Here is a 72,089-nt window from a genome sequence, read left to right on the forward strand (position 1 = left end):
GATGTGGGAAAAATGCAATAATAAAATAGATATTGAAAAAAAACACCTTGGTTAATCACTGTCACAGATGTAAGAATAGCCAAGCTGGAGCTCTGGATATCAGCTATTATGGATTTGAGTCAAATCATCTTCTTTTTCTGTAGAAATTGTTTTAGTTAATCTCTCTGGAATCCAAATCAGTTGCTGTTCCTCCTGTGGAAAAACACAGACAGAGCCCTGATTCCAGACTATCACTGGATCCGGGCCTTTCCATTGTCCTGTTAGAATATCTTTCCAAAGTACCTTAGGCTTATGTACATTTTTTGGGTACAAATGTCTTTCCGCAGCACTAAGTCCCGATGAATCCAAATTTAAAAAGTTTAGAGTAAAAAGGGTTATTTTAAGTTTATCTTTGGGGGATATATACCCCTTTCCAATTCCCTCCTTTTGTTTTAATAAGTACATTTTAATAGTTTGATGAGCTCTTTCAACTATGCCTTGTCCTTGTGGATTGTATGGAATTCCTGTTATGTGAGTAATACCAAATGATGAGCAAAATTGTTTAAAAGAGGTGGAAGTATAACCAGGACCATTGTCCGTTTTTAACTGTTTTGGAATGCCCACAGTGGCAAAATTTTGTAAGCAATGAGCTATAACATCTTTAGTTTTTTCTCCGGCATGAAGGGAGCCCATCAAAAATCCGGAAGAAGTATCAACTGTAACATGTAAATATTTTAATTTTCCAAATTCTGGCAAGTGTGTGACGTCCATCTGCCAAATATGGTTAGGTATCAGTCCTCTAGGATTGACTCCAAGATTAACTTGTGGTAAAAATGTCACACAATTTTGACATTGTTTTATTATATGTCTGGCTTGTTCTTTAGTTATTTTAAAATGCTTTTGTAAAGTATTAGCATTGACATGGAATCTTTTATGAAAATTTATAGCTTCTTCTGTGGAGAAAATATGTATGTCATGTGTAGATTTATCTGCTAGTTCATTGCCCATACTAAGGGCTCCAGGCAATCCTGTATGTTCCCTGATATGACCTATAAAGAATGGATCTTTTCGGTCCCAGATTAGACTTTGTATAGTGGAAAACAAAGAGAAAACAGTAGAAGAAGGTGAAATCCTACCAGCATCTTCAAGGGATACTATAGCATTAACTACATACTGATTATCAGAAAATAAATTAAATACAGAATCTTTAAACATCATAAAAGCTTGTAATACTGCATTAAGCTCTACCTTTTGAGCTGATTGTTTGGGTACTAAAAATGTAAAAGTTTGATCAGGAGTAACTACTGCTGCTGTACCATTGTTTGACCCATCAGTGAATATATTTGGAGCATTTATGATAGGGGTTTTTCTTGTCATTTTTGGAAAAACTACAGGATGCTTAGACCAAAAAGACAACAAAGGATTAGATGGTAAGTGATTATCAAATGAAACACTAGTTTTACACATGATTATTGCCCAAGTATTTAACTCATTAGCTAACTCATCAATTTGATCCATAGTATATGGAGTAATAATTTTATTGGGACAAGTCCCAAACACTCCCTTAGCTGCTTTTATTCCTTTGAGTATTAATTGTCCTACAGCCTCAGGATATCTAGTAAGAATAGTGTTAGGAGAATAAGATAAATGTATCCACAATAATGGACCTTCTTGCCAAAATACTCCTGTAGGAATATTTTTTGTTGGTAGTACAATAAATAATAAAGGCAAACTTATATCAATTCTATCCAAATGCATATTTTCCATATACGTTTCAATGATTTTTAATGTTTTTCTTGCTTCAGGCGTTAACATGCGGGGTGAATTTGGATCTGATGGACCTTTTAGAATATCAAATAAAGGTCCTAACTCTCCTGTTGGTATGCCTAGATAAGGCCTTATCCAATTTATGTCTCCCAATAACTTTTGAAAGTCATTAAGTGATTTGAGTTGATCTACTAGTATTTGAATTTTTGGTGGACGGACCATGGTTGAGGATAATAGAACTCCTAAATAATTGATTGGAAGATTTAATTGTACTTTATCTATTGCTATCTCTAGATTATAATTTTTCAATAAGTTTGTAAGTGTGGCATAACATTCTAGTAATGTGTTTTTATCTTTATGTGCCAATAACACATCTTCCATATAGTGAAATATTTGTAGTTCAGGATTTTGATTTCTAAGTGGCTGGATTGCTTTATTAACATAAATTTGACACATAGTTGGGCTGTTAGCCATCCCTTGAGGGAGTACTTTCCATTCATATCTCTGATCAGGACCTTCATGATTCAGTGCAGGGATAGTAAATGCAAAATGTGGACTATCCTCGGGATGAATTGGAATTGAAAAAAAACAATCTTTAATATCTATAGCTAAAACATGCCAGGTTTTTGGTAAAGCAGACAATTGGGGAATCCCTGATTGAGCAGGTCCCATAATAACCATCTCATTATTAATGGCTCTTAAATCTTGTAATAATCTCCATTTACCAGATTTCTTTTTAATGACAAAAATGGGAGTATTATGGGGGGATACGGAAGGTTGTATATGTCCTTCCGCTAATTGTTGTCTGACCAAGTCATGGGCTACTTGTATCTTTTCTTTAGTCAGGGGCCACTGAGGAACCCTCACTGGTCTTTCTGATTTCCAAGTAATTTTGATTGTCTCAGTGGCCCTTTCTGAAAACCCAAACCATGTCTACTTATTTCTTGATCTATTTGAATAGGTGCTGTCATACCTTGTTCTTGTTCTCTTAATCTTTTTTCTTTCCTAAAGCCTTGTTTAGCCCTAGTAGTGGGCGTGTTAGGATTCATGTTATTTGTTAATGTCAATCCTAATTGATCTAGGACATCTCGTCCCCATAAATTTACGGGAAGATGATCCAATACATAGGGCTGTATAGTTCCTTCACATCCTTCAGGATCTCTCCAATCTAATACCATAGCACTTCTATGGGGATTTGTTGCCACTCCTAGGCCTCGAAGCGTTTGAGTGGCTTGTTGTAATGGCCAATGTTTTGGCCATTCTTTTTTTTTTCATTTTTATAATCTTTTTTTTTAATTTTTTATTGATTATTTAAAGCATTACATAGCTCATGATATATCATCTTTCATACATTAGATTCAAATTGTGTTTTGAACTCCCATTTTCACCCCAAATATAGATTGCAGAATCACATCTGTTACATATTCACATTTTTACATAATGCCATATTAGTGTCTGTTGTATTCTGCTACCTTTCCTATCCCCTAGTATCCCCCCTCCCCTCCCCTCCCATCCCATTTTCCCTCTCTATCTCCCCTGCTGTTGTTCAATTCTCTCCCTTTTTTTCCCTCCCCCTTGCCCCTCATAGCCTCTTATAATTTTATGTATCCTTGAAGGTCTCCTACCATTTCCATATGCTTTCCCTTCTCTCTCCCTTTCTCTCCCCCCATTCGTCTTTGTTTACTGTAGTCTTTTCCTCATGCTCTTCCTTCCTGTTCTGTTCTTAGTTGTTCTCTTTATATCAAAGCAGGCATTTGGCATTTGTTTTTTAGGGCTTGGCTAGCTTCACTTAGCATAATCTGCTCTAATGTCATCCATTTCCCTGCAAATTCTATGATTTTGTCATTTCTTAGTGCTGCATAATATTCCATTGTGTATAGATGCCACATTTTTTTTATCCATTCATCTATTGAAGGGCATCTAGGTTGGTTCCACAGTCTAGCTATTGTGAATTGTGCCGCTATAATCATTGATGCAGCCGTATCCCTATAGTGCGCTCTTTTAAGGTCCTCAGGGAATAGTCCGAGAAGTGCAATAGCTGGGTCAAATGGTGGTTCCATTCCCAGCTTTCCCAAGAATCTCCATACTGCTTTCCAAATTGGCCTCACCATTTTGCAGCCCCACCAGCAGTGTACAAGTGTACATTTTTCCCCACATCCCCGCCAACACTTGTTGTTGTTTGACTTCATAATGGCTGCCAATCTTACTGGAGTGAGATGGTATCTTAGGGTGGTTTTGATTTGCATTTCTCTGATTGCTAGAGATGGTGAGCATTTTTTCATGAACTTGTTGATTGATTGTATGTCCTCCTCTGAGAAGTGTTTGTTGAGGTCCTTGGCCCATTTGTTAATTGGGTTATTTGTTATCTTATTGTTTAATTTTTTGAGTTCTTTGTACATTCTGGATATTAGGGCTCTATCGGAGGTGTGGGGGGTAAAGATTTGTTCCCAGGATGTAGGCTCTCTATTTACCTCTTTTATTGTTTCTCTTGCTGAGAAAAAACTTTTTAGTTTAAGTAAGTCCCATTTGTTTATTCTGGTTGTTAACTCTTGGGCTATGGGTGTCCTATTAAGGAATTTGGAGCCCGACCCCACAATTTGTAGATCGTAGCCAACTTTTTCTTCTATCAGACGCAGTGTCTCTGATTTGATATCTAGCTCCCTGATCCATTTTGAGTTAATTTTTGTGGATGGCGAGAGAAAGGGATTCAATTTCATTTTGTTGCATATGGATTTCCAATTTTCCCAGCACCATTTGTTGAAGATGCTATCCTTCCTCCATTGCATGCTTTTAGCCCCTTTATCAAATATAAGATAGTTGTAACATTGTGGATTAGTCTCTGTGTCTTCTATTCTGTACCATTGGTCCACCCGCCTGTTTTGGTACCAGTACCATGCTGTTTTTGTTACTATTGCTTTGTAGTACAGTTTGACCTCTGGTATCGCTATACCTCCAGATTCACACTTCCTGCTTAGAATTGCTTTTGCTATTCTGGGTCTTTTGTTTTTCCATATGAATTTCATGATTGCTTTGTCTATTTCTACAAGAAATGCCGTTGGGATTTTGATTGGTATCGCATTAAACCTGTAGAGAACTTTGGGTAATATCGCCATTTTGATGATGTTAGTTCTGCCTATCCATGAACAGGGTACATTTTTCCATCTTCTGAGATCTTCTTCTATCTCTCTCTTTAGGGTTCTGTAGTTTTCATTGTATAAATCTTTCACCTCTTTTGTTAGGTTGATACCCAAGTATCTTATTTTCTTTGAGGATATTGTGAATGGAGTGGTTTTCCTTATTTCCATTTCAGAAGTTTTGTTGCTGATATATAGGAATGCCTTTGATTCATGCGTGTTGATTTTATAACCTGCCACTTTGCTGAATTCATTTATTAACTCTAGCAGCTTCTTTGTAGACTCTTTTGGGTCTGTTAAGTATATTATCATGTCATCCGCAAATAGCGATAGTTTAATTTCTTCTTTTCCTATTTTTATGCCTTTAATTTCTTTTGTCTGTCTAATTGCTCTGGCTAGTACTTCAAGAACTAAATTGAATAGAAGTGGTGATAGAGGGTATCCCTGTCTTGTTCCAGATTTTAGAGGGAATGCCTTCAATTTTTCTCCATTCAGAATGATGCTAGCCTGAGGCTTAGCATAGATAGCTTTTACAATGTTGAGGTAAGTTCCTATTATCCCTAGTTTTTCTAGTGTTTTGAACATAAAGGGATGCTGTACTTTGTCAAATGCTTTTTCTGCATCCATCGAGATGATCATGTGGTTCTTGTCTTTAAGTCTATTGATGTGGTGGATAGCATTTATTGATTTCCGTATATTGAACCATCCTTGCATCCCAGGAATGAATCCTACTTGATCATGGTGCACAAGTTTTCTGATATGTTTTTGTATTCGATTCGCCAGAATTTTATTGAGAATTTTTGCATCCAAGTTCATTAGAGATATTGGTCTGTAGTTTTCTTTCTTTGAAGTATCTTTGTCTGGTTTTGGGATCAAAGTGATGTTGGCCTCATAGAATGAATTTGGAAGAGCTCCTTCTTTTTCTATTTCTTTAAATAGCTTGAAAAGTATTGGTATTAATTCTTCTTTGAAGGTTTTGTAGAACTCCGCTGTACACCCATCTGGTCCAGGGCTTTTCTTAGTTGGTAGTCTTTTGATGGCTTCTTCTATTTCTTCTTTTGTTATTGGTCTGTTTAAATTGTGTGTGTCTTCCTGTCTCAATCTGGGCAATTCATATGCCTTAAGAAATTTATCGATATCTTCGTTATCTTCTATTTTATTGGAATATAGGGTTTCAAAATACTTTCTAATTATCTTCTGTATTTCTGTAGTGTCTGTTGTGATATTGCCTTTTTCATCCCGTATGTTAGTAATTTGAGTTCTCTCTCTTCTTCTTTTCGTTAGCGTGGCTAAGGGCTTGTCTACCTTATTTATTTTTTCAAAGAACCAACTTTTAGTTTTATCTATTTTTTCAATGGTTTCTTTTGTTTCAATTTCATTGATTTCTGCTCTAATTTTAATTATTTCTTGTCTTCTACTACATTTGCTGTTGTTTTGCTCTTCCTTTTCTAGATTTTTGAGGTGTTGTGTGAGTTCATTTATTTGTTGGTTTTTTCTTTTTTTGAGGTAAGAACTCCAAGAAATGAATTTCCCTCTTAAAACTGCTTTCATTGTGTCCCATAAATTCCGGTATGTTGTGTCTGTGTTATCATTTGACTCTAAGAATTTTTTCATCTCCTCCTTTATGTCTTCTATAACCCATTGATCATTCAATAACATATTGTTCATTTTCCATGTGATGTAGGATTTTTCCTTCCTTCTTTTATCATTGATTTCAAATTTAATTCCATTATGGTCAGATATGGTGCATGGTATTATCTCCACGCCTTTATATTTACTAAGAGTTGTCTTATGGCATAATATATGGTCTATCTTTGAGTAGGATCCATGTGCTGCTGAGAAGAACGTGTATCCACTTGATGATGGTTGATATATTCTATATATGTTGGTTAAGTCTAGATTATTGATTGTGCTGTTGAGTTTTATAGTTTCTTTATTCAGTTTTTGTCTATAGGATCTGTCTAATGGCGAGAGCGGTGTGTTGATGTCACCCATAATTATTGTGTTGTGGTCTATTTGACTCTTGAACTTGAGGAGAGTTTGTTTTATGAACGTTGCAGCTCCATTGTTGGGTGCATACAAATTGATGATTGTTATGTCTTGTTGGTGGATGGTTCCTTTTAACAGTATATAGTGACCTTCTTTGTCCTTCTTGATTAACTTAGGTTTGAAGTTGATTTTATTCGATATGAGTATGGCCACTCCTGCTTGCTTCCGAGGGCCATGTGAGTGGTATGATTTTTCCCAACCTTTTACCTTCAGCCTGTGTATGTCTTTTCCTATCATATGAGTCTCCTGAAGGCAGCATATTGTTGGATTTGTTTTTTTGATCCAGTTTACTAGCCTATGTCTCTTGATTGGTGAGTTTAGGCCATTAACATTTAAGGTTACAATTGAGATATGATTTGTATTTCCAGTCATGCTTCTTTATTTATTTATTTTAGTTTGGTTAGTTTTGCTTTTTGGTTATTTTCCTCCCCCTTTACTGAGATACTTCCTGCTGTTAGTTTTGGGCACTATTTTTCACATCCTCTTCTTGTAGTGTTTTGTTCAAAATGCTTTGCAGAGCTGGTTTTCTTGCTGCAAATTCTTTTAGCTTTTGTTTATCGTGAAAGATTTTAATTTCATTGTCAAATTTGAAGCTCAATTTTGCTGGATATAGTATTCTTGGTTGGAATCCATTATTTTTCAGCGTTTGAAATACGTTATTCCAGGATCTTCTTGCTTTCAAAGTTTGTGATGAGAAATCTGTCGTTAACCTAATTGGTTTACCCCGAAAGTAATCTGCCTCTTTTCTCTCGTAGCTTTTAATATTCTCTCCTTGTTCTGTACGTTGGCTATCTTCATAATTATATGTCTTGGGGTTGGTCTATTATGGTTTTGAATGTTTGGGGTCCTGTAGGCTTCCAGGATTTGGCAATCCATTCCATCTTTCATCTCTGGGAAGTTTTCTAGAATTATTTCATTTAATATGCTGTCCATTCCTTTGGTTTGAATCTCTGTGCCTTATTCTATCCCTATGACTCTCAGATTTGGTTTTTTTATGACATCCCATATCTCTTGAATAGATTGCTCGTGGGAATTAAGCATCTTTTCTGTGTTGACTATATTCTTTTCAAGTTGATAAACCTTGTCTTCATTATCTGATGTTCTGACTTCTACTTGATCAAGTCTATTTGTAATAGTCTCGTTTGAGTTTTTAATTTGGTTTATAGTTTCCTGTAATTCTAGGATTATTGTTTGATTTTTTTTTAATATCTCTATCTCCTGGTAGAGCTCATTCTTTGCCATTTGAATTTGTTTGTTTAATTCATTTTCAAAATATATTTTTATTTCTTGGACTTGCTGTCTCATGTCTTCTCTAATATTCCTTTCCATTCGAGTTAGGTATGCCTTGAGTTCTTTCCCTATACCTGTTTCTGAAGTTTCTATGTCCTCCTGTAGAATTGAGTAGTCTTGCATTGTTTGTAATCCTTTTTTCCCCTGTTTTCTCATGTTGTCCACGTTACTTTCCAGCTCTTTTTGATTGTCGTGTTTCTGCTCTCCTCTATATATTTGTTTTGTTTCTGTATTACTCTGATGTCTCTCCTTTGTGTTGTTGAAGTATGACTGCTAACGTGGATTCCGCTGGGAAGGAATTCCGACGTTCGAGCTCCAGTGACGACACTACTCTGCTATGACGGGCCCCAGTCTCCTTGCCGGGGTGCCCTAATGGGTGGGTGTGACTGGACTGTCTCTGTGGTTTCAGCTCCCGGTCGTGGCAGGCGGGTAGACTCCAGCCGCCCAGTATCACAGGCCGCGGGCAGGTGATCCGTCACCAACGGGAGGGCGTTCTCCTACCGCCCAGTTACGCGGGCAGTGGGTGAACTGTCGCCGGTGGGCCTGCAGTTTACAGCTGCCCAGTCGCGAGGGCCTTGCCTCTAGGCTTCTGGTTTCTCCTGCTAGCCTTGGTTTCTCCTGCTAGACCAGATTTCCGCTCAGTGATGATTCTCGGCAGTTCAAACTGTACTCTGTGCCTGTTTTGTTGTTGCAATCTGTCGGACAGTGGCGGTGGATACTTCAGCTGTCCAAGATGGTGGCCGCTGGTTACCTTAGTGGAGTGTCCCTTGTGGGGGGTGGGGCTGTACCGCTTCCGTCCCCGTCAGCAATCCCGAACTCAGCCCGGGGATCAGTGCTGGCTTGGGCTCAGCTGGTGGGATACCACCGTGTCGCAGCCACTTAATTCCCTGCTGACTAGTTAACCCCTTCTCTGGGGCACCACGCCTTCTGTAGCCTCGGGGCAGGCCGCGCGAATCAGACAGCCTGGATCTCCGGGGTCACACCGTTGGCTTTTGGGATCCCCGGCACTCTATGGTTTTGATTTTTTCTGCTTGCTCCTCCCCCAGCGCTGGCTAGACAGGTTTTGTTTTGGCCGCTGATGTGAGGGGGGGTTGGGGGTCAGGTGGTTTTGGCCATTCTTGACGAGAGATGATGCTAAGGTCTGCACCTGTGTCCAGCAGCCCATTAAAGTCATGTCCTTGAATATTTAATTTTAGCATTTGGCGAGAATCTAAATTTAAAGACAGCATAGCCCAATCTACACCTGTGGAGCCTAATCCCTTGGAACCTCTTTCTACATTACAACTGGAAAATTTATCATGCAGGCTGTGTATTATTAATAACTGTGCTATTCTATCTACTGGTGAAATTACTGATATACCTCTTGGAGAACTAGCTATAATTTTTATTTCACCCTCATACTCAGGATCAATTACACCAGGACTTATCATAAGTCCTTTTAGTGTAGAAGAACTGCGTCCCAATAATAAGCCTACTGTTCCCTGGGGAAGAGGTCCTTTTACTCCTGTGGGAATGATTTGAACTCCCATCTCTGGAGTTAGTACTGCTCTGGCAGAGGCACAGATGTCCAACCCTGCGCTCCCTCTAGTTTGTCTGATGAGGGATTTAATGGATAATGCATCCTGGGCACTACTTTGATGGTGCTGCTGGGTTCCTCCATTGCCCCATATATTTGTGGTTTTGGGCCCCGGGGCATTGGGCCCTCTAGTCCGTTTTTTGGCAATGGAGCCTGATACCTTTCTCCACGATATTGTGGGTAAACACTTGGTCCTTGTCCGTTTTTTGATAACGGAATACCCTCTATGGTGGTTTGAGAACGGCATTCATTAGCCCAATGCTTCCCTCTATGGCATCGTGGGCAAATACCTGGTATTCTATTCCTTTGATACCCAGCTTTGTTAAACCCTCCTCTTATGGGGCAACTCCTTTTAAAATGTCCTGTTTGATTACAATTATAGCATGTTTTTGGCCTGGCATCTAAAGCCTGTTGTACTGCTGCTAAGACTTGCCCTTGTTCATTAATGTCTCTACATAATTTAATATATGTGTTTAAATCTTCATGTCTCCATGGTCTAATGACCTCTGTGCAGCAACGATTTGCTTGGTCATAAGCCAGTTGTTTTATAAATGGCATTACCTGTTCTGTATTTCCAAATATCCTAGAGGCTGACTGAATAAGTCTATCTACAAATTCAGCATAAGGTTCATTAGTTCCTTGTAGTACCTTAGATAATTGACCTTGTAAGTCTCCATGCCCCTGTAAAGTTTTCCATGCCTTAACTGCATCTACAGCAATTTGTGCGTATACGCCAGGGTCATATTTAATTTGCTGTCTTTGACCCTCATAAGGTCCCTTTCCCAATAGCATATCTATATTTCTTTGAGGGTAACCGGCTTCTGCATTTCGCCTAGCTGTCTCCATGCAAAATTCCTCATTGGCAACCTTCCATAACAAATATTGTCCTCCGTTTAGCACAGATCGACACATGTTAGCCCAATCTGCTGGTGTCATGTCCAAGTTGGTAACAGATTCAACCATGCTTATCGTGAAGGGAGCTTGCGGCCCATAGGTTGTTACAGCCTCCTTTAATTGCTTTACTGTTTTGAAATCTAAAGCACAGTGAATTCGTTGCCCTCCTGCCTGCTCAAGTACAGGGCATGCTAATCTTTGGGGTCCTGCCTCAGAATTCCGTCTATCAACTACGGGAGTTGAGGGCCGCTCAGTTGTAGATGGAGCTGTTGGTTGAATTACGCCCTCTGGTGATAGAACGGAGTTAGTAGCAACCTCCTGTTGTAATTCTCCACCTGATGGCTGTTTTTCCTCTAAGCTTGCTTTCTTTAAATTTTCCTCTGACTAGCTTGAGAGACCTTCTCTTTTGGTTGACCTAGCATTTTTTCTACCATAGTTTGGACCTCTAACAATTTACTTAACAGTTTTTTGGTTTGTTTTTTACTAGATTCTAATCTACTATAAAGGTAACGTAACCCAATAAGATAGCATAAAACAAAGCCAAAACAGAATGAAACAAAAACGGAACAGAGAATGGTTATATCAATTTTCTCTTTCTCAGGGCCGAATAACTTCAAACCTTGAGCCAACCATTTTTCCCAGTTCGCCTGAGAAAATTCTAGGGCTAGGGAGCTTGAAATAAAAACAAAATAAATCAAAACAAGAACACATTGTTTTTTGAAATGGTCACCCATTCTGTCGCCTTCCCTCAGGGGCGAGCAATTTTACTCACCTCTAAGTTTCAGGCGTTCCCCGTACGGGCCACCAAATGCCGCAGTCTTGACTGGGCACAGAATCACGAGCCACTCAAGCAGGAACAAAACTTTATTTTTGAAAAAGCCGCCAATACTCCATAGGCGCCGGCAAACCAAACCCGGTCTTCCCCACGTGGGCGTCTGCCGGAACCGCGCGTCCCCCGGAACCGGGGGGCCCGGACCTCCCCCGGAATTTCCTCCTACTATCCTTCCCCAACCAATGGGAACTCTCCAGGAGTCCCGTAACATGAGTCCAGTAGCAGGCCAAGGTGAACAGCAGGAGCCCAATTTCCATATGAATGTAAATCTTAACATAATCATATCATCTCGGTGGCTAGCTGGCGTCAATTTACAACAAAAGGTGCCATGCATCATTTATCTGCTTGTGGCTCCTAGCACCTTGTTATTCGCCAATGTTGACAGGACTTATTGTTTTGAAATATATGTTGTAATTCTTTTTATTTTGCCTTTAAAAATCCTCCCTAGTTTACTCTCCCACTGTGCTCACAGTGAGTGTGCCCGGGGTTTCCTGTGCCAGGCATCTGCCTATTGCAGTGTCATTCTACTTTCAATCCACATCCTTGGCAGACTCTTTCTCTGTTAGTTTGATTGATTCCCTCCATCCACCTAAAAGGCACAGCACTACCTGAGTTCTCCCCACTAAAGGCAGGGCTTTCACTGAAGCCACAGTTCCAGATTCTGCAATCTCAAGAACCCTAGGAGGCTTCTGCACAGGTCTGAGAGCCCCTGTTTGGGAATCCAGAGTGTTCTGACAGTCACCTGGGCATGCGCATCAATGATATCTGAGGGGTGCTCAGGGAAGCATTTGGATATAGTTGACCTTCATTTTTGAGACAAAAGTTCAAAGTGAGGGTATCTGGGAATGTTCCACTTTGAAAACGTTTTCATAATTTTAAACCTAAGGTATAGAACTCTTTGAAGAATTCCAGAGAATTTCCTGTCCCTGGAATAGCTTCTGCCAACACAGCTCTGCAAGCTACATCCCTCTAACCACTAGGGGGCACCATTTACACAGTGCCACTGCAAAAGTGGAGCAACTGCTGAATTCCCAGTTGCTCCTGGTGTGTTTTGTGTAGAGGCAGGCCAAGGCTAGAGCTCTCTTTTGTAGTGCTTTCCATTTTCCTCTGGCAATATTTGTTCATAAAACAGTGTATACTGCTTATGATTGTTTAAACAACAGCAGGAATTGTAAAGAAAGCTTGCATTTGTGGTTCTTGCACTTTGCCCACCCTCTTGGAACTATTGTGAAGAGTCTCAGATGCTGTTTGTGATGTCTCATATTTGATAGTGAAATTATGAATTATTATACTTATTAAACTGCACAGCAAATGGTTTGAATTCCCAAGGCATGTAACATACAAATCTTAATTTGGCAAATATCTTCCTTCCTATAATGAGAGAGAGAACTGGGGGAAATAGCAACTGTCCAACTGTAAAAATGTGTTATCTGCACAATCACTTTGAATGGTTACTTGGAATATTGATTGAAGTTGCAGATGCCTAGTAATTCTGCTACTAGATGTTTTCTACAGGAAAATACTTATACTTTCTTACAGAACACAGAACCCCTAGATACAAAGGGTCATATAAAGTAATCAAGTTAGGTGTGTTATTTTTCCACCACTATATCTAATACCTGTGATGAGACTTATTGTGACTTTGTGTGTGTGGTCTGGGGACTGAATCCAGGGTTCCTCTACATTGAGCTACTTTCCCAGCCGTCTTTATTTTTTTGAGACAGGGTCTCACTCAGTTCCTCAGGCTGGCCTTGAATTTGTGATCTTCCTGCCTCAGCCTGCCAAGTTGCTGGGATTATGGGTGTTGTCCACCACATCAGGCTTCATTCATGATTTTGGAGGTTTTGGTTCCTAGTCAATTGGCCCCATTTTTTTTTTTTTTTTTTTTTTGGCCAAAGGGGTCACAGCACATTAGAGTAAAACTATCAACCACATGACCAGGAATCCATAGGTTGAAAGAGGGAGGGGCTAGGGCCCCATATCCCCTTGAGAGACTGCCTCCAATGACCTAAAGATCTCCACTAGGCCCCACCTCATAAACATCCCACCATGTTGCTGTGTCACCACGGTAGTGACTAAACCATACTACGTGTAGCTTTAAGAGATGTTTAAGATCTTAGCTATTAGCATAGTGCAGTTAAAAATAATAGACTAGCCCTATGTTATTTTGAGAGGGTTCAAGAATACACTTTCCAGTGAAATATCAAGTTTATGAATTAGTTTTACAGTATGTTGACTGAAAATGAAATAAGGAATGAAACAATAATGATCTATCTTGGAATCACATATGTATTCACCCAGTGAAAACAAGAAGATGAACTAGATTTATGTACAGCAAATTAGTGACAGTTGCATTTGGACATGGAGGAAAAGTTTTATTTTATTCAATATTATGAGAAATTCTTAACTCAGTTTCTCTTTTATTTATTTTTTAAAAGTGGTGCTAAGATTGAATGTATGCTTCAGTGGCTTCACCTACATTACATTGCCTTGTAAGCACCACCAGCAACTGTCCATAGAGCTCTTTTCATCTTGTAAAACTGAAACTTTGTAAGCATTAAAGCAGAACTCCCCAATGTCCCCTTCTCAGCCCCTGAGGACTATCATTGTATTTTTGTCTCTATGATTTTGACTACTCTAGGTACCTTGTACAAATGATATTGCTGGATATGTTAATTTTATTTTTATTATTTATCTATTTATTTATTTTTGAGCAATGATCATATTTTTTCCCATGGTACCTACTCCATTTTGCATTCCCACCAACAATAATGTTGACCATCTTTTTACATGCTTATTGAAAATTTGTTTATTTTCTTTGGAGAAATGTCTATTCTAATCCTTTGCCTACTTTAAATTACAGTTGTGGTTCTTTATGTCTTGGTATCAACATTTTATCCGATATGATTTTCAAAAGGATTATCCTATCCACAGATAGTCCTTTTATTTTCTTCATTGTGTTCTTTGATTCACAGTTCTTTATTTAATTGTAGTCTAATATATTTTTGTTTTTGTTTGTGTTTTTGGTGACATACCTATGAAATTGTTGCCAAATTCAGTATTATGAAAACTTCCCCTAAGTTTTCTTGCAGTAGGTTTTATGCATTTTTTTTCCATTTTGAGATAATTTTTGCCTATGGGGTAAAAAGTACAAGTTGATTATTTGCACATGAATATCTAGTTTTCCTCCACCATTTGTTAACTTCTGCCAAGTGTTTCTTTTGAATCAGAAATAAATGTTCCATTTTTGTTTTCTATGGAAGAATGGATTTCTTGCAAGTGGATTAGGTAACCCACAGAGGAGGAAAGGACTAAAAAAAAAGGAGGAAGTATCAATCAAACATGTCTTTAATACTTGGTTAAGTGTGCCATGCAGAACCCCATTATTTTTTTAGAATTAACAGTGTACTTGTAGCAGGGTACAGGGTTTCGTGCCTGTCATTGCAGTGACTCCTTTAGCCTTAGGCAGGAAGATCTCAATTTTGTGGCCACTTTGTAGGACCCTGTCTCAAAATAAAAATTAAAAAGGGCTGGATGAAGCTCTGTGGTAAAGCCAGTAAGACAGCTGCTGGGTTTATTCCCTGCCCTACTGAAAACTACCAAAACAAAACAACAAAAAACAAGCCACTGGGGAGAGAGAGAGGCAGGAGGAGGAGGGAATAGGGCTACTCCTGCCATTTATTTTCTTTGATATATCTTACAGTGTTCTCTCTCTCTCTCTCTCTCTCTCTCTCTCTCTCTCTCTCTCTGTGTGTGTGTGTGTGTGTGTGTGTGTGTGTGTATTTTTGTTTCTCCACTTGTTATTCTACTGCTTCAACTTGTTTGTTTGTTCTTTTCTCTTTTTTTTTTTTTTTTTTTGTAGTGGCATGTTTTGACACCCTTGTCATTTCCTTTTGTAGTATCTGTAGTTCATATCTGTAGTTCTTTTTCTTACAGAAAAAAAGAATTAAATTTACAATATGTTATTTTCATGTTAATACTAACTTAGCTTCAATCTCATAAATACACTAGTGCTGTACAGTCCTATCCCCCACTTTGTATTCTCATTTTTCTTTATTTTTTAGGTCATTCTGGGATTAAACCCAGTGGTGTTCTCCCACTGAGCTACATGCCTAGCCTTTTTGCTTTTTCTATTTTGAGTGTGACCCAGTGGTAGAGGCTTTGCCTAGTATGCCTGAGGCCTTGGTTTCAATCCTCAATACCATCAAACAAACATACTCCCCAACAACCCTTGACATTCTATGTCCAGTGTTTTAACACTGCCATCCCATTGGAGGGGGGTTAGGAAAGGGTAATAAACATGTTCCAAAACTTGAAGTATCATTTATTTGATTGCTATGTTAAAGGATAAGCTTACTTTGAATGTCATAGTATGAGCAAAAACCAAAAATAGTCAGAATCATCCATACTTTTCCCATCACAATGCTTATTCCCTATTTTATTTAATCTTATTTGATCCTATTCTTCCACCAATGATTTAAAGTGTTGGTTATCAGGTTGATGTGAACTGGTTTATTTGTACTTCCTTGATTACTGTTATGGCTGATCATTTTTTATTGGTCTCTTTCTATATATTATGAATTTGGGTTAGACTAAAATCCTTTCTGACCCTGAAGATCATAATCTCATGTTCTCATATTTTTAAGGATCAGCCATTAATCCATTGTTTGTTTTATTATTAAGAATCAGTTGGGAAGCAGAGCTCCACCTTGTAAAAATCTTGGGGAGCAAATGTTCTTTTCTTTCTCTGGATGCTTCTAGTATTCCTCAATTCTTTTCTATCAGTTTTGATATTTTTTCAGCATCTTCATTTGAAGATAGTCACAAGAAAGTAGGAGGAACAAAACAAAACAGATGAAAAGAAAAACCATGGCACACATGTGGAAAAAATGATTTAGAGATTCTTAATTGATCATTTGTACAGAATCCATCCCCAGATGCCGCAGTCTGGCTGGGCACAATTCAGGAGCCACTTGTCAAAAGAAACAAACTTTATTTTTTGAACCACACACACCAAACAAAACAGCTCCTCAGGAAAACCTTCAGAGCCCAACTGCCACCACCGGTTCCCACAAGAATCTCCCACAACCACAAGCCTCTCCACCTCCCACAATCCTCCTGCTCTTGAGGCTGATTGGCTAAGTCATGTGGGCGGAGTCAAAAAAGTCCCCCAATGAGCAGCTCCGTGGTCTGAAAGGGCAGGGAAACAGCCCAATGAGCATCACCGCAGAGGAGCCAATCAGCTAGAAGTTGCTGGGGCCACTGTGAGCCAATCATCAGCTGGAAGTCTGAAAGGGCGGGGAAACAGCTCAATGAGCATCACTGCAGAGAAGCCAATCAGCTAGAAGTTGCTGGGGCCACTGTGAGCCAATCATCAGCTGGCAGTCTGAAAGTTTGCTGGGGCCCCTTCGGCTGTGGCTCTCAACACCCAGATTTTTTAATCAGAAAAGAGCTACCAAGCAAATGCATTGCCATATATGTGAAATCATTGTAAGTCAAATCCAAAAATTTGCAAGAACATATTTTTTTACATGACACAGGAAATACAAAATTTTCTTTAAAAATATTTCATGTCATTTCTTCACATAGGATATTGTTGGCCCTTGTCACATATTTATTTCAGTGTGGCTGTGAATGTATCATATCATTTTTATGAAAAAATCAAATATTGTGAGGCAGGTATTGGAGTAGACACCAATTAAGATGCTCTGTAATTATACAGAATAGGAATCCTGCTGGATTTTTATCATGGTGCTGGCTGTGAAATTAAACAGAACTAGAAAGATTGAATATTTTAAAGGTTTAACTGGTAGTCGGCAGAGATGTTGGGTATTCTGTGAGAGGAGTTAAGGAGGACTCTGTAATTTGTCTGATCAATTTTTGATGGAGATATTAGAAGTTTTTACTTGAGATCTGTTAAGTATGCCAATCAAACCTCCAAGAGGTGATCCCCTAAGATTCAGGAGAAAGGATTTGGTTCGCCAACATGTGGCACCTCATACTGTTAGTAGGTACTTTGTAGCCATTTGTTACATGGGCCAATATTTTGTTTTGGGAATTTATGATATGATATTTTTTTTCCAATTATTATTAAAGCTTCACAAAGTTTTATTGTATTGGGATTACACTAATATACACTGAATCAGGTTTCCATATATCTCTCTTCTATCATTATTCATCCGTTATTGAAAATATTGTTTGCTTGAGACTAGGATGACATTTTCTTAGAGAAAATAAGGGAATATAAGAACACTGTCGCAAAATAAAAGAATAGCAAATTCTCTGTAAGCTATGGTGTTATTGTGTTATAAAAGTTCCATGACCTGGAATCATTTCAAAGGTCCTGTAAATCAATGATGCTGTAGAAATCAGTAGAAAATCTGAACAAGATAATGACTGGGAGAGAAATTTGTTTGAAAAGCAGTGCAACTGTTTAGAATGGGCCCATGTGATCCAGAAGCAAGCATGTTCAGGGAGAGGATCCTAGGAGGTCTGGATATGAGAAAGGGAGCACCTTCCTTTTGGCTTCATCTTTTTGTAACAGACCTGTTAACAGATCTGTATCCATTGACAAATTATGGATGCTAGCACCTTATTTCATTGTGTCTAATTATATTGACAAAAGGATTCTCAGATGCAATTATAATAAATGTATATCTAGAAATTTAATAAACATTTTCAAAGACTCAATTGTATGATACAGTTTTAAAATACAACAGAAGTTTTGTAGATTGGTCATTTTTGTCTAAATAGTGTCATGGTAATAAATAACTCCAAACATTACATTGAATTCATAAATGCAATAAAATGGTTATTCATAAATTTAAAAAGATTTTGCCCAATAGATGATAAATCTTTCTCATTATTACACACATTACAATCTACTTATATTTTATTGGTTGATGAAAGTCACAAGACAAACTTAAATTCCAAACTCTAAAGTCTACTATTCTTGAAAGACATAGCCTGGCCAGCCAGGTCCAATGAAGATATGCAAAGAACATTTTGCTCTCATAAAAGAAACCGTGGCAAACCTATTTGGGCCAGGAGAAAGGCTGCACTTCATGGTGACAGCATGTATTGAAACAAAACCACTCACTTTAGTCCTGGATTGTGGATCAGTGGTAGCACTTGCCTAGCATGTGTGCAAGAGGCACTAGTTGGATTCTCAGTACCGCATATAAATAAATGAATAAAATAAAACCCAAAATCACTTGCCTCTGAGAGCACACCCCCAATGACCCAACAACTTTCCCCTAGGCCCCACCTCTGAACATTCATCATTTCCCAAGAGCATCACCCAGGGGAACAATTCTTGAACACCTTGGCCTTTGGGGGACTCTCAAGTCCAAACTATGGCAATCTCTTAAGTAAAAATAAACAAACAAACAAACAAATAAATAAATAATAGGCACACAGCCATCCATCCTTCCCTTTCCCTTTCTCCCCCGTCCTTCCTCCTCTCCAGGCCCCCATGTCCGCCAAGGGCAGGCGGGGGGGGGGGGCGGGGGCACTGGCCGCCAGCATGAGTTCCTTTAGCTATGAGCCTATACCTCCTACAAGTGGTACTATGTGGAGACTCCCTGGGTGCACATTTCCAGCGTGCGTGGCGGCTACAGCACCGCGCGCTCCACTTACTCCAACTACTCGGCCCCGGTGTCCTCCTGGCTCTCCGTGCGCCGCAGCTACTGTCCAGTTCCGGCTCCTTGATGCACAGCCTGGAGAATCTAGACCTGAGCCAGGTAGTCGCCATTAGCAACGACCTCAAGTCCATCCACACTCAGGAGAAGGTGCAGCTCCAGGACCTCAAAAACCGCTTTGCCAGCTTCATCAAGCGCGTGCACGAGCTGGAGCAGCAGAACAAGCTGCTGGAAGCCGAGCTGCTGGTGCTGTGCCAGAAGCCTTCGGAGCCGTCCCGCCTCTGGGCACTGTAGGAGCAGGAGATTAGCCACCTACGCCTGGCGGGGGGACGCTACCAACAAGAAGCAGGCGCTCCAGGGCGAGCGCTAAGGGCTGGAGGAGACTCTACACAACCTGCAAGCACGCTAGGAAGAGGAGGTGCTGAGCCGCAAGGACGCCGAGGGCGGCCTGATGGAGGCGCGCCAAGGCGCAGAGGAGGCGGCGCTGGCCCCCGCTGAGCTCTAAAAGCTTATCCACAGCCTGATGGACGAAATCACTTTTTTAAATCTCCAAAGCCTCATTCTGTGTCAGCCTTTCCTTCTCTCTTTTTAGGCTCCTCCTCTCCTTTAGTACTTGTTCTTATCTTCATTTCTCCGCCCTTCTCTGCCTCTGTTTTCTCACCGCTGTCTCTCCCCTTCAGTCAGTGTCTCTCTCTCTCTCTCTCTCTCTCTCTCTCTCTCCCTCTCCCCCTCTCTCCCCCCTCTCTCTCCCCCCCTCTCCCCCTCTCTCTTTCCCCCCCCTCTCCCCCTCTTTCTTTGCCTCTATCATTCCTATCTTGCCATCCGGGGTCTCCCTGGGTTCCCTGCCCGCGCCCCCGGTCCCACCCACCCGCCAAAGCGCCCTTGGCGCTGAGCAGGGCGAGCCCAGCCTGTGCACAGAACAGTTGCCCCAAGGTGCTGACCTGGCAAATTTCAGTGCCCCATTTGCTGGCAGAAGCCCTCCTCAGGATAGCGCCAGGCCGGCCCGTGAGGAAATGCTCCAAGACTGAGCCAAAATTCCTGGACAGCTTGGCGCTTTCTGGCTCCAAAACACTCTTCCCCTCCAGAGGCCCCGCGGCACCTCGTGGATCTCAGACACCCCAAAGACCTAATCTCTAGGTTCCAGCCAGGGCGCCACCCCAGGAAGGAAGGGTGTTCTTGCACAGGAGGGGATTTGGGGAAGACATGTAGTCCTAGGAGGCTGCCCCAGGGGTCCAGAGGTTCCTTATGAGCCCATTTCTCTGAGAGAAGTGCTTTCCTCTTTGTCACTGCAGGTTGTTGGCACAGGACCTGAAGCCGGACTCCTAGAGAGCTTTTCTGTCTACCCAAGGACAAGATATTAACGCTAATGCTGTCCAACTCCATCTGACCCTGAGAGGGAGATTCAGTCAAGGTGTCTGCCCTCCACAGAAATCCACTGCTTTGGTAAAGAAGTAGCAGCAATATTAAAAGACGCCTTTCAAAAGAAAATAAATTCATGGCTGTCATACAGATAGAAAATGAGCATGTGCCAAAGATTTTATTTAGCTCATTGTTAATGAGGGAACAAGTAGATGTTACAAGCAGTCCTAAGAATGGACTTAGATTAGGAAAAGCAGCTTGCACATGCAAAAAGAATTGAACTCTTGCACTCCAGGAGGGATGGGAACCACTGCAACCTGTAGCAGACAGAATTGCAGATCTCTAGACTATCTATATCTATCTATATTTATATCTATATCTATTTTTTTTTGGGGGGGGGTGAAGGCACAGCTCAGTGGTGGTGTGCTGGCCCAGCATGTGAAAGAACCTGGGTTCAGTCACTGGTAGTGGCCCTCTAGTAGTGTTAGGTAGACTGTAGGGAAAGAGGAAAGGGAAATCACATATTCACACATTGTGTCTAACCTTTAAGGAGATCATGCTCTAGTAATTGTTGTGATACTAATAAACAGCTGCTGAGCTTTGATCCATTGACTTCTACTCTTTGCCACTTCTGATCTTTCCTTAAAGGTAATTTAAAGCAAGTCATTGTCCATTATGCAGATCAAGAAATCCAGGTTCAAAGAGGTCAAGAACTTTGTAGATAACTTGGAGATAAGTCACACAACTGGCACAAAGAGGGGTCAGGACTAGAATCTAACTTGTCTGCCTCTGCATAGCCTGGTTCTTAGATAATAACACACTACATCCTGTTGTGTTTATGCTAAGAAAAGTGTGTGTGGGGGGTTCTTCATTCCAAAAGTTGGGTGAGTTTTTTCGTGATCTTCTAATCATCCCCCAACTTCCTCCAGTTTAGAACACAGAAACTGAGACAAGTGCAACAAATAATAGTTTTAGTGAAAATACAAATAAAGGTACAGCCCTAACAAATCTGAGAGCTCTGAGTACTTGGAGTACCTTGCTTGCTTCACATGGAACACTTTCATGGCCAAGCCTGGGAGAATGACTTTATCCATCAAGAGTCCCCATCAGGTTTATTTGGAGGAGCCCCTGCAGGCCAGGTCTGCCTCTCTGCCTTTTCTGTTCCTAGCTCAGTGCAATTGTCCCACATAATTACCTAATCAATAATCTTCACATCCCATCTCCTCCTGGACAGTAAGACAACAGCCTCAGGCACAGACATTCTGATTCTGAGTCATCAGATGTGTCACCAAGACTAATATTTAATTAATATATATATATATATATTGTACACAACACCTTAATTTCTTTATTTATTTTTATGTGGTGCTGAGGATTGAACTCAGCATACTGTACATGCTAGGTAAGCACTCCACCATTGAGCAACAACCCCAGCCCCTAGGATCTAATTTTTAAAAAGCTTACATGGGGATTATGATGCCCAGATGAGCTAGGCTAGAAGGAAGGGTTTATTTAAAGAATGCATTGAATTTCTCATACTTGGTTGGACATTCCACAGTAGTTTAGCTCAGTGGGAAATTATCAAAGAATACTGAAATCCACAAAATTCTTATAGCTCAAATTTAGGGATTGGTTGCCTAATATTATGAATTTAAGATTAGAAACACACACACACACACACACTTTGATTTCTTGTTATGTTAGAGCACAAAGTAATAAAGTATAAAATGCAAAACATCAAACTCCTCCCTGTCACTAATTTCCTCTACCCAATAATTCCAGTTCAGTTCCCATAGCATGGTGGACACTTCCAATTTCCTCTCTACATATTCCCTGTATTCTTAGTATGTATGGAGAAAAAATATAAACATGGTATCAAATAATAAATATTTTGCTTTTAAATTCATGTCTACCTCAGTCCTAGCATCAAATCCTGGGAGATCACTAAAAAATTGGGAAAATTTTATGAAAGTGAGTACACATAAATCTACTTTATTCCATGTAGGAGCTGCAAAGGATACTGTGAATGGGTATACCATTATTTATCCAGACAGTGCCCTATTTATGGACAAAGGGACTGTTTCTTTTTTCCACAATATAAAACATGCTTCAAGTACATACTTGTGTATATATCATTTTAACAGTTCCATGTATTTATTTATTTAGAGACATTTCATGACTGAGCTATATCCCCAGTCCTTTTTAAGTTTTTATTTTGAGACAGGGTCTCACTAAGTTGCAGAGTTGTCTGCCCCTGAACTTGCAATTCCTTGCCCCAACCTCTGGATTACCAGAGATTAGTGAAATTGTCAGCATGTGGCACAGTGTCTGGCCTCCTATATTTTAATAGCAAATTCACAAAAGCAGCCCAGAAGATGGACAGTATTAAAAATCTGCACTAGCATGTAGGACAACTCAGAAAGGCATAGTGAGTGAAATCCACTGTATGATCAAAATTCTACAAACGACATTTAGTGGCTGTCAGTAAGAAGTTAACTTAGTTTTCAAAAAATCTAAATGCTGCCATGGTCAAAAAAGAAAAGAAAAAAGAGCAGACCTTTATAATCATTATGCAGTTGAATCACCAAAAGTTGTTCACTGAAACATTTTGATCTGCATTCCTGCTTTGCATAATTAACATTTATATAAAAAACTCAACACAAATAAAAATGGAAAAGCTGCCAATACCATATTCCTCTCCCCTAGTTTTGTACTTATACTCATCCACTGAGGCATCTTTTGACACCATGGGGACAAAGGGGACATTTAACATCAGACCTACCAAGAGTGGTTTGGTTTGTTGTTTTTGAGATGCTGTGGATCAAACCCAGGGCCTCGTGCATGGGTGGCTTTCACACAGCTACACATACATCCCGCCCCATCGTAGGTTCTTACATAAGTTCTCAATGTGTCAGAGTGCTATTTGGAGGCCATTTGGCATAACCACTGAACCATTTGCCATGGAGCGCACAGATCTTATTTGTGTCTTCTAAAAAGACAACCAGAGAGTGCCGCGTCCGGCGAATGGGACCGAGTCCGGCGGGAGACGTCGGGATTAAAAAAGACACAGGAGTCCGAGGTCCTTCATCCAGGGGGAATCTCTGACTTTATTATCTCAGCTCATACTTATATATTTCTTTCAGACAGAATGGAAAGTTACTGGTAGGCGGAAGCAAGGACGGAGGGGGGCAGGTGGTCCTTGTCGACTCATACTAAGCCTTCAACCAGGAACCTTATCAGACCCAAGCAGGTCAGGACGTTCCCACATGACCATTATAGGCTGAATAATATGAAAACAGACACCACAAATCCTTCAAGGCCTTGTGAGCTCCTTCAAGGCCTTGTGAGCTGGCCTCTTTGACGTGCACAACAAGAAACCAGGGCCGGCACCAAGCCCCGGGGGCCAGGGGGGATCCGAGCCAGCAGTTCCCCCTCTTTTGTTTGTTGCACGTCAAAGGGAATCAAGTAGCCCCTGTCTTAGGTCGTTCACTGCCCTTACAGTGCTTACCCGTCTCTGGGGAGGCCCTATTCCCCTGTCTTAGGTTGCAGTGTAAGCGTGAAAGTTGCCCGTCTCTGGGTACTACAAGATCAGCTCGTTGTTCCCAAGGCATTTAGTGGTAGCGATCCAGCCAGTCATTATTGGGTCTCTAATTGGTTCCAGTTTGACAAGGCATAGAGTCAGAGGAGAGGAATAATAAAAATAAAGAAGAAAAAGGGGATAAAAGGAGGAAGGCATGAAGCAGGGATCATTGTAGAAAAGTCATCTTCGGATTGGTCGGAGACAAACTTCAGCAAGATCATCCTTGGTTTGTAGGCGTTGATAACGGACCTGTATTGGCTTAGAAGTCAGAATGTTAATTTGGTCTTTAATAAATTGTGTCATTCTTTTGACGAGGCAGGGGCCTACAGCAACTATAAGGAGGAGACCAAAAAGCGGTCCCATATTGTGAGTGGCGGCATCTGCTTTAGCATTGCCTTCCGCCAGAGGCCCAGGAAGCTCTGAATGTCCTCGGATATGTCCAATGAATAAAGGATCTCGTCTAGCCCAAACAAGAAGCTGAACCGTTTGTAATTGTTCCATGATAGTAGATTGCCTGCCAATATAAGGGGCTGTTTCAATAACTAAGGCTAAATTGGCAACATAGAGACTATCAGTATACATATTAAGTGGGGTGGAGTTGTAAAGTTTAAGGGCCATAATTAGAGCCTCAACTTCTGATCTTTGGGCAGACAGTTTAGGAACAGGGTGTCGAATTACTTGAGATCCATCAAAAACAACAGCAAATCCCCCTTTTTCTCCGTCTGTATAAACAGTCTGAGCCCCCGGGATAGGTTCCCCTTTAATAATTTTAGGAAAAATAATAGAACATTTTTTAAGGCCTTCTAGAAGTTTATGTCGGGGGAAGTGATTATCAATTTGACCTTTGAAATTACAGAGAAAAAGACATCAAAGATCATGTTCTTGTTGTAATTTTAAAGTCATATCCTGGGTATAAGGCTGAATGAGAATGTCAAAAGTTTTTCCAAACAGTGCATCACCCAAATATTTGGCTTTCCAGATCAGATTTATCACTAGTTCATAAAAGGGAGTTATCACCCGAGAGTTAGAAGCGGGTAGATGGACCCAATAGATGGGACCTGTTTGCCAAAACACTCCAGTAGGAGTTAATTTTGATGGCAGGATTATAAATGATAGGGGTATAGAATAATCTATCTGGGTAACCTGCATCTTTTGTGGGGCTGATTTTATTAACCTGAGTGCCTTCAAGGCTTTTGGAGTAGGTTTTCACAGGGAGGTGGGTGAGGGGTCTCCTCTCAAAAGGTCATACAGGGGTTTAAGTTAGTAGTTCAATATACTTAATGTTTAATCAACAATGTGAATTTATTTACCAAAATTAATCTTTATCTTAAACAGTAAGAATTATTAGGCAATAAGGATCTTTCTTTAAAAAATAAACTTACATTTTAATAGGTGTTTATCATATCAAAATATGGACAAAATTTTTGCTCACATTAGTATAGTTAAATTAGGAAAATAACCTGAAATACCCTTAAATTAATTATAGTCAGTTTAGTATATATAAATCTCTTTTTTAATTGTTCTAACTTTTTACATCATCTGTTTAGATAACAATATAAAAATCTTTTTCTCCTTTTTTTTTTTTTTTTTTTTACTTAGGAAAATGAATATAAAGACCTTGTTTTACCCAAAGATGATTTTTTTCTTCTTTTTGGGATCTATGTGTGCCTTTTCTTTGTTGAAACATCTTTTTCTTAAAAAAAATAGACTTTGGAACAATTTCTGAAAACCTTAGAATCTATAAACAAATTATTATACTTTGATAAGAAATATCAATGAAAATATAGTTAAAACCCTTAGATATTTTGTAGAAATAATTATAATAATTTATCATCTTATAAGTTTAAACAGTAACCTTGAGAATTAGAAACTACTTGATTGTATTTTCACTTAAAAGCAAATTTATAGTAAACACATTTATCTCAAATATCTGTAACTGAAAAGGCAGAGTATCTGATAAATGTAAATATAAAACATAAATTATGGGTTTCCTGTTGAAGAAAAACAATTAGGCAAATATATATTAACTAATCAATTAGGCATGTATTAATTAATTTATGGATTAACAAATATAGGTTATTTAAATATCTAAAAAATATATATTAAGAATAAGAACTTAACTTATAATTGTATTAACTTTATGTAACCACGTGGTCTTAAAATATTTGGATCCATTTTAGTTTATTTTTAACTAGGAGTGCACTCTTTTATGTGACGTCACTTGATGTAACTGAAATAAGATCCTTGAGTATACATTTTTATTTTTATAGTTAGCAATGAGAATAAGGATTTTTTGGTCATCACAGGAACTTTGCCGGCTTGTTCCTGTGGCGAGCAAATGTATCCTCATGACCTCTAAAATTAAAGGTAAAATATAAAGAAACATATTTGATATCTCTCATCAATAGAACATTATTTAGTAACACAACTATAAAGAAAAAGGTTATTTAACTTAGAACTAGCTTAAATTTAGGACTGTAACATAGAAACTTGTAGAATTAAATTTTGTCTGAAAAAGATATCTTTCGTTAGCATTTACAGGTAGGCATCTTTTAAAAATACAGGCTCTGAGCAGCTTCGGTAGAAATCTGAAACACAGCAGTACAGGTTAGTGGCTGGAAGGTGGGACTAGAAGTCCTGTCTGAGTGACTGTGGAAGAACCAATCGGTAGCCCCAAAAGTGTGGGAGGTGGGACCAGGAAGCCGCTCTTCCAGCCAGGCAGCCCATGGTTACCATGGTGATGCAAACAGCATGGAGTCCCCTGCCCATTTTCAGGGCAAAAGTTCCCTAAGTTTTCTTAGCCGATTGCATTTTGTTTGATTTTGTCTGCATTTTTCCCTGCCTGGCCAAGATCTTACTGCGGTAGCAGCTTGTTTTGTCTCTGTATCGCCCCGTACACTCTGGCTTTCGGGGCCCGGGGTGGGCCCCTGTTCCTGTTTCCCAGCTGCAGTGGGCGTCCCTGAGCAACAAACTTGGAATTACACTCGCTGCTCCAATGAGTCCCCTTGCCACATCGGGGACAGGGGCCAGGCATGCCTTCCTGACCCCGTCTATCCCCCTCGGGACAATTTCATTTAATATGTCCCTCTTTCCCACATCGGGAGCAACTTTTGGGTTGGGCCCCTTTACCATTAAACCCTGACAATCCCATTTTGAGGGCATCAGCTAAAGCCTGTCCGGTAATATGAGCTCCATTAATATCCTTACAAGCTCGAATCATGTCATTAACACTCTTTGCTCTGGTAGATTTAATAGCATTTTGGCAATAGAAATTTGCATTTTCAAGAGCCAATTGCTTAATGACTGGCATGACTTGTTCCAAGTTAGGGAATATTTTTCCTGGTATCTGTATCAATCAGGCTATGAAGTCAGAATAAGGCTCAGAGGGTCCTTGAGCAATTTTTGAAGTTTTTGTTTCAGCATTTGAAATAGGTAGAGCCTTCCAAGCCTGAATGGCTGCTGTAGCTATCTGAGCATAGACCCCAGGATCATAATTAATTTGCTGATTTATGATAGCATATTGTCCTGAGCCTGTTAACATTTCAAGGTTACGCCGTGGGAAGCCGGCGTCCTGATTGACTCGGGCTAGCTTGTGACACCTCTCTTGATTTTCACTTTTCCACAACAAAAAAATCCCCTCCGAACAACATAGCCCTGTAAAGCTGTAGCCAGTCACTAGATGTCAGCTGATTGGCAGAGAAAGACTTGAAGAGAGTCAATGTGAAGGGGGCATGGGGTCTGTAATTAGTAATTGCCTCCTTTAGTTGTTTAATATCCTTAAAGGCTAAAGAAACATACACTCTGGCCGGCTGTCCATAGGCATCCAGGTTTTCAATTACTGGAAAAGTTTGGGCCGTCTTAGGCTGCCACTGAACACCCTTGCCCCCCGCCTTCTGGGGTTGTCCTCGTCCCAATTGGGGTTGTAAGGAGGGAGCGCAACAGGGATTGGGGCCATAGGTGCTTTAAATCTTGGCTTCGACCCTCCAGTTCCTCTATCTCCCTTTCCAGTTCCTCCTCCTGCCAGCTGTTACCATGGAGCCCAGTTAGTAACTCCCTTATCTTAGAAATGTACTCAGCACTGTGAAGCCCAGCTCAAGGCCAGAGGCCTTGTTTACATATTTTTGTGAAAAACTAGTAAGGGAGTGTCTAGCGCCTGGAGTGCTAATTTTTTTTTTTTTTTCAGACAGTAGCCAAATAAAACAGGGAAACATGAAAATAGGAAATTTATCTACATTGAACCTTTTTGTAGAGATTCTTTTGCTGAAAATCCTAAAATAAGCCATGGTGAATATTTTGGAGAAGGTCAGTTAAGACTTTTCTGTGGGCCTATTAGGGAGGGGGAAGATGAGAAGGCAGGGTTGAGAGCAGCTAGGGTGGATCTAAGAATGAAGAAGGAGATGTGAAAGAATAATGGGAAAGGGGTAAGGACTCTGCCATTTGTTTTTCCTGGACCTGGTCAAGGACTTGTTCACATTCTGCAAGCTGTTCCTTAATCTTTATTTTATCTATTAACAAAGCATCTCTAACCAGTCTCCATAAAGAGAAAGTGGCGATTGGGATACTTTCCGGACCTTGATCTCTCAGCAATCTTTGTAAATCACATCTGACCTGATCCCAATCATTGTTATTAAGAAATCCCCCTGTCAGAAACCAAGGACATGCCTGGGCAATAACTTCAACAAATTCGGTTACAGTTTTTGTTTTTATTTTGGTTCCCTGTGTGTTCAACAGCTCTCTGAGTTCGTTGGCCAGACGAACTTTGGCTGCTGAGTTACCCATGGTAGCTACCTGTTCCTAGTTTAAGTTTCAATTTTTCCCCTTCTCTTTACGAAGGCTTCTTTTCCCCTTCTCTTATTGAAGGCTTCTTTTCCCCTTCTCTTATCGAAGGCTTCTTTTCCCCTTCTCTTATCGAAGGCTTTTTTTTTTCCCCCTTCTCTTATCGAAGGCTTCTTTTCCCCTTCTCTTATCGAAGGCTTCTTTTCCCCTTCTCTTATCGAAGGCTTTTTTTCCCCCTTCTCTTATCGAAGGCTATTAATCCTCCCTCTTCGTGGAGGGAGTTCCGACCATTTACCTTCCGCTTTCTGGTCTCGGTGGGACCTCCAATTGCCGCGTCCGGCGAATGGGACCGAGTCAGGCGGGAGACGTCGGGATTAAAAAAGACACAGGATTCCGAGGTCCTTCATCCAGGGGGAATCTCTGACTTTATTATCTCAGCTCATACTTATATATTTCTTTCAGACAGAATGGAAAGTTACTGGTAGGCGGAAGCAAGGACGGAGGGGGGCAGGTGGTCCTTGTCGACTCATACTAAGCCTTCAACCAGGAACCTTATCAGACCCAAGCAGGTCAGGACGTTCCCACATGACCATTATAGGCTGAATAATATGAAAACAGACACCACAAATCCTTCAAGGCCTTGTGAGCTCCTTCAAGGCCTTGTGAGCTGGCCTCTTTGACGTGCACAACAAGAAACCAGGGCCGGCACCAAGCCCCGGGGGCCAGGGGGGATCCGAGCCAGCAAGAGAGTCTTCATTTGCTTCCCATAAAGCAGGATACCTGCCCTTTAGAAGCACAAATCTGTTTTTAAATCGGATCAGTTTCTCACACCAGACCCTGGAAGAGGAGTTAATGAATCTGAAAATTAGTGCACAAACTAGATATCAGAGCACCACAACACTGGGCCTGTAACTCTGAGTTTCTTCACCTCTACACTAGAGGGTGCTCGTTACAAGCGATTTTTGTAGTCAATGACTAGGGCATTTACTATTTGTGGATTTGGGATTAGTGGGCTTTGGTGGAGGACTCCTTTTGAGACCTTCTTGCTCCCTTCTACTGGAGGTCAGCGCACTTGAGGAAGTGCAGGCATTAGAGGGGGAGGGTGGCTGTATATACCATGTTTCTTTTCTTTTTTTTCTTCCTCCTTTTCTCCCTTTCTTTCTCCCTCCTTCCTTCCTTCCTTCCTTCCTTCCTTCCTTCCTTCCTTCCCCTGTGCTGGGGATTGAACCCAGTGCCTGCATGGGCTAGGCAAGTGCTCAACCACTGAACCACATTCCCAGTCCCTATATTCATGTATTCTGGAAAGGCTAGATTCCTGGCAGGGCAATCACAGAATGAGAGAACCTTTATTTTTTGTCCATAAGGCAAACATTGCCCCCAACTCTCACTAAACCACAGATGAGCCAGTGCACTCCCAACTATGACATCACTGTCTGCATTGGAATAGTGCTGGAGGAGGTGTCATTTATATAAAATACTTCTGGAGGGGCAGGACCTGAAGTCACAGAACCAGGTGTCCAGGGCTGTTCCCCAACACCTATTTTTTTTTAATAAAACCATCCTATGCTACAAAACAGTATTTCTTGTTGGTTTTATTTAGTTGCTGCTATTTAGAAGTGAGATTGTGTTGCATTTGCCTACTCAAATACTTTTCCCTTCTGTTTTCTCCCCTTTCTTTGTATATTCTGATTATTAATGTAAATGCCTTTCATTGGTGCTGGCAATGTTTTCCCTAGACCTCCCTTTAACTATCTTTTTTGGTGACTTTGCTCAGGAATTTCAGATATTAGGTAGCCAAATTTCTCAAGATTTTCCTTTATGACTTCTAGAGTTTACAATTTGCTTATGATTCCACACTTCAAAATTATAAATTTTTTCCATTATTTTCTCCAAGTACTTTTAAAGGTTATTAAATATATAATCTCTATTCCATTTACAATTTTTCTGTGGTTTTGAAGAAAGAAAAATATGTCTGACTTAATTTTTTTTCTGGAAATGGACATTAAATATCCTTTGCTCTATTGTATAATCTATCTTTAGCTGCTAGTTTTCTTTCCTTCTTTCTTTTTGTATTAAGAATTTAAGACAAGGGTAATTTACCAATGAGCCACATCCCCACATCCCTGAGCCTTTGCTGTGGAGAATGGGGAATGCAAGAACTTTCTAGACAAAGGACATGGAAAAAGACGGAAGTCATGGAGTGCTTGAGGAATTGAAAGAAATCCAGTTTGATTTAGTACACACAGCAATAAGAAGGCAGAAATCAAATCAGAAAGAAAAGCAGAGACTCAACCTTGCAACATAAATTACCCTTAAATTTTATCTTAAGGGCAATAATAAACATATATTAAGTGATCTTATTCTTTTAAATCATTTCAGAAGATAAAAGTATATAATTAAAAAAAAGTAAAAGAAAGAAAGAGGGGAAGGATAGACCCGCCTGATTTTCTCTTAAGATTGGGAGCCATCTTGCACAAAGCCATGAAAAGCTAATTTCAGCTTCACTATAAATTACTGCAAATTCTGAACCTGCTTGGAATGCCTGCCCTGCATTGAACTCACCCATGCCTGGCTCTCTCTGAGCAGAGAGCAGCCCTCTCTGAAACTTTAATGATGCCTCACAAATCCTGGCCTTCCCCAGTCAGATAATGACCCTCTTTGAGGCTCTAATGACTTTCATAAATTCTGATGTTGGGGCCAGTAAAAATGTAACATTTGTGTTATGCTCCTCAGAGTTTTGTTAACTGTAACCCCCACTTTGTATAACTTTCTGGGCTGTAAAGCTGGGCTGCAAGAAACCTTTGGCTGCTGTTTTGTTCCTGTGGTTTTTGCTGGGAGAGGCAGCCCGGCTGGTCAAAATAATAAGCTTGCTTTAATTTGATTTTAACTGGAGTCGGTCATCTTTTCTTGCGTCCTGGTCTAACAATTGCCTCGAAGTCACTGAGGCTGGCTTTGAACTCAATTTCTCTTGTCTCAGCCTTCCAAACTGCTGGGATTACAGGTGTGTGCCACCACCCAGGCAAGTGTGTTCAATTCAGAAAATGTCTTTGTTACCTCAATATAAAGTTTTTGCAAAATCTTCATCTCTTGGTCTAAATTTCTTGCAACCCTCATTTAAACTCAGGAGTTACAAAGCCTCATTAAAAAAAAATAGAACAATTCTGAACAAGCCCACCGGGCTTCTTCTTCCAGACCATTGCATAAGCATGATGATAACCCTTTCGTGACTGACAACATCTCTAACCCAAGAGGTGAAGGGATTACTGTCACCCCACCTACCTAGGAGCACAGTAGAAGGGAGTGAAGTGACCTGCCCAAGGGTTACCCGCTGCAGAGAGAGAGTAGGACTGCAGAGCTGTTGGGGGTTGATACAGCTAGTCATCTTTCCTTCTAGAATTCTCCACCTAGTTAATGCCCTCTAGGGATTTCCCACCAAGATTTAAGGGTGAGAATTAAACTCTAAAGCCTAAGGCTTGCCTTGTTTGTAATTAACATTTACCCTATGCATTGTTTGAAAACATATTTTTTCAAGGTCAAATCATGACCTTCAAACAGATATAAAATGAACGCTTTCTAGGGATTTTCACTGAATCAATGAGAAAACTAGGCAGATTATAACTGACTCAAAGGAGAAGTCAAAAAGCATAGACTTATATAAAGCAAAGGAAAGTTAAAGCAGAATCCCAGATAGAGCTAAAATAAGCTTCTTCAATGGTCAGAAAGGAAACTTAGCTGAACCTGTCTGCTACAACAGAATATACCTGTGTAGAGATGAGGGTTATTTGGCCTTTCTATTAGATATCTATATTTTGTAGAATTGCAAAATAGTTTCCATGAAATCAAAACCAGATAAGGTGGAAAGGTATGCTATAGACAATGCTTCTTTTGACTTCAATGTGGAAAGAAATATTGAAAAAAAAACCTCATTTATTCACAAGCAATTCATCAGTAATCCTATCAAATAGGCCTAATGTTTATGGCACCTGTTTTTATAAGGTAGAGTCACAAAGTTTTTGTGATTTTTCAATGGGCTTTCTTGATGAGCTCAGCTATCATTAGTTTTATTCCACACCCTTTTTCCTTTGTTGGTACTGGGGATTGAACCCAAGGACACTGAACCAACTAATCTACATCTTCAGCCCTTTTTTATAGTTTACTTAGAGACAGGGTCTCACTAAATTGCTTGCAGCCTCTCTAAATTGCTGAGATTGGTTTTGAATTTGCTATCCTCCTGCCTTAGTCTCTGGAGCTTGGGGTTACAGGCATGCACCACCACACCAAGCCTTTTATTCCACCTTTAGGACAGATTTGAGGAAGATGAAAATCCAAAGCTATTCAGTGTAAACCCTTAATTTAGAGCCATGGGTGCTTGAGAAATAACACTTGTTTTCCTCTTTGAAGGGGACATTTAAGAATAAACCTAGAAAGTGACAGGAAGAGGAAAGAAGTTTAGCTCTCTCCTCAGTGAGAAATTTTATTTTATTAAATAATCAAGGACATAATAAAATCAATGTAAAAGTTAATAAATTATTCTGGTGAAACAAACCCAGAATCTTTCAACATAGATAAGTTATATTGAGGAAAAAAAAAACAAAAAAACAAAACAAAAAAGACTTTGTATCATAGCTGAAGATGGCAAACAGCAAATCAAGGGAATGAGGCCATCAAAATTACACAAACTTTTCTAAGATTTCTAAAGTATTTTGTAGTGTAAAAAAAATGTATGATACATTTTTAAAGACTTTTTTGTTGTTTTTAGTTGTAGATGAGCACAATACCTTTATTTTATTTATTAATGTGGTGCTGAGGATTGAACCTAGTGCCCCCTGCATGTGAGATAAGAGCTCTACCATTGAATCACAACCGCAGGCCTGTATGATACATTTTGGTTATTTATTTGGTACTAGGGATTGAACCCAGGGGCACTTTACCACTTAGCTAAACCCCATTCTTTTTTAAGTTTTTTATTTTGAGACAGGCCTCACTAAATTGCTGAGGCTGGCCTCCAACTTGTGAACTTCTTGCCTCAGGCTCTCCAGTAGCAAGGATAATAGGCATGTACCACCTGGAGTGGTTTTGCATATGATACATTTTATAAGCATTACATGTAACCTGTTATAAATATTATTATATATGGTGTTAATTTTGTATGATAAAATTCATAGTGTGATAAAAGCAACTTTTCGTAATGTTTTTAACATTTCTCATCATATTTAACCCATTTCAGACTCAACTATTATAAACAAATCAAATAAAATTTATTTTATTAAATTAAATTTTTCCTGGGCTGGTGATTGAACCCTTGGCCTTGCTCTTGCTGGGTAAGTGCTCTCCTACTGAGCCATGTTTCTGGCCCTACAACTCATTTTAAATTCTTCATTATGCTTTTTCATATTCTATAACAAAACAATTCTTTCCTTAGGACTAATTTCATTCTTTTTACAATTTCTTTTTATGGTACTAGAATTGAACCAATGGAGATGTAGTTTGAGGGAGAGTTTGGTGAGAGTCTCCTTTAGGGTGAGGTTAATGCGTTCTACCTTGCCTGAAGAGGTGGGATGATACAGGGTGTGTAGATTCCAGGGAATGTGGAGAGCCCCAGCAATGCATTGTGTGATTTGAGAAGCAGGAGGATCTCAAGTTTGAGGCCAACTTTGTTGGACCCTGTCTCAAAATAAAAAATAAGAAAGGGTTAAATGAAGCTCTATGGTAAAGCCAGAGGAACAGCTATTGGGTTTATCTGTTATCCTTCTGAAAAATACTGAAAACCAAAGCCACTGGAGAGAGAAAGAAGTGTGATAAAAAATGTGGGAGCTACTACTGCCATTTTTCTTCTTTGGTATGCCTCACACCTCTGTGTGTGTGTGTGTGTGTGTGTGTGTTTGTGTTTGTGTGTGTGTGTGTGTGTGTGTGTGTGTATGTGTCTACTTTGTTCTTACAGCTTTAACTTGGGTTTTTTCTTTCCTTTTGATACTGGCATGTTTTGACTCTCTTCTCATTTGCTTTCAGGCCAATTCTGTGTGTATTTTTCTTATGGAAAAGAAAATAAATATTACAATATATTATTTTCATCTTATTAATAACTCCAGTCTCATAAAATCTCTATTCCCCATTTTAGACTCTCATTTTTCTTTCTTTCTATTTTTTGTTTGTTTATGTGCTGGGGATTGAACCCAAAAGTGCTCTACCAGTGAGCTACATGTCCAGCCTTTTAGCTTTTTCTATTTTGAGTGTGTTCCAGTGGAAGAGTCCTTGCCTAGCATGCCTGAGGCCCTGGCTTCAATTCTCAGTACCACCAAACAAACAAAGTCCCCCCTACAAACACTTGGAGAGGCCTTGGCACCAGTGTTTTAAGACTGCCATCCTGTTGGAGAGGGGTTAGGAAAAGGTCATGTAAACATCCTGCAAAAACATCAGTATCCTTTATTTGATTGCTATGTTGAACAGCAAGCTCAGTTTGAACTTCATATTATAGAGCAAAAACTGAAGGTGGTCATAAAACATCAATACTTGCATCATCTGAATGCTTACACCCTATTTTATTTCATCTTATTCCTCCCATAATCCACTGCCAACCACTTAAAATGTTGGGTGTGAGATTGATGTGAGCTGATTTATTTGTACTTTCTCAGTTACTATTCTGGCTGAGCATTTTGCATTAGTCTCTTTCTTTATATTTTTGAATTTTGTTAGACCAAAATCCTTTTCCAGCCTGCAGATCATAATATCATGGTGTCCTCATATTTTTAAAGATAGGCCCTTTATCAATTTTTTATTATTATTATGAATAAGGTGTGAGGCAGAGCTCCACCTTTAAAAAATCTTTGTCAACAAATAAACTTTTCTTTCTCTGGATGCCTCTAGTATTCCTAAAATCTGTTCTTTATGTTTCCATCATTTTCAGTTGAAGATAGTCATGAGGAAGAAGGAGAAACAAATCAAGAAAGAGGAAAAAAACTGCCACACAAGTTTACAAAACATCATTTAGAGATTCTTAGTCGATCATTGGAACAAAATTCTTACCCAAATTTTGTGATCTGGGAGGAACAGGACAAGCAAATGTATTGCCAAATATGTGAAATCAATGTAAGTCAAAAAGTCCCAAAATTACACGAACATATCTTTTTGTAGGTGAAATAGAAAATAGAATTTTTGAAAAAGTTTTATGTCATTTCTTCATGTAGGACTGCATGATACTTTGTCACGTATCACTTCACTGAGTTTGTGAACTTATCAAATGACTTTCATAGAAAAATCAACTCTTGTGAGGCAAGTTTGGGAGTAGGCATCAAGTAAGGCACTCGTGTAATTATCCAACATAGAGCCTGTGCAGTTTTGATCAGGGTGCTAGCTGATCAAAGACCTAGGGATATTAAATATTTTGAAGGTGGAACTGATACTTTTTAGAGATGTTGGGTATTCAGTGAGAGGATTTAAGAATGGCTGTACAATTTTGGCCTGATCCATTTTATACCAGGGACATGAGGAGTTTTTCTTTAGATATGTGAGGTTTGGTATGTCAATCAAACCTCCAAGAGGTGATGGCCTAGGGTGCAGGAGAATGGGCTTGGTTGGATTATGTCCCTCACATGGCATTTCACAGCATTAGTAGGTTCTTTTAGGAATTTGTTACATGAGCCAATATTTTGTTTTGGAAATTTCCAATGTAGTTACTTTTGTAAAATAGCTATATAATAACAAAATAATTGTTAAGGCTGCACAAAATTTTACCATCTCAGGATTTCCATAGTATACATTGAAGAGGGATTTTCATGTATCTCTATTCTGTCATTATCCATGGGTCAGGAAATATGTTGGTTGTTTGACACAAGGAGGACAATTTTGAAGGAAATAAGAAAGGGAATATAAGAACAGCTTTGGAAGATACAGGAATAGCAAATAGGATGTAAGCAATGAAGTTACTGTGTTAGAAAAATTCCATAAAATGAAGCATTTCAAAGATCCTGCAAATCAATGATGGTAGACAAATAAGTAGAAAATCTGAACAAGGTAATGACTGGGAAAACTTTTGAATTGAAATGAGATACACATGCTTAGAGAATGCCCATGTGATCAGAAGGCAGGATAGTCAGGGAGAGGATCATAGGTGGTCTGGATGTGAGAACAGGAGCACCTGCCTTTTGGCTTAATTTTTGTAACCTACTTGCTAACTTCTGTCACCGCTGACAAATTATGGAATCTTGCAACTCATCTTTCTGTTATAATTATGTTGGAAGAGTAAATGAGAGCTTTGGAAAGAGAAAATGAGAGGTCCCAGTTGTTATGTATAGTGACAATTTTAACAATCTTAAGCATGTATGGAAGATAACTTCCAGCTCTTAACCTAAAGCTATTCTGAACTTGGGGAGAGGTGCCTGGAGTGATCAAATATCAAAAGGCTTACAGACATTCTTGGCTGTACCCCTCTACAACCCTAGCACATTGGGTTGCATAGTCAAAAAAGCATTTTCTCATCTCCATACACTCATCTCTAAACTCTAGGGACTACTTCTGGCATTGAGGTTATCCTCAATTGATGCAAGAGAAAAACATCAAGACTAGAGTGGGTCAGTGCAGTTGTTCAAATCACATGTACAATTCACTGCCCAGTTATGACAAATGCTTGCTTGATCTGAATGTGTAATTTAAATACAACAAATTTAAAAATATTCTTACAATACACTGAGTCATGACTGTACCTTGATGGGGCAGCTTGAGAAAATTAAGAAGTTGTGGGAATGTTTGTATGGCAACTTGGGATCTGTTCATTCTAAATACAGAGGTTACAGAGACGTTTCTGGGAGACTTTGAATAGCCTGAGTTCTCATGGACAGAAGGGCTACATCAGACTGTGGGGACAATTTGGAATTTGGAATTGGGCACCATTCACAACCTCCATTATATGGAGAGCCCAGGAAGGATTTTCTTCTTTGTGTCTACTCCAAGTCAAGAAGCAAGTCAGTGATAATGCTGAAACTAAGATTATCTATAAAATATTTCAATGAAAATATTTGTCTTTCTTTTTAGGATTGGTGACAAAACAAAAGATCCAGACTACCAGCTAGAGAGAAACAGAGGATATTTGCTGCCAGGAAACGACAGGAGTCCCTTGCCCAAGGTTATCCAGTTTTCTACCACCAGGATGCCCAGAGGCAATCTGACAGCATCACTGCACAGCCCTCTGGCCCCCAGCAGGAAAGACCCAGTTACTTTGCCTTGGAGACACAGAGAGGTCCTGGTGAAGAGGACGGTTCATGTGATTGTGTATTCCCAAGCATGAGAAAGGAACCAAGTTGTGTTTCTCTGGGTCAAGGGGCCAGAGAAAGTGGACCTTCTTCTAGTTTCAGTACAGCCATCTATAAGGCCATGTTCATGATAGAAGAAAGCCAGCAGAGCAGGCTTTTGCATTTGCCCTTTTTTGATAGTGTACAGGGAAAGATACAACAAGAGCAGGACAAGGAGATCTCTGGTCTCCCTAAAGCACAGCAGATTACTGACTAGAGATATTCTATTTTACAGCAGCAACAGCCCCAAAACTACCAAGAGAGGCTGCTAATTCAGGACCCATTATTAATCTCCCAGAAGCATGGGGACTTAGGGCATCAGGTGCCCTCCCTTCTACAAGAGCAAGATGCAGGTTGTCAAACAAATGGACAGGATTCAAATGCTCAGATGCATTTTGTATCTCCTCCACAAATGGAGGCCAGTTCTGTGCCAGCACTTTTAGGGCAAGATAGAAAGCAAGGTGATACAGAGCAGCCCAGATCCCCAACCCAGAATCTTTGAGATGAGTGGTCTAAAGAGAGCTTTGACTGGACCAAAATTATAATTGGAAATCATAACATTAAAATTTAGAAAGCTATAGTCATAATCATACTGGAATCATCCACAGCAGCTCAGGGCAAAGGACTGTCTCAAATCTGCATAGAAACATGTTGAGTTCAGGATCTCTATGAAAACAACAACAAACAACACAAAAAAAACTTGAAAGAAAAGAAAAACAAAACCTGAAACCTTCATACAACCCCCATACCACCCCAGTGAACACACACACAGACACACACACACACACACTCAGATTTCATATCTGTCAGTGTCTTCTGGTGGAGCAGCAGTACCCACCACTAGTCAATCCCTTACTGGGCATCTTCTAGTGCTCTGGAGAAAGTTGGACTTATGCAGGCCCTCCACAGCAACAGACACAAAGAGAGCCCTTGCCAAATTTAAACGAACATGTGCTTTTGGTAGACACTTCTTGCACAGCCCTGCCTCAGACATTTTCTTCCACTTGGAGATAAGATCCTCTAAGGTGCCAGTGTATGGAGAGTTCTGCAGCTGCTGCTGTCATCCATGGACCACCACAATATCTTCAGGACACAAAATAGCTTTCCAGGACAGCCTTGACTCTCAAAAAGGTGTCAGCATCATTGATATCAAAATGGATTTGTTTCTGTGACAAATCTAATAACAACAACAACAAAGAACGACAGATAGACAAGCTAGGACATTATGAAGGAAGCTTTGTCACTCAGGATTTCCTGACAAAAGTCCACAACATTTTGCCAGAATGCAGCCTTCTAGGAACAGACTTCTGCAAGGAGGTCTGTCCATCAACTGTCTATTTAGCTTTGAACTCACATAATCCTTGTGATTAACCATTGTTGCCAAGACACAGTGTTTTGAAATTTCTTTTGTTCTTCTTTTTAATTTTGCCTTTAAAATCTTCCCCAGCCCTAAACTCTCCCACTGTGCTCATAGTGAATATACTCAGGCATATGTGGCCGGTATATGCCTGCCTACTATACTGTTCCAGGCATATGCCCATTAGAGTGTCATTCCACTTTCAATTACTATTCTCAGAAGCATCTTTCTCTGTTATTTAAATAGACACCTCCATCCACCTAAAAACAGCAGTACCTGAGTTTTCCCCACCAGAGGCAGGGCTTCCACTGAAGCTGCAGCTCCAACTACTGAAATCTCAAGAACCCCTGGAGCCTCCTGCACTGGGAAAAGAGTCCTTGTTGGTATTCCATTGTATTTTGACAGTCACCTGGGCATGTGGGTCTATGATATCTGATCGTGCGCAGGTGAGCATTCAGATATTGCCAATCTGAGTTTTTGAGACAAATCTTCAACGTGGGGGGGTAACTAGGAACCTCCCATTTGGAACAACTTTCATCATTTTGGTCTTTAGGACTCAGAACACTTTAAAATATTCCAGAGAGTTTCCTGTTCCTTCCACAGCTCCTGCAAAAAAGAGCTCTGCAGGGTATATCCCTCAAACCACTAGGGGGCACCATTAACACAATGCCAATGAAAAAGAGGAACAACAACTTTTGAATTTCCAGTTGACTCCTGGAGTGTTTTGTGTAGAAGCAGGCCAAGGCTAGAGTTCTCTTTGGTAGCACTTCCCATTTTATTCTAACAATATTTAATTACAAAATTGTGTATACTAGTTATGATCATTTAGTAACACTAGGACTTTTAGAGAAAGCATGTACTTATGTTTATTGTACTTTGCCCACCCCCTCATAACCATTGTGAATAATCTGATATGCTATGTTTGTCATGTGTCTCATATTTATTAGATTGTGCAAGTACAAAATACTATATTTATTAAAGTATACTATAAAGCACATTTTGTATGAATTTCCAAGGTGTGTAACATAAAAATTTCATTTTGAAAATATCTTCCTTCCTATAATGAGATTGAGAACAGATGGGGAAACAGCAACTCTCCAACAGGGAAATCTGTTATTTACGCAATCACTTTAGGTAGTCACTTGGAATGTTTATTGAAGTTGCAGATGTCTATCAAGTGTGCTACTGGATGTTTCCATAGGAAACTGATGGTCCTTTCTTACAGAACACAGAACCCCAGATAAGAATTTTAATTTAAAGTAATCTAGCCAGCTGTGTTAGCTCTCCACCACTATAATTAATACCTCTGGCAAGGCTTGTTTTGACTTTTTAAAAAAAGTTGTCTCTGGATTAAATCCAGGGTTTTGACACTGAGCTGCTTTCCCGGGTGTTTTTATTCTTTGAGAAATGTTCTCACTAAGTTGCTAAGGCTGGCCTTGAACTTGTGATATTCCTGCCTCAGAATTGTGGGTTGCTGAGACTATGGGTGTGGTTGAACAGGCCAGACTTGGTTCATGGCTTTGGAGGTTTCAGTTCATTATCAGTTGGGAATGAAGGGAGACAGCGCATCAGGGTAGAGTAAAACTGTCTACCACCAGGAAGACATAAGGAGAAAGAGGGAGGTGCCAAGGGCCATAATCCTCTTGAACATCTGCCTCCAATGACCTAAAGTTCTCCCCATAAGTCTCACCTCTGAAATGTCCCAATATGTCTCAGTAGCAACACAGTGGGAACTAAAACTTTACCACTTGTAGCTTTAAGGGATGTTTAAGATCTAAGGAATTAGCACAGTACGGTTAAAAATAACAGACTAGTGCTGTTATTTTGAGAATGTTCTAGGATATAATGTCCAGTGAAATATCAAAGTTTCAAAATTAGCTTTATAATATGATAATTCTGAAAATCAAAGAAGAGCTGAAACTGTAATAATTATTCTTGAATTTACACATAGTAAAAACACAAAAACATGGACTACATTTATATGCCCTAAATATTTTTAAATATCTATTTTTTTAGTTGTAGTTGGATGCAATGTTTTTATTTTATTTATATGTGGTGCTGAAGATAGAACCCAGTGCCTCACTTGTGGTACACAAGCACTCTACCTCTGATCCATAACCCCAGCTCCTGCCCTAAATTTTTGAAAGTTGCATTTGGACTTGGACAAAAGCATTCTTTTCTCCAATATTATGAGAAAACTACACTGGGTTTGTGTTTAACTAACTAGCTAACTAATTCATTTATTTATTTTTAAATGTTTTTTGGTTGTCAATGGACCTTTATTTTAGTGATTTATATGCAGTGCTGAGAATCAAACACAGTGCTTCTTCCATGCTAGGCAAGCACTCTCCCACTGAACCTCAACCCCAGTCATTACCTGAATTTATTTGTGCCTTCCCTTTCTGTAGATTTTGAATTTTCAAATGCTGTTTTCATTGATTGCAAGATTATAACACAGTCATATAGTAATCTGCATAGATTTTTCTTAAAGAAAAATCCTTTTCTTTGACAAAGCCTAGTAGATCATCATACATATATCCTATTTATGTGTTTCTACATTAAGGTACCTAATACTTCAATTAAAATGTTTGCACCTATTTTCATGAATTTCCTGATACTCAGGTTATTGCCAGCACTATCTTCAAGAGTTTGGGTCATAAGATAGCTTTAGTATGAATTGGGTATGTCATCTCTCTTGCTCTTCTATAAAATCTTGTGCAAATTTACATGTATAACTTTATGAAATATTTGGATTTTTCTGTGACTGAGTCTGACCTTTCCTTTACAGGAAGATTTTTTTATGACTGATTCTGTATTTTTTCAGTGATTCCCAGTAGTTCTCCTTGAGTCATTTTTGAGAAGTTGAATTTTTCCAAAAATATATTTGTGAAAGGTATCAAATGTACTCTCATACAGTTGTTCCAAATAGGCTGGTAACTTTCAAGGCTAGAGCAAGTGTAGTGGTGTGTTATTTCCATGTTATATGTTTGTAATGTGTATGTTATATTGCACAGGTTGGTTTTTCAGGCTAGCACCTCTGACAGCCTCTAGGATCTGCTGGGGTGGGTTCCATATGTTGGGGGCCATGCTAAGCTAAGACCTGGTTTCCATCAGCAGATCTCTGTGGGTCCAGGTGGGGTTTCATCAAAAGGCATCTGCAAGCTCTCAGCAGGCCCACTCTGGACTCAGCCTTTTTGTCCAAGCTGGAAGAGGTTTCTGGATGAGATGCCGGGGTGGAAAGTTGGGTTTCAGGGCCTCTGCAAAGCCATCCGCCTACAATGGGGATTAGTTTGGTTACCCCATAAGGAGTTCCATGCCACCTCTTCAGCCTGAAAACTGAGATGCTGAAGTACCCAATACCAGGTCACATTTCTTGCCTGTCAAGTCCGTTTTTGTTGTTGTTGTTGTTGTTGTTTGTTTGTTTGTTTTGTTTTCTTGGATGCCAGGCACTGTCTGGTCACCTCCTCTAAAGCAGGGAGGAAGCCTTAATTTGAAGAACCTGGCACTGTTCTGCTTCTGGAGGAGAAATCAGGCTTCAGCCCAGCGAGGTGCCATGAGATATCTCTTGACAGCTCTCAGGTGGGAATCCCCCACTGCCAAGCAAAGGCCAAGCAGGGTTTCTGGCTGGAGCTGGGGACTGAATCCCTAGCAGGGCAGTTGACACTCCACACAGGACAGGAGTCAGGAGTTTGTGTCTGGTCACAAAGTAAAGATGCTTACACTGCCTGGTGTCTCTGAGGGGCTCCATCCAGCTCTAACAGAGGACCAATGTTCACAGGGATAAGGAAGCCATAAGACCAGGCAGACCTGATACATCAGGATCCTGACAAGGGCACTCTGCTATTTCCTGGTTACCTCAGACCCCTCCTTAAAGGTCTTTGTGTGCTCCAGGTGGCAGGGACAATTCTAAGATCTCCCCCATGTAAGAGAAACCCAGGTGGGTGTATGTATAATTTTCAGGTGAATAAAGGCTTCAGTCTTTAAAGTGTGTCATTGTTTGGGTCCTATAAGGTGTGTTCAAAACAAATTCCCATATAAAAAATCACAGGTATTCCCATCAATTTGCAGTTGCTCCATGTACATTTTGGTTTATTTTATTTTATTTATTTATTTTTGGCAAATTAGGTTCTCTGTAAAGTTGTTTCAAGATTATTTTTTTAATTTATTACAATTAGGTTTTATTTATTACAATTATTACAATGCCAGCAGAATGCATTTTGATTTACTGTACAGAAATGGAACACAATTTTTCATTTCCTGGTCATACTCTATGTAGCTTTGCACCATATGTGCAGTCATACATTTACCCAGGGTAATGATGTGCTTTCATTTCATCATCTTTCCTTCCCCCAACCCCCTTTCCCTCTCCTTCCTCCCTTTTGCCTAATCAAAGTTCTTTCATTCTTCTCATCCCCCCCCCCCACTATGGATCAGCTTCCACTTATCAGGGAGAATATTTTAGTTTGAATCCATCCCATTTATCGATTCTTTAGTTTAATTCTTGCACTATAGGAGTCTTATTAATGAAGTAGGGGCCTAATCTGACATGATGGAGATTTGGATACAAGGTCTCAGGCTTAATTCATAGGTCATTGATCCACTTTGAGTTGATTTTTGTGCATGGTGAGAGATAGAGTTTTAATTTCATTTTGTTACATGAGGATTTCCACTTTTCCCAGCTCATTTGTTGAAGAGGCTATCTTTTCTCCAATGTATGTTTTTGGCACCTTTGTCTAATACTAGATAACTGCAGTTACCTGGGTTAATCTCTCGTTCCTGTATTCTGTACCAAGGTCTACAGGTCTGTTTTGGTGCCAATAACATGCTTCTTTTGTTACTGTTGCTCTGTAGTATTGTTTAAAGTCTTGAATAGTAAATCTACCTGCTTCACACTTCTTGCTAAGAATTGCTTTGACATCCTTGGTCTCTTTTTTTCCAGATATATTTCAAAATTCATTTTTCTATTTCTATGAGACATATCATTGGGATTTTCATTGGCATTGCATTGAATCTGTACAGTGCTTTTGGGAGTATGGTCATTTTGACAATATTAAATCTGCCTATCCAAGAACAAGGTAGATCTTTCCATCTTCTAAGTTCTTCTTTAATTTTTTATTTTGATATATTAATTTATTTTAGTGTACTCATGTTTGTATTGTAGGTCTTTCACTTCTTTCATTAAGTTTATTCAAAAGTATTTTATTGTTTTTGGAGCCTATTGTAAATGGGGTGGTTTTCCTATATTCTCTATCTGATAATTTGTCACTCATGTAGAGAAATGCCTTTGATATAGGTGTTCATTTGATATTCAGCTACTTTACTGAATTCATTTTTTAGGTCTAGTAGATTTCTGGTGGAATGTTTTGGGCCTTTTAGGTATAGAGTCATATTTACTGCAAATAGTGATAATTTGAGTTCTTCTTTTCTTATCCACATCCCTTTAATTTCTTTTCTCTGTCTGATTGCTGAAGCTATAGTCTGAAAAACTATGCTAAATTGAAGTGGTGAAACAGGGCATCCCTGTCTTGTTCCAGTTTTTAGAGGGAATGCTTGCAATTTTTCAGCATTTAGAATGATGTTGGCCTGGGGCTTAGCATAGATAGCCTTTACAAGTTTGAGGTACGTTGCTGATATCCCTATTTTTCTAATGCTTTGAATGTGAAAGAGTGCTGTATTTTGTCAAATTCCTTGTCTGCATCTACTGAGATGATAATATGATTTTTCTATCTGAGTCTATTGATGTGATGAATTACATTTATTGTTTTCCATATGTTGAATCAACCTTGCATCCCTGAGATGAACCCTACTTGATCATGTACTATCTTTTAGATATGTTTTTGTATTTTTTTTTCTGTTTTCACATTTCAGGTTTATTATAGTCTTAGGTTTAAACCTGCTCTGAAGGTTCACTTTTTTATATTATTTTATTGTTGGTTGTTCAAAACATTACATAGTTCTTAATATACCATATTTCACAGATTGATTCAAGTGGGTTATGAACTCCCATTTTTACCCTGTATACAGATTGCTGTGTCACATCAGTTACATTTCCATTGATTTATAAATTGCCTTTCTAGTGACTGATGTATTCTGCTGTCTATCCCATTCTCCACTATCCCCCCTCCCCTCCCCTCCCCTTCTCTCTCTCCACCCCGTCTACTATAAATCGTTTCTTCCACTTATATAATTTTTATCCTACTCCTCCATAGCAGCACAATTCACGATAGCAAGATTGTGGAACCAACCTAGAAGCCCTTCAATAGATGAATGGATTAAAAATGTGGCATTTATACACAATGGAGTATTACTCTGCATTAAGAAATGACAAAATCATAGAATTTGGAGGGAAATGGATGGCATTAGAACAGATTATGCTAAGTGAAGCTAGCCAATCCTTAAAAAACAAATGCCAAATGTCTTCTTTGATATAAGGGGAGTAACCAAGGACAGGGTAGAGACGAAGAGCTGGAGAAGAAGATTAACATTAAACAGGGATGATAGGCAGGAGGGAAAGGGAGAGTTAAGGGAAATTGCATGGAACTGTTTTTGTATTTGATTTGCCAGAATTTTATTGAGAATTTTTGCATCAGTATTTAATAGAGATATTCATCTGAAGTTTCCTTTCTTTGATGTGTCTTTGTCTGGTTTTGAAATCAGGGTGATATTGACCTTATAGAATGTGTTCAGAAGTGTTCCCTGTTTCTATTTCATGAAACAGTTTGAAAATTATTAGTGTTAGTCCTTCTTTAAAGGTCTTACAGAACTCAGCTTTGTATCAATTTGGTCCTGGTCTTTTCTTGGTTGGTAGACTTCTGATGGCATCCTCTATTTAATATTAAGGCCATTTTGATGATATGAATTTTTCCTGTCTTAGAACCTGAGAGATCTTTCCATTACCTAAAGACTGAGCCACATTTCCAGAAAAGTATTTTTGTTGTTGTTTGATTTTTTTTTTTTTTTGAGACAGGTTCTTGAAATATTTCTGGGAGCCTTGTTAATTTGATGAAGCAGACTTTGAACTTGCAGTTCTCCAGAGTTGCAGGTATTGCATTTGTGCACCATTGTGCCCACCTTCATACAAATTTTAAATCTTCCTTCAGTTCATGGTAGGTAGGTTACCACATAGTGGTTGAAATGCAGTCATTGGAAAATCCAGCTCCACATTTCAAAGGCATATCATAACAAGGTGTCTCATGAGAGAGTCTGTTCATTTACTGGTCCATTGTGAAAATGTGAAAAAGTCAAACTGGGTTTTATAAATCTTGACAGATTCAGGGAATGAGAGAACAGAGGGTACAAACAAATGTGGTTTGAGCAAAAGTTGATTCATTTCTTCAGACACATGCAAGATCAATCTATCTGTCATCTATTTTCTTTATCTATTCATCTGTCAAAGACCATATGCATGGTAGATAGGGCACCCAAAAGGACCACACTTGACATTCTTGGAATGTTGTTTTATTCATGATAAATGGACTCACACCACATCTGCTCTCAATAAAATGTACTTGAGAGATAAATGATTTGGAGAATGTGTGACTCCTATACAAATTGCAAAGGGCAACCTGAGAATGAGAAAGCAAAATGGCCTGGGTGTTATGCAGTGTGCCATTATGCCCATGATGGTGACTGAGCACCATGGAATTGTGCTTAACTTCCTGAGCTGGATTGTAAAATCTGCTGTTAAAGCTTCATTGAAAATAATGGGTTGCTCTCAAAGACTGGTTTGCGGAAAAGATACAGGTGCTGCACAATGTCTTTGACTTGGGTTTAGCAAAGACTCCCTAATGAGCAGGGGGTGCCACTCATCACTTGGTGTGTGTGCAGGAGCACTCTAGTTCATTATTGTTGACTTGTGGATTGTGAGTCCCTGGCCTTCTCTTCTTCATGAAGTAAAATTCCAAGTGTCATTGCCCTGTACCTAAATGGATGCTTGAATAATATGGAAGAACATCTAAGATGAGATTAATACAAAAGAGTTTATTTAAGAAACTAAAAACAAATGACTTGTAAATCAGGTAACCTTCAGAATCAGAACAGATTTGAAGAACTGTGGGCAATAACATAATTATGCATCATTGATAGAAAACAGAAGTGATGTATAGAGACAATTTAGTTGTTTACAGCTGAAGTGATTTAAATGTTTCCATATGAACCAAAACTCAATGTTAGCTTCTCATTGCTGTGACAAAATACCCGAGTTAAGCAACTTCAAAGGAGTTCCAGAGGTTTCAGTCCATGATCCCTGTGTCTCATCCCTTTGGCCCTGTGGGAAAGCTGAACATCATGGTGTGAAGCATGTGGTTGAGCAAAACTTCTCACATCATGGTAGCCAGGAAGCAAAAAGAGACCAGAGATGAAAGGTCAGGATCCCAACATCTCCTTCAAGTACATGATCCCAAAGATCTAATGCCTTCCAATGTGTTTCTACCTGATGTTGCCTCCTATAGTTTCTACCACCTCCCAGTGGTACCACAGCCTGGCAACCCAACCTGCAGCACATGGCCTTTAGAACCATTTGAGATGCATAGCACTCAGCCACTTGGATGGAACTCCATGTTGATTTGGTCTGTTTATTCTATTTTGGAGCCTATTCAAAATGAATGGCTTCCCACATGTTTTATTTCACAATCCCTAAATCAGTTTCTGCATATAATGTAAGAACCATAGCAAATGCCTTTCCATGATCCTGGAAGTGGTGTGGACCTTAGGTTCTACCTCTCCATTTTTGAGCCTGAAAAGAGAACAAGGCTCTTGAGACATTTCAATAAGGAAATGGGTTTTTCTATAAGTTTCACACAAAGTACATTTTGATTGACAAAAGTATCCTCATATGCAATTATAAAAAATGTATTTCTGGAAATTCAGTAAATATTTTCAAATTCTCAATTGTATTATATGGTTTAAAAATACAACAGAAGTTTTGTAGATCAGTCATTTTTATCTAAATAGTGCCATGGTAAAAAATAACTGCAAACATTACATTAGATTCATAAATAAAATAAAATGGTAATTTGTAAATTAAAAAAGAAAAGAAATATACCTAATAGGTGATAAATCTTTCTCATTATTACACACCTTTCAATCTACTTATATTCCATTGGTTGATGAAAGTCACAATACTAAATTGAATTCAGAGCTCTAAAGTCAACTATTTTTTTTAAAGAGAGAGTGAGAGAGAGAGAGAGTGAGAAACAGAGAATTTTTTAATATTTATTTTTTAGTTTTCGATGGACAGAACATGTTTGTTTGTATGTGGTGCTGAGGATCGAACCCAGGGCAAACGCATGCTAGGTGAGTGCGCTACCACTAGAGCCACATCCCCAGCCCTAAATTCAACTATTCTTAAAAGACATATCCTGGCCAGGCTGGTCCAATGAAGATATGCAAAGAAGATTTTTCTCTCATAAGAGAGATCATGGTTCAACTATTCAATCAGGATTATTAGTTTTCATTCTTGTGTCTGTCAGCTTTCTCTCAGTATAGCAAATATCTGAGATAATCAAATTGTAAAGAAGAAGGGTTATTTTGGCTCAGTTTTGGAGATTTCACTCCAATGTCAATTTGGCACACTGCTTTTGGGCCTGGAGGAAGGCTGCATTTCATGGTGAGAGCATGTGTTTAAAAAAAATCTGCTCACCTTAGTCCTGGGTTGTGGATTAGTGGTAGCACTTGCCTAGCATGTGTGCAAGAGGCACTGGTTGGATTCTCAGTACTGCATATAAATAAATGAATAAAATAAAACCAAATATCACTAGACATTGAGAGCACACCCCCAATGACCCAACAAATCTCCTCTAGGCCCTACTTCTGAACATTCATCATTTCCCAACAGCACCATGCTGGGGACAAATCCTTAAACATCTCAGCCTTTGGGGGACTCTCAAGTCCAAACTATGGCAGTCCCTTAAGTACAAGAAAGAGTTTTCTGCTTCTTTGTCTGGAAGAGTAGAAAAGAATTTTTAAATAGTTTGGGCTCAAATTTCTATAACACTTTTATGCTTATGGAAGATTCACATGAATTTCCCTTGCTATTAGATATTGAAAACAATAATAATTATTAAAACACACTAGCATGTAGAAGAAACAGGATCTAGGTCACTAAAACAAGAATTATCATTTATGACCCCAAAGAAAATGTAAGATACAGCAAATGTAATACCAAGATGTTCCTGGGCAAAAGTTTTGAGCATCCTTTTGCTTCAGATGTGTTTTCCCCTGATTAGGTTAATTTCATATCCCTGAATGAGGCACCCAGTCTAGGTCCTCATTTCCCCTTCACCTTTAATGGTCTCATTTGTAGGGGTATTAGAGGTCATGAGTCTCGTGGTATTTTGTCATCTGGTTAAAAATCTATGAGTCCAGAGAGACTATCATTTCTTTATTCAAAACTGTGGTTTCTTTTAGTTCAATTTTTTTCCTTCTGGAACTAACACACATAGTCTATACACAGACATGTGTGACACACTCAATAAGGACTAATGCAGCTAATTGTTTTTACCACCTAGATTGCATTAGGCATCCCCCAATATATTGTCTAATATTCTCTTTCACCTGAAATATCTTAAACTTATCAGTTGTATAAAAATTACACATTTTTGCCTTGTAGCAGCATAGGCAATTGAAATAATTTCTCAGTAGAATTTTCAGAAAAATCATTGTTTGAAACCAAAGGAGTGACAGGCATGTCAACCTGGCACCCATACTAATCTTCTGAAGCCATACTTTAAATGAGCACAAGTTATTCAATAGAACAATAGAAAGTGTTACTTCCTCCTAAAGTTGTATAACTATCCTGTGTCAAACCCAAAAACATTTTTTTTTCAAAGGGGGAACAATATATATATATATATATATATATATATATATATATATAAACAGTTCAACCAGGGAAACAGAATCAGTAGTGTGTGTGTGTGTGTGTGTGTGTGTGTGTGTGTGTGTATGTATGTATGTGTTTGTGTGTGTGTATTTACTGGAGCTTAAACTCAGGCCTTATACATGCTAAGCACATACTTACCACTGGGCTACATCCTTAGCCGTACTTTTTCATGTTTCATGTGGTCATACTTGTCTTCTTTTGCTTTTGTTGCCTGTGATATTAATGCCAATCCAAGAGGCCAATTTAATGTCACTAAGCTATCATTTCTTTTAGGATTTTTACAGCTTTAGGTCTTCATTTAAGTCTATCTTGTATTTCATGTTGTTTTATACATATGGTGTGAAATAAGAATCTCACTTCATTCTTTGCATATGAACATCAATTTTATTTATACTATATGTCCTTTCCCCACTGTGGAGTTGGACACCCTTGTTGAAGACCATCTTTCCATATACACATGGGTTTCTTCCTGGCTCACTGTTGTGTTTCAGTGTTCTGTCAGTTGCTCTTCATGTCAGTACCATCGTTTTTACTGCAGAATAGTGAAGTGTTGAATTTAGAATTTGTGACATCTCTTAATTCTTCCATCTTTGGATTCCTTGGGCAATTCAGAATCTCTTGAGATTGCATATGAATTTTAAGTTGTTTTTTTCCTATATATACAAATATACCGTTGAGATTTTAATAAGAACTGCATTGAATCTGTACAGAAGTGTGGGTTATATGGAAATATTATCAATATGAAGTCTTTCAGCTCTTGAACTTAAGATACCTTGCTGCCCCTGACCAGCGTGTGCAGCTAAACTAAGATCACTTGTGTGAATTTGCAGGGACACAAAATAAAACACAGACACAATTTACCTTTACACAAGCTTCAGGACAGCTTCTCTGGCTCTTTTCCTGAGGCTCCCTAAATGGACAGCATGAGAAAGTCACAAGAGGGTGACAAGAGAGAGGGAACATATACAGAAGTGAGCTTTTATTGGGGGGACTCTTGTTCTTAGAAACTTCTATTCAAAAAAGACCAGAAAGAGAAGGACTACAAGGGAACAGGTGAGTGTAGCTCCCACCTAGGGGCACACCTCACAAAGAGGACCTTTTGGCTCTCTGAGCAGGGGAAAAGACTGAGACACAAGTCATGACACCACTGTGCCAGACTACAGTGATCTTCCACATCCATGTGGTGCTTCAGGACTGGAAGGTGTGGTCACTCAATGTGACACCCCACAACACCTTTTACTTATTTGTTTTTCATTCCAGGTATTTCCATAATGTTCTGAAGTTTTGAAAAATTGAGTCTTTTGCCTCTCTGGTAATTTTTAAATTATTTTATTCTTTTGTAATATTTATTTTTTAGTTGTCACTGTCCACAATACCTTTGATATATTTATTTATTTTTATGTGGTGCTGAGGGTCAAATCTGGGCTTTGCATGTGTTAGGCAAATGCTCTATCTCTGAGCCACAACACCACCCACTATGTCATTCTTCTTTTCCTTATGTTATAAGATTTATTTCTTCAATTCTTTTTTGGACTGTTCATTTGTAGCACATAGGAACATAAGTTATTTTTATCCTATAATTTGATGAATTTTGAAGTCATCTCTGAAAGTTTTGTAAGGAAAATTTACGCTGTTTATTTCTGTCATCCGTGAACAGACAACTTTACTTCTTCATTCTAATTTGGAGGTCTGTTATTGTTTTTTTCTGGCCTACTTGCTCATAGAGCTCCTAGTACTCTGTTGAATAGAAGTAGCAAGACTGGGCATCCTTTTTTCCTTCCTGATTTTAGAGGAGAGGCTTCCAGTCTTTTACTATTAAGTTTGGTGTCAGCTGTGGGCTTTTCTTATATAGTTTTTATGATGCTGAGACTGATGTCTTCTACTCTTTGTTTATTAATTGTTTCTCTCATGAATGAGTGTTGAACTTTGCAAGTGCTTTCCTCCCCTGCATCAGCTGAAATGATCATGTGGTTTCTGTCCTTCCTTCCAAGAATGTACTAGATTGCATTGCTTTTCCACATGTTGAATTATCTTATATTTCAGGAATAAATCCCATTTGATCATGGTCTAGGATGGTTTATTTGTTTTTCATTTATGTGTGTGTGTGTGTGTGTGTGTGTGTGTGTGTGTGTGTGTTATTGATGATCCAACCCAGGACCTTGTGAGCATTAGATAAATACTCTCTCCCCTAGTTATATCTTAGTCCTATTAATTTTTAAATGTATTATTTTTGTTCTTTTTTTCTTTCTTTCTTCTTCTTTTCTTTTTCTTCTTCTTCTTCTTCTTCTTCTTCTTCTTCTTCTTCTTCTTCTTCTTCTTCTTCTTCTACTTCTTCTTCTTAAATGCCTCTGAGTATTAAACTTAGGGCATTGTACTTGGTAGCCAAGCTCTCTGTTGCTGACCTACATTTCTAACCCATACTTTATATCTTGACACTGGATTTCACTAAGTTACCCATGATGGTCTAGAACTTGTGACCCTTCTGCCTCAGCTTCCTGAGTTGCAGGTGTTAAAGGCATTCACACTCCATGGCTGACATAGTAATCTTCTGGGAGAAAATAGTTTTAAACTTTTCTCCCATCCCTCAACAGAATTTCTCAATGCTGTATCACAGGATACAGAGATTAAGAGTACCTACTAGGGTGTTCTAGTGTGATGGCTACAGAGTAGAATGGGAATGTGCCAAGATGGAGCATGCCCCATGTTCCACACTTTTTCAAGGCCATAATGAAGAAAGGGCAATATGATCAAATTTTTAAATATATACATCAAGCATTGTGCATCCATTGAATCAGGAGCAGTTGTTTTTATTTATTTTTTTTTAACTTTTTATTTTGGCATGCATAAATGTTTGTGCAAGTGAGTGGTAGAAGGTGAGGCTGGAAAACAGGAAGGTTCCTGATCCTAAAGGACATTGGGTATTATTCTGTTTTGATCCTTCAGCCAAGGCAAGTTAGTGAAGGTTTTTTCATTTGTTTGTTTTCCATTATGGAATTGAAAATGTCTGGTGTATATTGCATGAAGGTGAAATTGGAAACAGGGAAAATGAATGATTGAGAAAGCTCTCTATGAATGAAATGAAGTTAAGATTTCATCATGATATGGGTTAAACTATATGTGCTTTGAGCAGACAAACTCCATTTTACAGTGAGACTCCATTTCATATAAAAATAGCTCTCACAAAAGAAAACCCACCTCTCCCATCCTTCTTTGCAGACACTGTTAAGCAATGCATAGCAGCTGAAAGAGTTTTTCTTTTATTCTTATACAATGGAAGATGTTCTTCTTTTAGTCCCCCATTTATTGGTGGGGTTGGAGCATGTACTACTCCCTTAGCTATGTCACTTTGACCAAGTTCTTATATTGGTAATGGTTTGAGTTACTGGTTGCTTGCAGTTTTTAGTTATTAAAATGCACCCTACCTTCCACAAAGGGTCAAAGACTGCTTGTTGCCTTTGCACCTCTACCATGGTGAATGAAGTTTTATGTCCTGCTACAAGACTGACCAAGTCATTTATTTCCAATGTGCCTCAACATTTGGAGCCTCCACCAGATTTCAGGAGTCAGAAATATGGCTCTGAGGGCATGAGGGATTCTTGATCCTTGCTTCACAGAGATGGGTGCCATTCCACTGAAGTTGTGGGAGCTCTCAGGGTTGCGTGGTCTGGACACCCTGTGTTCATGGATTCAAGCCCACCTGTGAAAAAGGATTGGGTGCAGCTCAAACCTGGAACCCTAGCACTTTTTGATAGGGTGTTTAACCCATTGAGCCAGTAAATAGACCTTGGGGATGGTCTGATGCCAGAGTATTGGAAGAGAGAGTGTCTTGTCCATGTTTGTCTCTTGTTTGTTCATGTCTGTCTCTGTTCCTGACAATATCCTCTGACTGTTCACCCCAGTAATTTCTTTCTTTTTATTTTGGCAGATTGGACTCATCAGGGACCCAATAAACCACCATCCTCTGACTTGAGTAATGCTCAGCACCCTGTCAAATTGTTGACTGTCACCTTTCTTTTTTTTCTACTTATTTTTTTTTAATTTTTAGCTTTGTCATGGGATACTCAAATCCTAACCTGGCCTGATTAACACCCACTGGGTGGTGGGGGAAATGGTTAAAAAGCCCTAGGCTCCTCACTAAGACTTACACTGGAAAATACATGGCTGCCAAAAGGCTCAGTAGAGAACTAATGTGAAACTATACATTTTAAAACATCTATGTAACTTCTTCCAGGCTGAGACTTAGAAAAAGTCAAAATGATTTTAGGAGTCTCTCCCTCTCTCTTTATTGCACTCTCATGTTGCTTTACTAAAATTTGCCACCATAAATATGTCCCAACTATTGGAGTTGGTCAAGGAGGTTTTTAAGAACTATGGCAGCACAGCTGATAAAGCTACAAAATGGCAGCCTAAAATATTGTTACTGCTATTTAAGAGACCAGGAAAAGTTGGCTTAGAACCAGATCAAAAAAAAAAAACTCAGATACATCTCAGCCCCCATCAATCTATAATAATTGCCAATATATGGGGCCAATGTGTCAATCTTGCAGTGGATACCCAAGCAGAATACTCTATCCTGAACTCTCTAATAAGTCCCACAAACTCCAGGGAAAATGCCACCACACAAGGCACAACAGAACCGAGTTTTAAAGGAGAAAATTCTCCCTCAAAAGTTGAACTGTTACTCTGATGGAAGCAGGCTTCCTTGCTGCTTCTTTGGGAAATCCCTTCAGGGAGGGGTGTGGACACAGCCTTTGTCTATATTCCCTTACAATTAAAAAAATCAAAATCCTTCTTTCTCTGAGTTCCCACAAGCCCTCACTTCTTTTATTAAATGCTTTTTACATTTGAGGGCTACATCAGGCCAGACACCAGGAAGGCTTTTATAATTGTACATTTTTTGAGCTTATAATTTTGATATGGTCTGCAGAGGATAATGTGTTTTTCTGATCAATCCTATTTTATCCAACTATGGATGTTTCATTTTTACACATTGTTTTGTTCAGAGACCAAATTACAAGTGTTAGCCCTCAATGTAAAAAGTTTTTAAAAATCTACAAAGCCTTTGTTTATTGTTTTCTTTTGTGTATGTATGCACACCATGTGTTTTCATGCCTGTATGTGTTTGGTAAATAATACAGGTTTAAAATTGCTGTCTGTCCTCACTGAAAAGAATTGTACTAAGTTAAAATTCCTCACAGGTATATTTAAATTTCTAAAAGGCAACTCCAAAGTGTTTGCCCCAGCCATGTCATTTCAATTCCGCTTTTCTTACAGCAGTAGGCATACATAAAATTAGATCGGAAAATGAAACAACAATTAAAGACAGTCAGTGTAGTTGCCTGGAGAAAATATTGGTAGCACTATCTAAGAGATCAGAACAACAGGTTTAGTATCAGATTTGGTCAGATCACAGAAATGGAAGCCAGCTTGGATCCAGAAATTGGGAGACCACCTGTGGTAGATTAAAATGTTAATTCCTCCAGGGCCCTACATCCACCTTTATCAAAATAAACTTATTCTACTTCAAACTGTTGCTAAGTCTCTCCAAGAGGTTCAACTTTAAGCTGATTAATTTCTTTGAAGATAACCAGTCCTGAGAGACTGCTGATTTCCAACACCCTTTCCAGCCAACATAATATTCATCACACCTGAGTCAAAAGAGACAATGTTTGTCCTAAAAAAAGATTGAAAGCCCTCATGGCCCCAGCCACCCTCTAAAGAGAAGACTGAAAAAAATGTTCATCATGATTTTTTCTCTTTCTAGGACTATGTTAGAAGGCCCAAGCTGGTAGAAAAACCACATTTCACCAGTCACATTAATGTATTTACATGGCCATTGTTAGATGCAGGGAAGGCTCTACTAAGTTGTCTTCAGGTCAGGCTGAACAAACGTTAGCTGCAGGATAAACCATTCACTCAAAACCCGCTCTGTTGGGTCCTTTATCACCTGTTTGCATCAAGTCTGAACTCTCAACCCCACTCAAGGCTGAATACTGGACCCCCACCTGTCTGGTGCAATGTAAACCCACATCTAGCCCCTGCCCTTTCTCTCTAAAGGCAGCAAATGACACTGCTGTATGATCCAATCACTGTATACCACCAAGGCAGCTTGCAGTCCCAGAGACCCCATTAGATTTGGGCTATAAATACTCCCTCCCTCTCTTGCTCTTGGTCTCCTTCTTCTCATGGTTCTCTCTCTCTCTCTCTCTCTCTCTCTCTCTCTCTCTCTCTCTCTCTCTCTCTCCTTTCTCCTCTTTTGCACTGCTACAATAAAGATCTCTTGGTCATTCCAATTGTTGTGGTCAGTTAGGTGTAAATGTACCCTACCTGCTGCATAGAGTCAGAGGTTGCAGAGGGGACTTGCTTGCTGCACTTCTCACATGCCATGACAACGTTTCATGTCCTGCTTCAAGCCTGACCAGTGATTTATTTAAAATGTGCCACAATAATGATTGCCCCACTGAAAGAAATATTTATGAGGGCCTGTTTAGTGCCAGGGGGAATACCTTGTCCCAGAAGTATGATGAAGGTCAATGCAGTCTGTGGCTCTCAAGTTGGTACAGTGTAGTTAACCTCTCAGCAAAATCAATCATAGTGATTTAATATGGACAAGTTGACCTGAGTGGTTGGGATCTTGGCTTGATGGCAGAGTGAAAACATAAAATAAAACAATAAAAAATGGCTATGGGTATAGTTCAGTGTAGAGTGCCTGTATGTTCATGCTGCCTTACTGAAATCAAGAATAAAAGGTGTTTTTTTTAACAATGATCTAAGTTTCATAAAATATTAGTCTATGTCTTATAATATTATTATTCAATTCCAGTGCATAGTCTCTCCTAATTCTAAGCTCAAAACTATTTAAACAATACTCTATCCAGTGATGTGTCTCCTCCTTGAGTCAATGCTGTCAGAACACCTAGTGTGTGTGGGCTGTGAGAGTGTGGTGACAGGAGGTTTGAGGTCAGTGGCTCTGAAAAGCCTAAACAACTCCATTCCTGGTACCCTCAAGTCCAAGTGGGCCTAAAGTTGTACAGACATTTTATGGGTGTTGTAGAGATTAAATAAGTTTAGTTTCAGTGGGTGCTCAATGAAGGGAAGCCAAGATTGGAAGAGGTAGGTTAAATGTCATCAGAGGAGTCTAGGCTGTACTGTGGGCTGGGGCGGGGCTGAGTCTGCATCCCCAGGGAGCCTGTCTGGGCCTGGGGCAAGGGGCGTGGTATGGGTATTGGCGTCATCATTCAGGGATGGAGCCATCTGTGGGCGTGTCTAGCGTGGGATATATTAGAGGATGCTGCTCCAGAGTTCCTCAGTTTACCAGGAAGAATGTGTGAGGAGTAGAAGTGCAACATGGCTTCCAAAGGTGAGGTTCTTTAGTGGAGGGTTGAGTTATGTTATTTCGTGGCAGGGAGTGGATTGCGTGCAAGAGATTTCTTAGAAAATTTAGAGATATTTGGAAATATTTCCAAGCCAAACCATACATCCAGTAGTCCCACTTAAACACACACACGCGCACACACACACACACACACACACACACAATTAAGCGGACTAGAAGATGTGCAGCATGGGTGAGTGGATCTAGTTAGATTGGCCAGGTACTGCTCTGGGTTGAGGTCCAGGGATAAGTTCTTTGGCTTCTCATTCTCCTTCTCCTTTCCTGTGGGATGAAGAGTTAGCTAGACATGGTGTGTGTGTGTGTGCCTATCATCCCAGCTATGTGGGTAGCTGAGTCAGGGGGATCCTGACTTCATGGTCAGTTTAAGAGTTTTTAGATATTAATGGAGACAGAGGTGGTAAAGGGCCCAGAGTGAAGAGAAAAATAAAATGAAATCAACAGTATAGGCTGGGGTGTGGCTCCGTAGCAGAGGGCTTGCCGAGCAGGCAGGAGCCCATATACAGGAAGCCTTGGCCTTTCTGGCTTCCTCTAGCACAAAACAAAGAAATTAAAAGCAATCAAAGACATGGACATAGCTTAAAGGTAGGGCATAGCTTAAAGGTAGGGCATAGCTTAAAGCAATCAAAGACATGGGCATAGCTTAAAGGTAGGGCATAGCTTAAAGGTAGACTTGCCTAGCATGTCCCAGGTCCTGAGTTAGATCTCCAGAACCCAAGGATGGGGGAGGGGTGAGAAAATATACTAGAAGAATTTGATGAGTGATCCTGGGGATTGTTTATTGAGTTCAGTTTTTTTTTAATATTCTGTGGAATTTAGAAATAAATTAGAAAAATTTAAACCTAAGATAGCGGCAGAGATTTTGGCACAATCTTTTGTGTGCAGAGTGGACATTCAAAGTCTTTGTTGTAGTTCTGATTTCTTTTTGTAGTTGAGCCCTTGCTGAAAACGGAAGGCTGTGGGTTCAGGTGTAGCTGTCATGCAACTTACATGACCCTCCTCCCAAGTGTACATAGTGGACTCAGGAGTCCACTGGGCACATGGTCTCAGAGGCAAAAATGTTCAGGAAACTCCCCCTCCCCCCAAAACAACAGCAGTGTTGAATTACTGCAGTCTGTATGGGATGTGAATTTCTCCACAAAGCCATCATGGATCTCAGGTAAGTAGGCACCAGAGGCCCTGCTTCCACCCATGGGGCTACTGCAGTTCACAGAATGATAACTTTGGTTGCTGTTTTTACTACTGAGCTTTGACTTCCAAAAACCTCATGTTTTTCAAACATTTGAAGGATGAACATTTGCTTTTCAGAAAATCAGAAACTTTTGTTTATGAGTTTTTGGGTGAGGAGTGGGATGAACCAGACCAGAAGCTTTTCTGAAAACTTGTCTGTGCTCATCTGGACTCCGCAAGTGTGAATAGATGATTCTGTTGTTGTTGTTTTTAAATTTTAAATTCCCATTTAGGTGTTGTTTCAAAACATTGGGTAATTTGCATTCTTATGTCCAGTACCTCATGCTGCACATCTTTGATGGTTCTCTAGAATAAGTGGTTGAAGAGTGGTACTGCTTAGGAAAAGCTGAAGAAACTTTGTGTCTCCTAGGTCCCATTATTAAGAGCATTGCTTCCTTTCCTCTTCTCAGCAGCCTCTTCTAGAAAGGGAGAAGCCTCAGATGCACTCTCCTTAGCTCACCATGATGACTAAATACTATGTTCAAAATTTTTTTTTCTATATAAAATTGTTTTTTGCTCCAAAAGACAGAACTGAAAATGCCTGTATTTTAAGAGTAATTGAATTTCTCATGTAAAAATCTTTAAAAAAAAAGAAAAAAACGTTTTCAATCAGGCATTGCTTAATGGTGTGGATTGTTTCTGAGAAACATATGAGGAGATTTTTCTTGTGTGGACATCATAGAGTGAACCTACAAAATCTAATATAACTCTGATGTCAACAGTAACTCAATGATATGCCACGAGGCATCAGCATCATATATCCAGTCCATCCTTGGCCACAACATTGTTATTTGGTGCATGGCTGAGAGAAAATCGCTCTGGGCTCAATCTGACTGGAATGGAGTCAACGTTGAAGCCCCTGAAGTCCCTGTGTAAAAAATGCATGTGCCCTGCAACTTTATTTGTAGTTTGGGCTTTTAAAGCCAAAGAGGCTCCACTTTGAGAGTGAATTAAATCTGTTTTCAGGTACAGGTTAGTTATTTTATAAGCGACTTTCCTGCCAAGTAACCTATGTTTGTGTAAAGTGTACAGATTCAGATTTTCTCTTTTGGGTCTATTTTCTTGAGTTATTTTTTTTTTTAATTTTAACGAAACAGGTAAAATTTACCCTCACCACCATTTTTAAATGTACACTTCAGTGGCATCACCTACATGTCATTGTCCTGCAACCATTACCAGCAACTCTCCACAGAGCTCTTTTCACCTTATAGAACTGGTACTTTGTGACAATTAAAGCACAATCTCCCCAGAGCCCCCTCACCAGTCCCTGAGGACTATCATTGTACTTTTGTCCCGATGACTTTGACTACTCTAGGTACCTCATACAAATGATATTGCTGGATAATATAGTAATTTTTAATGATTTTTGAGCAATGACCCTATTTTTTTCCATTGTAGCTACACCATTTTGTCTTCCCACCCACAGGGCATCAGGGGTTCCAATTCCTCTGCTCCCCCTCTGTAGTTGTTTTGTTTTGCTTATTTGGTTTGTGGATAGTAGCATTGGTGATGGGAGTGAGGTTTGATTTTTCTGTGCATTTGAATTAGGCTTACTTAATAATTTGTAATGTTGACCATCTTTTAACAGGCTTAAAGACAATTTGATTATCTTAGTTGGAGAAATATCTATTCCAATCCTTTGCCCATCTCAGAGACATGGTTCTTTATGTCTTGATATCAACACTCCATGAGGTGTGGTTTTCAAAGGGATTCACCTGTTCCACAGATTGTCCTTTCATTTTCTTCCTTGTGTCCTTTCATGCACAGTTCTTATTTAGTTATAGACTAATAATTTTTTTGTTTGTGCTTTTGATGATATATCTATGAAATCATGGCCAAATTCAATATCATGAAAACTTCTCCCAAGGTTTTTTTTTTCCAGCAAGTTTATACATTTTTCTAGCTTTATTTATAATTCTTTGAATTTTGAGTTAATATTTCCCTGTTCAGTAAAAGGTCCAACTCTATCCTTTCCATGTGGATATCCAGTTTTCTTTGGACCATTGTTAAATTTAATTTCTTTTGAATCACAAATAAATGTCTCATTTTTGTGTTCTATGGAAGAATGATAAATACTTGTCCCAACCCAATCCTTCCTTTCTACTTTATATAATCTTATTCATCACCTACTCTTCCACCAACCATTTAAAATATTGGTTATCAGATTGATATGAGCTGGTTTATCTGTATTTTCTCAATTATTGTTATGACTCAACACTCTTTATTTGTCTCTTTTTATATATTTTGAATTTTGGCTAGACTAAAATTCTTCTCTACCATGCAGATTATAATCTCATGTTCTCCTCATATTTTTAAGGATCAGCAGTTAATCCATTTTTTGTGTTATTACCATGAAGAAGTTGTGAGGCAGAGCTCTGCATTGTTAAAATCTTGGTGAACAAATAATATTTTTTTCCTCTGGATTCTACTGGAAATCCTCAATCTTTTTCTTTCTGTTTCTGCACTTTTAGCATCTTCAGTTGAAGATAGTCCTATGGAAGTAGAAGAAACAAAACAGGAAAAAGGGTTAGGAAAACCCCGGCACAAATTTACAAAACATGACTTGGAGATTCTTAATCGATCATTTGAACAGAATTCCTACCCAGATTTTGGGACCCGGCAAGAGCTGGCCAAGCAAATGCATTGCCCGATAAGCTCAATCAATGTAAGTCAAAATTTGGAAAACTTGCATGAAAATATCTTTTTTATATAATACAGTAAATACAACGATTGTTTGAAAATGTCTCATGTAATTTCTTCACATAGGATATTGTTGATCTTTGTCACAGTTTCATTTCAGTGTGGGTGTGAATTTATTTTGTTACTTTTATGAAAAAATCAACAGCCGTGAGGCAACATTGGGAGTAGGCATCCATTAACAAGCTCAGTAATTATTCAGAATAGGAATTGTGCCAATTTTTGATTATGGTACTGGCTATGGAATTATGGTAAACTGGGAAGATTGGATATTTTAAAGTTGGGACAAAGAGTTTGCAGAGATGTTGAGCATTCAGTGATAAGATTTAAGGATAGGACTTCAATTTGTCCTGATTTGTTTTTTTGGCAGAGACATTGGAGGATTTTATTTGCAAACTGCTAACTATGGTATGCCAATGTAACTAGCAAGAGGTGATTGCCAAAGGTGCAGGGGAAAGACTTGGCTCAATTATCTCCCACATGTGGCACCTCATAGCATTAGTAGGCACTCTGTAGCCATTTGGGACAGGAGCCAATAATTTGTTTTGGGAATTTCTGATATGATGATTTTTGTGAATTATTTTTTATGCTACACAAAGTTTTACTGTATTGGGATTGCCCTAATGTATAGTGAATTGGGTTTGCATATACCTCTCTTCTATCAATATCCAATGTTTATTGAAAATATTTGTTGTATGAGACTAGGAGAATGTTTTGTTAGAGAAAATAAGAAAGGGAATTTAATAACAGTGTTGCAAAATAAAAGAATAGCAAATTCTCTGACAGCTATGAAGTTATTGTATTTCAAATGTTCCTTGAACTGGAAACATTTCAAACATACTGAAAATCAATGAAGCTATACAATGAATTAGAAAATCATAACCAGATAATGTCAGGGAGAGGAACTGGTTTGAAAAGCATTGCAACAGTGTAGAATAATTTCATGTGATGCAGAAGCAAGCATGGTCAGGGAGAGGATCCTAGGGAGTCTGGAAATAAGAAAGGGAGCATCTGCCTTTTGATCTCATCATTTTGAACCCACCTGCTAACTGTTGACAAATTATGGATGCTCACATCTTATTTTCTTTGTGTTTAATTATGTTGGAAGGGAAATGAGAGCATGTATTTAGAAGAACCAGTTTTGTTTTGTAGAGTTATAATTTTAAACCTCCTAAGTGGGGATTAAGGATTTTCCCAGATGTTAACCTAAATTCATCCTGATTGGGAGATGGGTTTCAGGAGTGATCAAATATCAAAATGCTTCCATACACTCTTGACTATGAGCCTCTGCAAACCTAGCTCATTAAGTTACCTATTCTAAAAAGCATTTTGTCATTTTTATACACATACATCAAAACTTTGTGGACTGTTGCCAGCATTGCAATTATCCTGAATTGATGCAGGAGGGAAAAAAATGTAGATTAGAGTTGTTCTGTTCGATTGTTAGGATCACATGTATAACACACTGTCCAGTTTTGACAAGCTTTTGTTTGTTCGGTTTATGGCTTTTAAATGCAACAAATTTATGAATAACCTTACAGGACATGGAGTCATGAATGGGTGTTGATGGGGCAGCTTGAGAAAAATCAAGAGGCTGTGGGAAAGTGTGCAGGGCACCTGGAGCTCTCCTAGAATGCAGAGAGGTTGTTGGGAGACTTTGAAAAGCTTGTGTTTACATGGACAGAATGGTTTGGGTAGATCCTGGGAACAGTTGGGAGTTTGGAATTGTGCACTGTTCATAACCTCCACAATCACCTCCATGATTCAGCCCAGGATGGATTGCCTTTTTTGTGTCTACCCCAGGCTAACGAGCAGATCAGTGATAATCCTGAAACTAAGCTTTAATATAAAATATTTTATTGAAAATAATTTCTTTCTTTTTAGATTTGGTTTCAAAATAAAAGATCCAGACTACGACTCAAAGAGAAACAGAGAGCAGTTGTTGCCAGGAGAAGACATGAGTTCCCTGTCCAAGGGCATCATCCTGTTTTAGGGCACCAGGAGGCCCAGATGCAATATGACAACAGCACCACTGCACAGCCTTCTTGCCTCCAGCAGGCTCCACAGGGAAACACTGGCTCCTTTCCTGTGGAGACATGGGGACTCTCCAGTGAAGAGAATGGCTCCTGTGACTCTTTTGTGTTAGATGGACAGCAAGTTGCAAGAGAGCAGCCCAGTTCCCCAAAGCAGCAGGTCTGGGGTGAGGGCTATGAACTCTTTGATGACTTGCCTTTGCCCTGTGTCAGTACTGTGCAGGGAAACATGCAGCAGCAGCAGGACATGGACCTGTTTGATCTGTGGGTACCACAGCAGCAGAGTGACTGGGGATGTTATAATCTACAGCTGCAACAGCCCCAGAGTTATCAAGAGAAGCTGCCTGTTCAGGACCCACTTCTAATGACTGAGAAGTATGATGTTTGGGGGCAGCAGTTGCCCTCCATTCCAGAAGAGCAGGATGCGGATTCTCAAAAAAATGGAGAGAACTCAAGGTCTCAGATTCAGTGCACATCTACTCCACAAATGGGATTGAGTGTTCTTCCAGAGCCTTTGCACTTGATGGACAGCAAGTTGCTAGAGAGCAGCCCAGGTTCCCAAACCAGCAGGTCTGGGGTGAAGGGTATGAATTATTTGATGGCTTGCCTTTGCCCTGTGTCAGTACTGTGCAGGGAAAGATGCAGCAGCAGCAGGACATGGACCTCTTTGATCTGTGGGGACCACAGCAGAAGAGTGACTGGGAATATTATAATCCACAGCTGCAACTGCCTCAGAGTTACCAAGAGAAACTGCAAGTTCAGGACCCAATTCTAACGTGCCCAACTGAGCAGAGATATGAAACATTTGATGACTTGGCTGAAATTTTAACTGAAGTCCTTGGCATTGAATTTTAGGGACCTATAGTCAGAAGTCATCCTGTAATCATGCTATCAGGGTCAGAGCTAAGAGTCTCTTGAATGTGCACATAAAGATGCTCAGTGTACGAAATTTTCTTTTAAAAAAAGCAAAAAAAAATCCCGCCAAAAAACAAACAAAAAACTCAAAAAAATCACAAAAGCTCTAAAAATTAAAAAAATAAAATAAAATAAAAAACAACTCCCCCAATCCTTCTTACATCCCCCTTTATCCCAGCTAACAGCCCTTGCTCACAGCTTCCTGAACTCTCAGTGTCTTCTGGAGGGGTAGCAGTACCCACCAGTCATAGATCCCTGACTGTGCCTCTCCTAGTGCTTTGGAGAAAGCTGGACTCAGGCAGCCATTGCCATAGCAACAGGCACAAAGACAGCACTTGGGAGACTCAAACCAATGTGTGCTTAGGTAGATCCATCTGGCACAGCCTGTTTCACAAATTATCTCCACCTTGGAGATAAGGTCCTCTACAGTGCCTTTGTATGGCAGGGTCTGAAGGGTGCTGCTCTCCTCCCTGAAGCAGAGCAGTATCTTCAGGATATTATAGTCTGCCAGTACTGCCTGGACTCTCTGAAATTTGACAGTGTCATTGATATTACAATGGATTTTCATGTGTGCCCACCGTCACCAAAAAACCAACAAAAACCAAGCCAGGACATTATGAAGGAAGACATCTCAGCCAGATTGCTTGACAAGAATTTACAAGAGTCTGCTGGAATTCAGCCTTTTAGAACAGACTTCTGCAGTGATGTGTGTCCAGAAATTTGTGTTTAAATTTGAACTTACATCTCTCTTGTTCTTTACTACAGTTGCCAAGACTTATTATTTGGAAATATGTGTTGTAGTTTGTTATACCTTTGCCTTTAAAAATCTCCCCCCCCCACCATCAACTCTCCCACTGTGCTCACAGTGAATGTGCCTGCAGTGTACTGTGTCAGGCATATGCCGTTGCTGTGTCATTTGATTTCCAATTCACATTCTTGGCAGAAACTTTCTTGGACCATAATTGAGTTGAATACCTCCATCCTCCTACATGGGCTACCATTTGTGTTACATGGACAGCAAGTTGCTAGAGAGCAGCCCAGGTCCCCACTAAAAGCAGAACTTTTATTGAGCCACAGGTTCAGCTACTGCAACTTCAAGAACTCCTGGTGGCTACTACACTGAAATGAGAGCCCCTGTTTGTGAATCCAGAGTGTTCTGAGAATCACCTGGGCATGCATGCAGGTCAATGATATCTGAGGGTGCCTGCGGAGACTTTGGAAATAGTTGATCTGAGTTTTTGAGAGAAACTTCGAAGACAGCGGTATCAGGGAGCTTTTCACTTGGAACCAGTTTTACAATTTCAGTCTCTAGGACATAGAACACCTTGAAGTCTTCCACCAGAGAGTTTCCTGTCTGTCCAACAGCTCCTGTGGACCCAGCTCTGCAGGCTACATTCCTCAGACCACTAGGGGGCACCATTCACACATGCAGCTGGAGATGCTCTTCCTGAATATCCTGTTGACTCCTGGGGTGTTTTGTGTAGCAGCAGGCCAAGGATAGAGAATTTTTTGTCAGTCCTTTTCATTTTGCTATCATTATGTTTTTTTACGAAAGAGGCTATACTCGTTCTTGTCATTTAAGCAACACCAGGAGTAGTGAAGAAATCTTGCATTTATGGTTGTCCTTTGCCCACCCTCTTGGAACCATTGTGAAGAGTTTCACATGTTATGTTTGTCGTTTATCTCACATTTATTTCAGTGTGAAATTCTGAAATGATATTAAATGACAAAATAAAACTTGTTTTGCATGCATTTAAAAGGTGTGTAGCATACAAACCTTTATTTTGTAAATATTTTCCTTCATATAATGAGACTGAGCATAGGTAGATAAATAGCACCTCTAACAGGGGGAATGTCTTATTTGGACAGTCACTTGGAATGTTGCTTTAAGTGGCAGATGCCTAGCAATTCTGCTTCTAGATGTTTCCACAGGAAAATGCTATCTTTTCTTACAGAACACTGAATCTCCAGATAAGAATGTTCACATAAAGTTATCAAGTTAGCCACATAAAGTTATCAAGTTAGCTGTGTTAATTTTCCCCCTACAATAGCTAATAGCTGTGATAATGCTTATTCTAAGTTTTTTTTTTTTTTTGATGATGATCTAAGTGTTGAATCTAGGGGTCTTCTCCACTTAGCTAGCTTGCTGACCCTCTTTAGTTTTGGAGACACAGAGTTGCTTAGGTGGTTTTCATTTTTTGACCCTCCTTCCTAAGCATTCAGAGTTGTTGGAATAATAGGTTTTGTCCACCTTACCAGGATTAGTTCATGTTTTTGGAGGTTTCAGTCCCTAGTCAGTTGCCATGAATTTCTCATACTTGGTTGGATATTCCACAGTAGTTTAGCTCAGTGGGAAATTATCAAAGAACACTTAAATCCACAAAAATTCTTATAGCTCAAAGTTAGGCATTGGTTGCCTAATATTGTGAACTTAAGATTCAAAACACACACACACACACACACACACACACACACACACACACACACACTTTAATTTCTTGTTGTGTTAGAGCACAAAGTAATATACTATAAAATGCAAAACATCAAACTCCTCCCTGTCACTAATTTCCTCTGCCAAATAATTCCACTTCTGTTCCCATAACGTGGTGGACTCTCCTATTTCTTCTCTACATATTGCCTGTGTTTCCAGTATATATGGAGAAAAAAATATATAAACACGGTATCAACTAAAAATATTTTTCTTTCACATTCATGTCTACCTGTGTCCTAGCATCAATTCTTGGGAGATCATCAAAAATTTGAAAAAAGTTTATGAAAGTGAGTACACATAAATCTACTTTATTCCATGTAGGAGCTACAAAGGATCCTGTGGATGGACATACCATTATTTATGCAGACAGTGCCCTATTCATGTTTCTTTTTTTCCCCCCAATATAAAACATGCTTCATGAACATACATCTTTTTAACACCTGCATGCATTTATTTATTTAGGTACTGAGGATTAAACCCAGAGACATTCCACCATTGAGCTATATCCCCAGGCCTTTTTAAGTTTTTATTTTGAGACAGGGGCTCACTAAGTTGCAGAGCTGTCTGCCCCCAAACTTGCATTCTGTCATCTGCTGGATGCCTTCTCTAATCTCAGTCTTGCTTTGGACTCTACATGCCTTATCTCATTTAATCTTTCTACCAGGGAAGTATCTTTATCCTCATTTTTCAAGGAAAATGTATGAATATATTTAATCTAAAGTCAGAGAGTTGCAGCTTCCAGATTGGAAGGCACTTAGGTCTGCCTGCAAAATCCACATCTTCAGCATTATGGAGCCTCTTAACTCTCAGGTCCCAGGAAAATCACAGATAATGAGGGAATGTGGAGGGTGAACCAGGTGAGAATGAAGCTCCTGGGGTGTATGAGGGTCTCCGCCATGTGCATCCTGCTGCCAGAAAAAAAAACTCTTGGCCTGAGCTAATGAGGCACCCTTGATGCAGGAGCCTCCAGTCTCTCTTTTCTTTAATGCTCCCTTACCCTGCAGGTTTCAGTGATACCCACGCTGAATGCAAGGTGAGTCTGGGAGGATACAGGAGGTGGCCCGAGGTACACAGAGACTATTTAGAGGTGTGGGGATTTGCCCCCAAGGTGCCCAGGTTGTACCAGTGCCCAAAGTGTGTACTCAGGTTTGCAGCCTACTCTGAGGTTTGCTCTGCTCACTCATGCCCAAAGCAAGAGTCCAAGGAAAATAGAAAGCTGGGAGGTAGCCCTCTCTCTGAGCACAGCCATAGGGTGAGAGACAGCCCAAATGGAAAGCCTCCTGGTTGGGAGTGCCTGAACCACATAATGCGTACTTGTCTTTGCCTTTTGGCACCAAGAAGGATTTCCAGATCCACCAGCGAGACCCAGCCAAGAGAGCCCTCAGTGATGCCCCACATGGTAGTGTGGGCTTTGCCTAGGAGGCTGCTAGCCCAAGACCACAGCAAGCTATAGCCAGAGAAGAGAACCAGGACATCGGGGGCAGGGTTGGGAAAGGAGGGAGAAAACTTAGAAAGTGCAGATTTAGGAAGATTTTTGGTTGTTTATATTTGGTTTTTAAGCTACCATCCTTTTAGTATGCATTCCCATCCTCTTGCCAGGTGGGAAAATATATAAGAGGAGAGGAGGGTCCGCTTGGTACAGGGGGAAGGAAGAGGGTGTGATAAAGGTGATGGCTCCATGATCTCTCCTTTTGTGGCTGGGTTGTGGCTCATTGGTAGAGCACTTTCCTAGCACTTGTGAGGCACCAGGTTCCATCCTGAGCACCACACAAGAATAAACAAATAAAACTAAAAGTATTATGTCCATCTACAACTAAAAATATTTTTTGAAATTTCCTTTTGTAATAAATATCTCATGGGAGATTCTTTAATACTATGTACATATCTGATCACCTTGTTTTTACCTACTAACCCTTTCATTCATTGCTGTTTCCTGGCTCACAATTCATGAACACTGTGTTTCCAAAGGTGGTTTACTAGATGTAGAAGGGCCTAGGCAGTCAGGGCAAGATGGCGAGAGAGGAGGCCTGGAGTGGGGCCAGAACAAAGAAGCAGGGAGAGGGTCTTCTGATGGGGTCAACTTACTCTTTGATGAAAGTGCTCATGGAAAATACAAGTGGGGGACCCAGTCAGACAAACACTTCTGCATTCATGCTCCTAAGTGGGAAATCCAATAGAAAAAAAACTAAAACAGACTTGTGGTCAAAGGACACCAATCAATAATAGTGAGGAGCACATGGACAGGAGAGGAGATAAGTAAAGGAGGAAATTCCAGAGATCACAAAAAGAACAAGCAAAAACTCCCCCAACAAATTTTCAGCTCTGGGTCCCTTCTTTTCAGAGAAGCCTATCTGTGTAACTCTGTTGCTTTTCCAATAGGCCTATTTCTTGCTTGCTGTCTCTGTTCCCTGTTCTTCAATTCTTTGTTGAACAGAGACAATAAACACAGCAGCCCACACCAGTAACACATTCAACAATTCCTTATGTATTTACTCATTTAGTTTTGTAGTGCTTGGGATGCAACCCATGGCTTTGCACATGCTAGGCAAGTCCTCTCCCATTGAGCTATACCCCTCAGATTTTTAGATTTTATTTTGAGACAGGGTCTCACTGTGTTGCCCAGGTTGGCCTCAAACTTGTGATCCTCCTACCTCTGCCTCCTGAGCTGCTGGGATTATAGGTGTGCACCACTGCATCTGGCCTCTGCTTCCCTTTCTTGGGGTTCTGTTTGTGCTTATTGCTACTGGAGTGCCATTGATCCCAGGCCCTCTCAGCAGACACAGCTAGGGAATACAGGTTAGCAATTCTGAAATTATTTTATAGGTTTCTACAACTGAGCAAATAATAAGAATGCTATATTTAGTAGGAGCTACTTTTCTCACTATTGATGAAATAAACTAATATTAAAGAGGGAGTGTAAAAGGAACCTTGTTGTGTTCGATTAGATCAAAGATTCTCAAGGTGAATTCATGTTTTAGACAGATGGAGAAATAAATGTGACTTAGCAATTCTACTCCTCAGTAGAAATTGCATTATTGTGAAAATATACCAATATGAATGTTCATAAATGTACTATCATAATAGTCCTAAATGGAATTACCCAAATTTCAATTTTCATCAGGTGTTGTAATAGTCTACCACTGTATGCAAACTTGTGGGTGAAAATATAATCAGTTTGAGGAACTTTCAAAAAAATGATGTGATTCACTTTTTATGAAATTCTAAAATAGGCAAGATTAATCCAAGCTTTGAGAACTCAGTGTCAAGTTCTTTTGTGGGCTCAGAGAGAGTAGTGATTGTAAGAAACACCCTGGAGTCCCTGATTTTGTTCTGTCCTTTGACCTGGATGCTGGTTACACAAGTGTGATCAATTCTTTTATTTTTTGAATCCAAGATTGAACTCAGGGGCACCCGGCCACTGAGCCACATCCCCAGCCCTATTTTGTATTTTATTTAGAGACAAGGTCTCACTAAGTTGCTTAGGGCCTCACAGGTGCTGAGGCTGGCTTTGATCTCAAATTCTCCTGTCTCAGCCTCCCAAACTGCTAAGATTAAAGGCATGTGCCACCACCACTGGCAATTATGTTCAATTCTGAAAATGTCTTTGTTAATTCAATATAAAGTTTTGGCAAAATTTTCATCTCTTGGTCTAAATCTCATGTTACTTTCATTTCAACTCAGGTGTTACAAAAGGCTCATTGAAAAAAAAAAAAGAACAATTCTTAACAAGCCCACCCTGCTTCTTCTTCCTGACCATATAATATAAGTATGATGATAATGCTTTCATGATTGATACTATCTCTAATCCAGGTGGTGAAGGGATTATTGTCACCCCACCTACCTAGGAGTACAGGGTAAGGAAGGGAAGGGACCTGCCCAAGGGTTACCCCCTGAAGAGATAGATTAGGAATGCAGAGCTATTGGGGGTTAATCCAGCTAGTCATCTTTTCTTCAAGAATTCTCCAGGATTTCCCACCAAGGTTAAGTGTGAGAATTTAACTCTAAAGCCTAAGGTTTGCCTTGTATGTAATTAACCTTTACCCTATGAATTGTTTGAAACCATATTTATTAAAGGTCGAATTGTGACCTTCAAACAGATATAAAATGAGCACTTGCTAGGGATTTTCACTGAATCTATGAGAAAACTAGGCAGATTATAACTGACTCAAAGGAGAAGTCAAAAAGCACAGATTTATATAAAGCAAAGGAAAGTTAAAGCAGAATCACAAATGAGCTTCTTCAAGGGATGGAAAGGGAATTTAGCTGAAGCCATCTGCTATAGCTGAATGTACCTGTGTAGAGTTGAGGGTTAGTTTGCACACTGCTATTAGCTATCTATATTTTGCAGGATTGCAAAATAGCTTCCATGAAATCAAAACCAGATAAGGTGCAATGATGTGCTAGAGAAAAAGCTTCTTTTGTCTTCAATGTGAAAAGAAACATTGAAAATAAAACTCATTTATTTACAGTAATTCTATCAAAGAGGTCTAATGTTTCTGGCACCTGTTTTTATATATAGAGACTCAAAGTTTTTGTGATTTTCAATAGGCTTTCTTGATGAGCTCAGCTATCATTAGTTTTATTCCATACCTTGGTTTGTTGTTAGTACTGGGGATTGAACCCAGGGACACTTAACCAACTAATCTACATCCTTATCCCTTTTTTATATTACTTAGAGAGAGGGTCTCACTAAATTGCTTACAGCCTCTCTAAATTGCTGAGATTGGCTTTGAAATTGCTATCCTCCTGCATTAGTTTCTGGAGCTGCTGGAATTACAAGCATGTACCACCATGCCAAGCCTTTTATTCCACCTTTAGGACTGATTTGAGGAAGGTGAAAATCCAAAACTATTCAATGTGTATCCTTAATTTAGGGTTTGTGTTGGGAGAGGCAGCCCAGCCCGGCCAGTTGAAATAATAAGCTTGCTTTA

This window comes from Spermophilus citellus (genome assembly GCF_964194105.1).
Source record: "Spermophilus citellus genome assembly, chromosome: 15".
Classification (NCBI taxonomy): domain Eukaryota; kingdom Metazoa; phylum Chordata; class Mammalia; order Rodentia; family Sciuridae; genus Spermophilus; species Spermophilus citellus.